This window comes from Podarcis liolepis (genome assembly GCF_965112155.1).
Source record: "Podarcis liolepis genome assembly, chromosome: 3".
NCBI lineage: Eukaryota > Metazoa > Chordata > Lepidosauria > Squamata > Lacertidae > Podarcis > Podarcis liolepis.
In genome coordinates this window covers 71,077,782-71,142,089 of record NC_139557.1, presented here as the reverse complement: position 1 = coordinate 71,142,089, position 64,308 = coordinate 71,077,782, and the positions used below count along the sequence as shown (strand labels likewise).

The following is a 64,308-nucleotide window of genomic DNA, read 5'->3' as shown; positions in this document are numbered from 1 at the left end:
TGGAAATATGTCAGAGGGAGGGGGTATTGTTTGAAGTTTCTTGATTATTTCACTCAAGCGAATGACCACATTTGCCTCTGTTTTAACTGCAGCTCCTGATATTATTTTGGTTTTTAACCAGGGCCACATTCCCTTTCAGGCAATCTTCAAACAGCCACCAAACAAACAAACAAACAAATTTGTGTACCTGTATTCATCTGTAGTTCTCAGGGTGGTTCATAGCATATAAATAAGAGATAAAAACACAAAATAAATGCCTGTACAGTAGTGGGTGGGGCCGAGGCAAAAGGGGGTGGAACTACTAACATAGATCTTAATGTGTATTGGAGGCTAATTTCTGCACATGCTTACTCACCCTTCTCTGTCCTCCATCCAGACAAGTAAGAGGCCTAAATCAGACTTCCATGACACCTTTCAGTCAGGCAAACATACTCAGGAACATATATTCCTTTAATAATGGAATCGCTCCCACAGAACTTACAAGTGCACCTCCACAACTTTGCTTTAGGTACAGTAAGGGGGTGATTTTAGTAACAATTTTAACATACTGTGGGGGAGTCATATGTAGTGGCTGCATTGAAATGAGCACTATTGTGCGCATGCCCAACTTGTGGGCTTCCCAGAGGCATCTAGGTGGCCGTTGTTGAAACAGAACACTGAACCAGATCGGTCTCTAGTCTGATGAGGCAGGGATCTTTTCTTATGTTTTGTAAATCTTCATATTATTGCTGTCAAAATGTAACCAACAATGTGCAACCCTGTTATGGAGAAGCATCATTTGAACTCTTTGGGCATCTTTTCTTCATGAGAATAGGGAAACTGTTGTTGGAACTCACTCTAAAGTGTGCATTATGTCAGTGTAAAGCAGCCTAACTGGCTTCAGTGCCAGCCCATTGCCTTACTTTGAGCCATGTCTTACCAACAATCTCTTTCCAGTAATTGTGCTTGTCCCCATAAAGTCAAAGAATTCAAGAGAAGCAGAGAAGGGGGTGCTGGATACTGACCCCCCCTTGCCGCTTCTGTTGGAAAAGGGGTGTGGTTTAAACAGCCTGGTCACCACGCCCCTTCCCATTGCCCCCTGCTCCTTTCCCTGCAAGGGTTCAGGTGAGTACAAAACGCCTTGGGGTGCAGCAAGCTTTGGGGAGGGGCTGGGGGGAGGATGCAATGCTAGGGATGTAATTCCTAGGGAAAGAAAGTGCCCACATGTTCAGTTATGGAAAACTTAATAAATATTTCATAAAAATAAATAAATAAATAAAATAAATACTCAATGACCTGCCTTTCAAGTAAGTAGAAATGAAGCAGCTGGTTGCCATGGTGAAATTATGATGACACTGTTACTCTGTAGTGGCAGTGCTGAATTCCTAAGTCAGATTCAAGGGGGGGATTTCCCCCCAAGGCCAAGCCTACCAGCTAACAGTGACCTTAAGTTTTCCAGTAAAACATGAAATGGTGCACACGCTACATCTTGTTTGCGCGCTTATCAGGCATGTCCAAGGTCCATTTTGGGGGCCTAATCCAGCCCACCAGCCAGTTTAATCTGGCCCCTGTGGCAGTTTATTTCCTGGGGTAAAACCCTAAAAAAGGGGCTGTTTTGGCGGCCCTCACGGCCCTTCACTTCATCAAATCTGGCCCTCTTTGAAAAAAGATTTTTTTAAAAAAAAAATTATTGGGTTTTCAAATTTTATACAAAACACAACACAGGCACAAAGACACAGACACAAAAATGCATAATTTCAGAATCTTACTTTCTTAACCACTTTCCCTGACTTCCCCGCACCTCCCCCTCATACATCCCAATTCCAATAGTTAACTCAGCAAGTTCTTATTAACCAGATTTAGCTTAAACCTCAATTAATTCGTAATACTAATCTTTTACGTCTTTTCCTAAAGTCGACCCAAGTTCCCTTCCACAGATTTCCCACTTTTATAGTAATTACTAAACATACCTAGAAATAAGAGAACAACATAAAATTGTACACCCTTTGGATTCAAAAACTCTCCCTCCCCCCTCCCCGGTTTCAATCCCCAAAATATGTCCATAATATCAGTTCTTAGCCTGGATTCCTCACGTCCGAGGCCTTCAAATCTCTCTCAATCCCTCTCTGCCGGTTTTGTTGATAGCCCTTTATATTGGTCATCAAGTCTCGGAGGAGCTCTATCCCAGCAAACTCCATGTTACTTCCAACCAGTCCTCCATTTTCAAAAGCGGAGCCCAAATCATGTTTCTTGCTTCTTTTGAGTCCAAATGTCCCAAAAGCTCCAACTTTTATCTTGGTCAGATTTGTAATCCATATTTCTTCCGATCTCCCCATGAAGAGATCACTCCATTCTTCATTCTTAATTTCAGTCCAAATTCTCAATGTCCAAATCTTGTTTTCCTTGTAATTCTTTTTTGTAGGCCTCTGGTTGTCCCTTTCCACCTGCAACACTTCAGCTCCTCCTTCCCACTCCTCTAAATTTGCAGATGTCCTCTTTGAAAAAAGATTGGACAGGGTTACAGTCAAAGAGTTCAAGAGAAGCAGAGAAGCGGGTGCTGGATGTCCAGAGTTTCATTCTCTCCCGTGCTGCAGAGTGTGTGTGACTACTGGATCACATACTCTGGGTGTTGACGTTCCATTCTTTGGAAGAGAGGGAACAGAAGGAACTGTGCGCCACTTCCGTCTTCTTTGTTCTGTGTTCTGTTGTTCTCTCTCGGACGGCCCACCCCCATGGTGCTTCCCTTGGAAAAGGGGTGTGGTTTAAGCAGCCCGGTTGCCCTACCCTTTCCCATTGTGCCCTGTCCCTTTCCCTGCAAGGGTTCAGGTGAGTGCAAAATGCCTACTATAAACGCATGCAGAAAGACAAACGCATTTTACCACCCTCCTCCCATGTTAATCACAACACTATACAACACGATACAATAAAAATACGTTTATTGGCATTTCAAGTTAAGACCTTCCAAAATGGCTTGAGATACAAAGTCTTTCTTCTTTCTGTTCCCTGTTTCCGAGAGATTTGAATTGGGAAATCGTTTCGATTCTTCATTAATAAGAGGCAGTGGGGTGAGGGAGGCCATGGCCACATCCACACCATTTAATGCGCTATGAAGCCGCTTTAAACACTCATGGCTTAAACACCCCCAAAGACTCTGGGAGCTATAGTTGGAAAAGGGTGCCAAGAGTTGTTAGGGGGCCCCGTTCCCTGCCAAGAAGGGAACCCTACCTCTACCCCTACCCCCACCCCTACCCCTGACGCTAACCCTAACCCTAACGCTAACCCTTAAGCCTTAACTAGAGCTACAATTCCCAGAGTTCCCTGGCAAGAAGGGAACCCTAACCCTGTCCCCTAACTACAGCTACAATTCCCAGAGTTCCCTGGCATGAAGGGAACCCTAACCCTGCCCCCTAACTACAGCTACAATTCCCAGAGTTCCCTGGCAAAAAGGGAACCCTACCCCCACCCCCACCCCACCCTACCCCTAATCCTAATCCTAATACTTAACCACCGTAACAAGTCTCCGTCCCCTTAACCACCTACAGTTCCCAGAATCCCTGAGGGGAAGCCATGCCTGTTTAAAGTGACTTCATAGCAGTTCAGTGGTGCACCTAATGTGGCCTAATGTTCCCTCCCTCATTTTCTTCTCTCTCCCCACTGCCCCATCACTTGCAATGCAGCAGATGTCTGCCTGCAGTCTCCCTTCAAGGCTCCTTCTCTCAAGTTTGGCCACAGCCTTGTCCATTCCATTTCTGTTTCCTGTTTCCGAGAGATCTGAATTGGGAAATCCTTTCGATTCTTCATTAATAAGAGGCAGTGGGGTGAGGGAGGCCATGGCCACATCCACACCATTTAACGCGCTATGAAGCCGCTTTAAACACTCATGGCTTAAACACCCCCAAAGACTCTGGGAGCTATAGTTGGAAAAGGGTGCCAAGAGTTGTTAGGGGACCCCGTTCCCTGCCAAGAAGGGAACCCTACCTCTACCCCTACCCCCACTCCCACATCTACCCCTGACGATAACCCTAACTCTAACGCTAACGCTTAAGCCTTAACTAGTGCTACAATTCCCAGAGTTCCCTGGCAAAAAGGGAACCCTAACCCTAACCCTGCCCCCTAACTAGAGCTACAATTCCCAGAGTTCCCTGGCAAGAAGGGAACCCTAACCCTGCCCCCTAACTAGAGCTACAATTCCCAGAGTTCCCTGGCAAAAAGGGAACCCCAACCCTACCCCTGACGCTAACCCTAACTCTAACCCTTAACTAGAGCTACAAGAAGGGAACCCTACCCCCACCCCCACCCCTACCCCTAATACTTAACCACTGTAACAAGTCTCCGTCCCCTTAACCACCTACAGTTCCCAGAATCCCTGAGGGGAAGCCATGCCTGTTTAAAGTGACTTCATAGCAGTTCAGTGGTGCACCTAATGTGGCCTAATGTTCCCTCCCTCATTTTCTTCTCTCTCCCCACTGCCCCATCACTTGCAATGCAGCAGATGTCCGCCTGCAGTCTCCCTTCAAAGCTCCTTCTCTCAAGTATGGCCACGGCCTTGTCCATTCCTCACTGCCAGTATTTCACGTTAACTTCTCCGATGTAAATAGGGATGTCCTGCGATTCTCTTGATGACTTTTAAGACTGGACTTGGGGAAAACCTCACCGGCTCCAGACATCCCTGTAAGGCAAAGGCAAACAGGTGAGTGGGATGGCCAACACCCGACAGCGTCCCCCCAGATTCCTCCTCTGTTTGGCTGCCTGTTAACAAACAAGGCTTCCAAACCAGTTTGCACCCATCTCAGCCAGCGTAGCCTCGCAACATCCACTAGCCTGAATGCAAATTCTTCCGACAACCATCCACCAGCTGCAACCTCATCAGGTCCATTGCCAGACATCAACCAGCTTCAGAGCTGAGTGTCAGTCACCTTCAAGTAGCGATCCCACCAGCAAGTAATCTTTGTACTTGCCTTCTCCTTGCTCCACAGCATCCCAGCACCGGGCAATTGCCTCCTTCCGCTTGCCAGCTTGCTGCCATGGGACAGGAGACCACCTGGGCTGAGTGCCACCGAGCTGCCCATTTCTCTCTGGGGAGGGCAACTGCTGAGACTTGCGCCTTGGCCCACATTTATACCCGCTCAGCAGCCAAATGTTTTTGTCACATCACAATCAACCCACGGACAATGGCAGCAGCTGGGGAGGCATCACCATCACTCCCTCAGCCCTCACAATGGTGAGCACAGCTCAGCAGCCAAAACACACACACATACACAAGTTGTGCCAATATCTGTGAAGGCCACACCCGAAACCCAAAGGGGCAGGAGGGGGACATTTTTCGGCCCAGTGGTTACATTTCCCTCCACACAACACTAGTCCAATACACAAATGAACAGAGCAATGAAAGCAAGCCTTATCTTTGCACAGGAAGCTGTTCAAGGAATGACATGCAGAGAGAAAGTTAGCATCTCAGGAAAAAAACACTTTTTCATCAGTCAATCAATCAATCATTTATTGTATTTGACTAAAACCCATTATAAATCCAGTTACAAAAGCACCAAACCCAATGACCCAAACTATGGCTCCCACATTCTTGGGGGGGGGGGGGAGCCAGGTGGATGCCATGTGAAATGAGCGATATGTCAAGTGATGGATACATACTACCTCCAGGTTCAGAGGCGGCATATGTCTGCATATCAGTTCCTGAGAATCACGAGGGCTGCTGTGGTCAGATTCTGCTTGCAGTTTTTGCACAGGCATCTGTGAGAATGGGATGCTGAACTTGGGCCACTGGCCTGATCCAGGCAGCTTTCTTAGGTTACAAAGGAAGACTTCCAAGAGAATACTTTTAATGTAGCACTCCAAGAAATGCTGCAAGTTTCAGAAAGTCAAATAATGCACTCCAAAATCAGAAATTTTGAAACCATTTCAGCACTGTGTCATTTTACTTTCCCCCTGCATCTTTTGCCCAGTAGAACCCCAGACCATGTTTTAATCTTTAATCAATAGTGTATCTTGCCTTCTGGGAGTGTGAATCAGATGTGCAAACTGCAAATGCAGCAAGAACAGCTGCTGGGAGGCTTGGCTAGTTTTGGATAAGAGCAGCGAAGAAGTCTTTGCTTCCTGGGAGAAGTTATTTCTCCATTAACTGAATGTTACTCAGAGTTTTCATATGCTCGATGGTACCTTTCTGAGTAGGTCCTTCCTTCCTTCCTTCCTTCCTTCCTTCCTTCCTTCCTTCCTTCCTTCCTTCCTTATCTCTCTCACTCTCTCTTTCTTTGTGTGTGCATATGAGAGAGAGAGAGAGAGAGCGCGCACAGATGGAAATATGTCAGAGGGAGGGGGTATTGTTTGAAGTTTCTTGATTATTTCACTCAAGCGAATGACCACATTTGCCTCTGTTTTAACTGCAGCTCCTGATATTATTTTGGTTTTTAACCAGGGCCACATTCCCTTTCAGGCAATCTTCAAACAGCCACCAAACAAACAAACAAACAAATTTGTGTACCTGTATTCATCTGTAGTTCTCAGGGTGGTTCATAGCATATAAATAAGAGATAAAAACACAAAATAAATGCCTGTACAGTAGTGGGTGGGGCCGAGGCAAAAGGGGGTGGAACTACTAACATAGATCTTAATGTGTATTGGAGGCTAATTTCTGCACATGCTTACTCACCCTTCTCTGTCCTCCATCCAGACAAGTAAGAGGCCTAAATCACGTGCGCCTGTTCCCCGGCAGCGCAGCGGGCCGAAAGCGAAGTGGCTTCAGCTGCAGCCCCGTTTAAAACAAACAAAAACGCCGAGCGGCTTCCTGATTGGCTGCACGGTCGGGTCAGATGGTGGTGCGTGTTTTCCACCTAGCAATTTCTTCTTTGACGTTTCGAATGGAAACAGAAGGGGAGGAGAGACAGTGGCTGGAGGAGGAGAAAAGGGGATGGCCGTGGGGTGTGATGATGATGATGATGATGAGGGGGGGGGAGAGTGCAGAGCGATCTCCTTCTAAAGCTCTTTTTTTCCTCTTCCTCCTCCCCTTCACTGAAACATGGTGTGGTCCAAACCGGCGGCGGCGCTCTGCTGGAGGGGCACCCGAGATTATTGGGGGGGGCAGAGCCCCCCCAAACGAATTTTTGAGGGGGCTCGGGCCCCCTCAGGCCCCATGGAGTCGGCGCCTATGCATAGGACCCAAGTTTTAAGAGTTGTAAACCAGTTGTCACCGTGGGTCATAAATTTATCATCAGCTGGCAACCCTAACCCAACAGGCATGGTAATTTCAGATTGGGTTAGGTTCAAAAGATATTTGCAGCAACTAAAGTTCAGGTGCCCTTGCATGGATAAAAAGCTGTTAATCTAAAGAATATTTGTTGTAATTATTTATTGTTACTTGTTTACAACATAACAACTATAACAATGTTATCAGCACAAAGTCAAACAGCCAGCTGCTTCTTTTTCCAGGGAGAATCCTTAAGTTCTAGACACCTTAACATTAAATCAGACATGAACTCTAGAACTCTAGAAAGTAAAGTCTCAACCAAGACCTAGAAGAGCCATGCCTACTCTTAACTTTTCCTTTCATATTGCTTAATACCTAAATCATCAGTCAATTTGCTTTAAAATGCAGACTCATTCTTAACATTATAATTATAATAATTATTAAATTTATTACCCAGCCTTCACCCTAAGGTCCTATGACAGGTTACAACAATTAAAAATACAGTTTACAACACTTGAAAAGCTTACAATTAAAAAATGCAATAGCAAAAAAACCAGTGTTGGTCCTGAAAATATATATTTCAAGGGTCCTAGACCAGGGTAAAGACCTGCATCTTCAGGATTCACCAAAAACATTATACACTGAAGATTTGTTTTTCTGCTTTGCTGAAAGTCATTGTGCAAGATAATGATCTTCCCATTAATTTCTTCCTTGTTGATCTGATTTGCCAATAGAAGTTCCCATAAGAGCATGCAAACTAGTGTGCCTTAAACTCAGCACATAAACAGTTTGGCTCTGGAACCTGTTTTCAGTGCCAGGATTCAACCCTGGAACATATGATGCAATACTAAAGAGTATCCAACCAGATAAATACCATGAATTACTACATAGTATGTAATAAAACTATATTAAATTCTGTCTTATAAAAGATCTGTTGAATCACATGCATGACAAATCGCATTGAGCTCCATTGTGAACTACTAGTCCATTTGTGGTAGTAAACCTCTAAGTTAGAGTGAAGAACCCTGCCTTTTCCCTTTTTCTTGTTACCAGATGGGTAAATACTGCATCCCAACTTTCCTCTTATCTCCCAAAAATTTCTATTTCATGACATGGAACCTTTTCTGGTTTTTCCATTTCTGCAAAGTTGGGCCTTTAAGACTCTGCCTCATAATTCCTATTTGATAACTCTCCACTTATTCACTCCAATCTCTGCAATGGTAATTAAGTATAATTAAGTATATTTTCGAGGCACTGTATATTGTCCAGGCCTTGCTTGTGTACAGCATTATTCTATAGTGGTGTTTCAAGCTTCAAAACTGTATTATTACTTGCGAATCATTTTGTATTGGCATGAAGCCAGCTCTAAACTTTTAGTCATTTTAAAATAAATATTACAATTATAACAAGAAGCAGCAAGCATACTAATATTGGTCTGTGTTAAATTCCCAAATGACGTAAGGTTATCAAAGCCAATACAAGTGCATATGTGGACATAATAATTTCCAGTAAAGAATCCATGAATACTACTTTTTTATTCTGCTAAATTAGCCCTTCAGTGAACATGTGTGCAAGAGATGTTTGTGTAAATGTGTGTGCTAATGCACTAGCAGATCTGGTGGTACTACCATTTGGCCTGTTGCTGTAAGTAGATGGGGGATCTATAAGCAAGGAAAGGCCTGCTACCCAAGGCCTCTGACAGGAGAGCATCCTTGTCCCAAATGGGCTATAGTTCATTGATGATATGTTCTAGCTAGCAGATGTAGGTGACAAATGGTGCTCTGTCACTTTCTCTTCTGTTTTTCAAAGGAGACTTCTTATTCTTGAGTATTCACGTTACAGATGCTGATAAACAGCAGTAAAGCAGTGCAGGCTTATAGCAGCCATACCACCTTCCCTTTCCTTTGTGAAATTCAGTTTGTTGAGTAAGTAGGCAAAAGGCAAACTTCTGTTTCTCCACCTGAGTCCCCTATGTGCAATATGGGAATAATAATAATTGATCCTACAGCGATAGTGTAAAATTACTGATATTCTATGTGAAGTACTCTGAATATTCTAAAGTACTGTATAAAACAAAGAGATATAATATGGGTTGTTTCCAATGAAGTTGTTCTCTTCCCCTCCCTCTCATCTCCTTGTGCACTCCCTCAAATCTGCTCTGTAGGGTTAGGGAAACCCCTAAAACAGATTGGGGCTGGATGGTAGGAGAGGGAGGTACAAGGGCACAAAAGGAAGTCCTTACATGACTGCAACAAGTTTGCTGGATACCATCCTATGTCATCACTGCAAATGATGGTCAAATGTCACATTAAGGTGAACTGCTAGTGTAATCAAATAATAGAGTTTAGAAAAGTTGGTAAATCAGCAACTATGAAAGTCAAGAGGTCCTTCTGAAGGTGAATGCCAGCAAAAATTTGAAGCCAAGAATCTACCACTCTTGGTGCACTAAGTAAACATTAACAAATAGTTGCAGGGGTGTATGTGTGGATATCAGTAGTTCATTTCGTAATGCCTTTTTGTCAAAACGATCCTGTGTTATTTCAATAAAAACTGCTGACGTCTGAGGGGATACTCAAAAGTGTATTCAGGATAGTAGTCACGATGAGTTTTTATTTTGCTCCTCCAACTTTTTAAAAACACCCCACTACCACCAATATATACATTACTAGCACCTTGAACCCAGTGTTGCTTGGGAATACTAATGCACTAAAAATCTGCAGTTTTAGAAGTTTCAGTCCATCATACTGATTTAAAATGACATGCATACATAGATACAAACCTGCTTATTGATCTCAAGAACCGTCATGTAAAATTTGGTTACGATATCTTACGAGGTTTCCAAATGCAGAACAAAGAATATAGTTACATAATGTGTGGCTGCATTTTCCACATCACATGCCTTTTTAAGAACTTGAAGATTTATTAAGAAGTCAGAAGTGTTAATGGTTCTTATGTATCACAAACAATTCTGCAACAGTTTAGAAAACTGAAATACCTCAACTTATTAGAACAGTTCTGACTACAAATTTTGCATCAACTTAAAACAATTAGTGAATAAAATATGGTTCTAGATTGGGGTATTTCCCCATTTGATTTCACTATTAAACAGTGTGTACTTACTATATTTGGTGGGACTACTACTACTGCAGCAGCTTTCCAGTGTAGTAGTTGTGGTCCCACCACCAATGATAAAGCTGAATTTCACAGACCACCTGAATGGAGCTCATAGATTACCAGTGGCTCACAGAATACTATCCGAGAACCTCTGACATAAACATTATCCAAGATGATTGGATTGAATTATAATCCCCTTCACAGCAGTTACTCCTGTAACTACGTATTTACACTGGGGCATTGTTTCTTGTGAGTTCCCAGCCACTATGTTAAGACTACTCCAGTCTCCAATGCTTTAAAAGCTATGAATTCCAGCTGTGACATCTGCTTCACCTTTCTTGTGTCCTGATCTTATGAGTTATGACCACCTATTATCTAATATAATTTGATACATATCCTCCAGGATTAATATTCCTTGTTTTGAGGCTGCCTTCATGAACAGTCGCCCACTGCCTGGACCCTGGACCTCCTATGAGTCTCTCCCTTTGCAATTGTTGACCACTTGTGACCTCTTTAGGCAACTCTGCTTGTCAGTAAATTTCTGAACAAGCTCATCTTATTGGCCCTGGTTCTGTTAAAGGTTGTTCATACCATGACTCACCTTGATACTGTTTTCAATCTTCCTTCTGATTTTTTTAAAAAAAGAGAATAGCGAAGTAATAGTTTCTGTGAGTACGCCTACAGCTTAAAGTGTAAATTTAACTATTCTCTCCTCCTTCATCCCTGTAATAAAACCTGGGAGTTGTAATGCCAGAGTAGTGCCAGGACCCCCGAGACACAATTCCCTCATATTTCTGTAGAGCTAGAATCTCCAGAGGACCTTAGCATCATCCATAACAGTTTAAGGTGGCAATGCTAAGTATTGATTTAGGGTCACTTCTGAGTAAATAAGGATGATATGTTTACACTTTGTCGTTTAACTAAATAATACACCACAGACACATGTGAAGATGCTCTTCCTGTTGCATCACCATCCTTAGCAGATACAAGTATGGAAACCCCATGATGAAATTTTAAAAACTGTAGGAATGATGCATAGGTATATTCCAGATACTTTGAAATACTATTAGTGTTAGATGGGGGCTTCCATGTCAACGTACTAATATTTACACATGGAAAACAAGACATTTCCACGGAATTACAACATGGATTGCTACTGTTAAGTAAACCCTGGTAATTCTACCAGCCCTATAGGGAACAGGCACACTTTTCCCCTTAAAAAATGTGTTTGTGGAGTTAGTTAATTCCAGAGTTCTTTTTCTGTTCATAATATAGCAGATCTGCCCTCTAGTGATGAGTGTACTTTATTTATTTTATTTTACTCCTGCCAACGTGCTGGAGGCAACACTGCTAAGAAAACACAGAAAGGGTTGTTGTTGTTTTACAAAGGTTGAAACTACAATAAAACACTTTAATAAATTCCTTCTCACATTTCTTTGCATAATGCCCATTGCCATTGTTCACAAGTTACATTTGCCCCACTTTAAATGTCACCAGAATAATACCATTTATTTCTCAAAATTTTGAGGCGAAGGTTCTTAAAAAAAGAGATAGATAAGAGAGAACTGAAAGGTTGGGAGGGAACTGAATTATATGCAATACTTACTTTTCCTTCCAACCCTAAGTCAAGGCTAGACCAAGACATTTTGCTACCTGAAACAAAAGTACACAATGACATCCCTTATAGCAGCTGCTATAATCATAGATTTATAAGGGACCCTGAGGATTATCTAGTCTAACGCCCTGCAATATAAGAATGCGCATAATCTTGGCATTATGCCTCTTCTTCAATTTCTAAATCCGAATTTGATCCCCACCAAATGTTTTTACAGAGATATCTTTGATCACAAGGCAGACAATACCCATGACCCCAGGACTGGCTCTACTTAACCTGTACAGGACATACCACGAATTAGAAACAAATAACTTAGAACCAATTTGTTAACCGCGGCAAGGACGACCATTGCCAGGACCGGTGGTATAGGGTGATCTGGCAGGTAGCATTATTGGGGAAATTGACATGAAAATTGAAGATAGCAAGAGGCATGGGGAAATATAGTAATTTTTATGCAGTCTGGGGTGACTTTGCAGATTATACAAAGAATGAGGCATATAGCAGAACGGTGCCTATGGCCTACAGCACAGTTTGGCTTGCATGAAGCACATATTTTAATTATTTTTTTCTCCTCCCCTCCTGCTTTTGTATAAACCCTGCAGACCACTGATGCTGATACAATAACTTTTTAGCTGTGGACAACCATTCAAGTGATGGTGGCTAATATGTATTAATTTGTGTTTGTTATACTCTTTGACAAAGTGCTGTAGGGTATTCATAGATGATTCCCTATATGTAGTTGGTTTATCTTTGTTTAAAATGTTTTTTTTTTGTTTTTTTTGAAAAAGTGACAACTTTCACCTGTTGTTTTTGTTTCAACACTCAAGTTTTGCCTCTGACCACAAAGACTGTTTCATAGCTGTCAACCTTTCCTTTTTTTGCGAGAAATTCCCTTATTCCAGTGCCGTTTCCCACTGCTATTCCGGATTGTTCGATATCCCGTGGACTGTCCCTGGGACAGGTGAGGCTGCTGGTCCCTTATTTTCGAGGCTGCTGATCAATTATTTTCAAATCTGAAAGTTGACAGCTATGGACTGTTTAGCTATGGTGGCTAACTTGAGAAGAATTCCTTTAAAAGATATTCTATATCCTGTGCCCGTGAATTCCATAAATTTATCGCAAATCCTCTGAATAAATTTGTCAGTCCTAAAGTTAATGCCAATCAACTTTACTGGTTCCCTTCCAGTTAACCTCATGGGTACAGCTAAAAAGATACAACTTGTCAAGATCCTGGATGCAAACATAATTCTGCAATTACACTTATTTCAGTGGGAGTTACGTGCACTTCGTAACTCTAACCCAATATTACAGGCCGATCGCGTGCACGGTTAGACGACCCTTCAATGCCACCGATTTCCAAATTCTGCATAGGAACGGACTCGACTGCTCCATTTTCACTCCTTCCGAAAATAAGACTGTGGACTCAAAAGAAATCCCTGCGTAGGAATTTCACCGCGTCCGCCGCAACTATCCTTATCCAACACCATCAAGTCTCCTTCCGCCTCGCTCGGCCTCACTCCTGCAGGTGGTTAGACGATACGATTCCGAATCCTTCCGCCGACGCTACTACCACCCTGCTTCCTCCCATCATGCTTTGCAACTGCGTAGAGACGCGGGACTGGAGCGGGGCATTCAGTCGTCGTCCCCCGCTAACTTTGGCCGAATACTTACGTCTCACCCCACCCCCCCCCTTCTCCGCGCAAACAGCGGCTTCTTTCCGCAGAGAGAACAGAAAAGCAGACCGAACCAAGGAAGGAGGCGGGGGGGGGCAGTAGCGCCGTGCGAGGGAAGTAGTCCCGGCGCCAGGCAAAGCGCTGCTGCAGGGGCAGTTGCTCGCTCGCTCTCGCTGGGCCGGTAAGTGTGAATAAGGCGGCGCGAGGGAGCGCGCGGCCGAGGGAGGGGGAGGAGCCGTGGGTGAGTGGCAGCGGTTGGCTCGGCGCTGCGGGCGGCTCTGCCTTCTCGCTAGGACGAGGCGGGAGGCAAGGAAGGGGCGAGGCGGCGGCTCCTCTCATTTCCCTGTCCGGCGCCATTTTGTAGCGCAGCGAAGCAGCAAATAAAGAGCGGGGCGGGAAGCGAGCGTGGTGTTGCTGGCGCGGCGGCGACGGCGGTGTTGGCGGCGGCCTTCTCCAAGCAGAGGTGCTGCTGGGCCCGCTTGATTGATGCGACGCGAGCTCCGGCGTGGAGGCACCCGCTGCAACCGGGAGACGACGACGGCGACGACGCCTCGGGGCCGCCACGGGCGGGAGGTGAGTGGCGGCCTCTCTCCGCTTCCTCGCGCGCGGGCCGCATCCGTCCGCCGCAGTCCCCGCTACTACGGCTCCCGGAGAGACCCGAGGCTCGCCGGCCCTAAGCGGGAAGGGACATCCATCCTACGGGCGGGGCGGGGAGCGCCTTCCCGGACTAACGTAACTCGAAGCGGGGGGGGGGGGGCTTAAACTCGGCGCCTTTTCCTGCGTTACGGGCACCCGTTACGGGCATTTCCTCATAGCTGTCGTCACCCCCCTCAAAAAAACCCTCCACCCCCCCCCCCCAAGATAGCTTGTTTGGGACGGGCATCCTCCGCTCGCCTGTCTTTCTTGTTTACTATGGACCGGCCTTCCTCAAGGCATCGTCCTTCGTAGACAGGAGCGTGGATACCCTGGGATTCTAAAATGCTCCTTAGATGATTTCTTAATTACGAGGAGGCCTTTTATCCGTAAGACCTGAAAGGACTTGGCGACACGTTTTTTATTTCTACGCCATTTGGATAGAGGGGGAATCGGAAGCCAGCCGTAGATGTAGATGCACACAGAGAGACATTCCCCACGCAGACTATGAAAGGTTATAAAGCTTTAGACTGCACTCCTCCTCTGCATTGGAGTCCGCGCCACTGTAATAAATGGGGCTTCGAAGTAAATAAGGATGGGATTGGACTGCAAGTCACATGGATGGGTTATTTAGGCTCTATTTGGCTCGCTAGAAAGTAATGGGTTCCTCAGATTGCAGGCATCACTACTTGGTGCAAGAGAGAAAGCAGGTTTAAACTGCCGCTGCTTAAAACAGCGATTTTATAAATAATTTAAAGTCAATAATTAGATTTTTAAAAAACAAAACAACCCTGTTTGTTAACTTTTCCAAGCAAATGTAGGTTACACTTGCTTTCTAATCAAAAGTCTGTTTGAAAATATGGGTTTGGCAGTATACTGTGCCAAATTGTAAGACTAAGGTGCAAACTTGCTCAGTGATATCAATTTATTGAGAGTTTTGTTGCTCTTTGGGGAACAAAACAAGTACAGTATATGCTGTAACATCTCAAATGCATTTCCAATGTAGACTTCGTAGGCTGACTACTGGAAATATTTCTGTTCAAGCCAATTTATAACCTTTGAGAACAAGAGACTTTTACACAATGTGTCAGATTCTAAGGAGTCTACTGGGTGCCCCCTTCCCAAGGTAATTTTCAGGTGCAGCTTACAATGTCTGGATTGATTGTCATAACCAAAAATTTGATACCTGTCACAACTCACCAAGAGTGAGGTTTTCATTTGAGAGCCAATAAATATGTGTTGCCCATGGGTAAAGAGTTTCCTTATGCAACTGTTTTTTGATGTTCACTCATGTAAAAACCACCATGCAAAGTGATCTATTCACATTTAGAGGCACCATACTAATGACAGGCTATAGTTGCTCAGGCTACAGTTCACTGGTATACGAAGTTAAAACGTGAATGAGTTGACTCTGGAAGTAAATGCATTCATTTATACATAATAGGATGTGCATGGAACACTTACACAGACAAGCACTTTCCTCATAAGTGCCACCATATTTGTTTCAGCCTGGATTGCTCTGTTGCTTGGAGATGGATGGTTAGCTTAGATCAGAAGTGGGTCAGGGATGAGAGAGTTTCTTCATAATACACTGAAAATAAAATCTAGTTACATGACAGCACAGTTGTCTATTTTCTTAAATACTATGAAAACTGACAAAAGATTTTACATGTGTGGCTTGACAGAATCATAAAAGTTAAGATGACATACGTGTTTCAATTAAATACTTTTATATTTAACTTACATTTTGATGTTGAAACAGTTTAATTTGGTTATTTAACCAAATATAGTTAATAAAATGTATGCAAAGCAGGGGAAATAATAATACTCACATGTCCTTGCATTCATGAGGTTGTTTGGGTATGAATATGGGGTTTGTTACTTTTGGAAGGGTATCTAGTACAGATCTGATCATGTTCCGAATGTGGAGTATGTGCACTGAACACTGCAGCTTCAATGATTTAAGAGGGATTGATGCTTACTTGCAATAGAAAAAAATGGAACTTATTGAGGCTCACAGGGCGGTGTACAACTTCACTAAAGCCATTGGCTAATATGAGTTATAGGTATGACTTCTTTCTATAGCCATCTTGAACACAGATGTGATAATACAAAGTCTGAGTTCACAAATCCTGAAAGAACAATTTGTTCTTAAATTGATCAGTTTTACACAATAATATGAAGCCATGAATAAAGACTGGTTTTGTGAGTTACCTATGTAGAAGGGATAGAGACACGTGTGTGTGTGTGTAGAGATGAATGTGGCTCTCTAGGCCTCTATTTGGCCATCAGAGCTCTCCCTAGGCCACATAATAATAATAATAATAATAATAATAATAATAATAATAATAATAATAATATAATAATAATAATAATAAATTTATTATTTATACCCCGCCCATCTGGCTGGGCTTCCCCAGCCACTCTGGGCGGCTTCCAAAAGAATATAAAAATACTATAATGCATCAAACATTAAAAGCTTCCCGAAACAGGGCTGCCTTCAGATGTCTTCTAAAAAGCCTGGTAGTTGTTGTTCTCTTTGACATCTGGTGGGAGGGTGTTCCACAGGGAAGGCGCCACTACCGAGAAGGCCCTCTGCCTGGTTCCCTGTAACTTGGCTTCTCGCAGTGAGGGAACCGCCAGAAGGCCCTCGGTGCTGGACCTCAGTGTCCGGGTAGAACGATGGGGGTGGAGACGCTCCTTCAGGTATCCTTCTTTGCACTCTCCTCAAGTGTTTTTGACTGTCATGAATGTATTCTTGAAGTCTGATAATGCCTGTTGCTTACCTGAATAAAGAACAAGAGGTATGTGAGTATGTGCAGATGCTAGCCCAGTGTACAAAGGCAAAATGTATATTTATTCCTTCTCTCACTTTTGCTTCAGGCCCTGACCACCACTGGCATGTAGCCCTCAGAAGGTTGCCCAGAGATATGGCCCCTTAAGACTTTAAAATAAATACTGTGATGAGTCTAGCTGAGGGAGACTTGGGGATTTTAAAACATATTGATTGCTTTTAGAAGTACCTGCTCTTTGCTAATAATTTAAGGAAAATATTTTATCCTACATGGATTATCAACATTTTAATCTGGGTGTTGCAAGACTCATTCATGATTGAATAATTCCCAAATAAAGTTGCAAAATATTGATTGATTATATTTCTATGCTGCTTTTCATTCAAATGAATCCCAAAGCAGCATACAAACAATACATAAAAATAACATAATAGAACATTACAAATACAGAATAAATCTTATAGAATACTTAACAAATCAATGAAACAGTTACAAATCATCAGTAAAATAATTACCATCTATGAAACACTATTAACAAAACAACTAAAAAAATTAGCTAAGCATCAAGTAAGATAAGTTCAGATTTTAAATTCAGCACAACATAGTGGTTCCCTGACTGTCTCCGAGGTACGCATAGTGCCAGTTAATTGCAGGAATAAATTCAAAAGTGATGAACCAATATTTAGCTAAAGCTTTTGTACCTACATATATTTGAATTCCCATACCTTTGCATGCCTTTTCCTGGAAAGGTCTTGCCAGAAAAACTTTGGAACAAGGACATGGTATAGCTGGAAACAGGGTGTCAGTGAAGATATAAGACAATAACTGATGACTAGATAATTGGTATCAGTATTATTTCCAAAGATTTTGGGCAATAGAGACATAGTAACATGCATTAGATATGGAAAGCTTATAAATGTCAGAAAAAGTATTTGAATACAAAATAATAGTTTTGTTAATTGGACAAAACTCAGAAACCCAGCAGGGTCATAAGGTAGAGTACACGTTTTAAAAAATTAAAAAGTCATGGATTTCAGTAGGATTTAATTCAGATCATTTTCTCAGACTTTGCAGCAGATATGTATAAGCAGATACGTACCTAGTACTGCTGTAAAAATGTTTAAACCAGTAACTTACATGTAAACCCTTTCTGTGCTGTGAAATGAGCTTTCTGCTAGCTGTAGTTACAGTTACACTCAACACGGTGGGTTGGATCCATATATTTGCTTTCATGGACAGAAAGAACTCAAGATCCAGCAGAGACTCTTGCTGGAAAAAGCAGGAGGAGACAGTTTCAGCAGAGGAATTCCTATAGCTGCCATCACCATCTCCCAAGGACCCTCTGACCCAGTTTTTCAGGAGGGACTGGAGAAGTTGGCTCCCCACCTCCTCCAATGGGAGAATCTCTTGGGTGGTGGTCTGCCCAGGGGTAGTCTGGATCTAATACTTAGAGCCCAATTCTTCATAATTCTGGAAAGTACATAATGCTGTGTTCAGTGGACTCGTTTCAGTTGGAGTGCATCATTATTTTCAGGTGGCATAAAAATGCTGGCTATGGTAGTAAGAGGACCAAATAATGATAGTGCTTGTTTCTTTTATGCAGAATTCACAATGACTAATGAAGAACCACTTCCGAAGAAGGTAAGCTTGAAAGCTGTAGCATTTGTATTTATTTTTCAATATCGCGTGAAGAAATAGTTGAACTTGATTATTTTTGTTCTGCAGGTTCGCCTCAGTGATACAGACTTCAAGGTTCTACCTAGAGAGGAGTTGATCTTAAGGTAAAGTGATAGGCTACCTTATACTTAAAAACTATGCATCTCTTAACTGTTTCATTTTGAATAACTTCCATTTTTATGGTAACAGGGAACTAGAAAGCAATTTTAAGTTTAATGAGGTAGAAAGATTAACACTAAACCTTTTCCTACTGGCTGTGGAGAAAAAGTACATTGTTTATCCAAAGGCAAGTAGCTGGAAATTCTGCACTTAGAATGCAAAAAGGAAAAAAGTCATTCGATATACTTTCAGACTGTATAGAGGATTCCAGAGGAAAGAATGTAAGAGTATGACCAAGAGCCTGCACCTTGGCAGTCTTGGGTTTGTAACAGAAATAAACTCTCCATGTCTTTCATATATGAGGCTAGAAACTTGTTTTAAAACTGCAGCAATGAAGGATGGAAAGGTGCTTAGGGTGGTGCTAGATGTGAGATTGTCTATAGCTCATTGTTTTTGGTTGGAAAGAGCTTAAAATATTTAATGAATACCCTATTGTGTGTTTAAGTGTGATCTTGTCTGTACTCCCACTTTGCACCAAGCATGCCATAATTTAATCATTTAAGATTCAAAAACCATTTTCCTTCCTCATTAGGTGGAAGCAGTATGAAGCATATGTGCAAGCTCTGGAGGGCAAATATACAGACCTTAACTGTAAGTGGAAACTCAGTTGCAAAATAGAAGTGATAATAAAGAAAATAGTTGTTTTAAGAGGCAGCAGTTGGGTTTTCTGTACAGCTCAGAAAAAGTATCTGAACAGCCCTTTAAGTAAGCTTGGTCAGGCTGATCCACAAACCATTTAGAACTGTAGTTCCCTTCAAAGGTTCACTTTTATCTGTCTACTTAGAGTTCAGACATATTAATGGCATTACCAGTTCAGTCACTCAGGCTTTAGTAACCTATCTCTGATGTACATTGTTCAAATTGGTGTGTCACAGGCCACATTTTAAGTCATTGGTAAACAGTGTTTACTAAGCTTAAATGTGGTTTATGTTTTTAAAAAACCCCCAACAAAGAAACAAAACCCAGACGTAAATAAAATACACACATAACTAGCAGCAGCTGGTGTAATCTTCCTAATCTATCCTCCTATCCTGCCATCCCTTTTGTACAAAAGTATTCCAGGTAACCCATAGGAGGAGGTGAGAAAGTGGCTGGCTCAAATTAATGTTAAAGGTTTTTGGTGGTCTTTTCAGAAGTTGTTGGTGTGTTAGAAGTGCCTCAACTAAAGTTAAATGAATTCAGCAGATCTATGAGTGGGACTGGTGTTGGGTTTCCCATTGGGTATCTTCATTAAGCCGGCACTTATTGTCTGCAGTAGTTTGGTTAACTGCAGTAAATGGAAACCCTTTCTCAAACTGTTGTAAGTGCTGTGGGTGCATCTGATAATTAAATACTTACTTTTGTTTCAGGAGGCTTAAGCAGGATTTCTGAAATGCTATCATAAAATCACAGTGCAGTGACCTTGCCTGTAGCCATCATGTATGTTTTGTGGTCTCCTTTGCAGTCACAGCTATAGACCAGTTTGAGAACTATGGTTTTAGACCAGCCTTCCCCAGCTGGTGCTGTCCATATATTTTTGGCTTCCAATCCTATCATTTCCTGGTTATTGACTGCTGGTTGCGGTGGAGTAGTTTAAAACATGGAGGGCACCAGGTTGGGGTATGCTGTTCTTGAAAAACATTAATATAGAATGAACGATACAGTGTATCATATTTTGTGTATATGCACCTTCTGATCATTTGTGGAATTCTTTAAGCCAAAACAATGGGTTCTTGCTGTAAAGTCAGGTATGGGAAACCTGTGGCACTCCAGATATGGTCGTATACTTCCCATCATAGGGTTGTTGGTTCTGCTGCCTGAGGCTGAGGAGAACTGGGGTCCAACAAAATCTTGGCGAGCCACAGTTTCTCTGTCAGTACCTGCTTAAGCCCATTATACAGATACAGATAAAATTACTCAAGAGGGTTTTTTAAATCTTTACTTTGCAATCAGATTTGTTTGATTTGTTAACACAAACCCATTCAGTCAGAAAACATCAGTGTAAAGTGGTATTTAAGTGTTGTTGAACTCCTCTGTATCCTTGGGATTTGAGTTCAGGTTATTTTAAGCTATTTGAATCTCAAAATTGTCCCTCTGGAAAGAGAAGCTTGCCTTTACATGTCCACCTTGGGATTAATACTGGGAACAACAATTAGGCACCAAAGGATAGTTGTACAGGTTACCATGTGATACCTCTAGAGTGACAAGCAAGCTTTTTTCTAAACACACCCAAGAGAGCGCTATCTCAAGTATGAGTTTAATTAACATGAACCTGTTGACTGATCTCAAACAAAATGCAGTTTGTAGAAAAGTTCAGTTCTTTTCTCCCAGTTGGGGTCTTGGGAAACTGCAAGCTGTTACTATTGGTGTGTTTGTATTGGCAGCAGAAAGTTTTTACCAGTTTTAGGACAAAGCTAAATATCAGACTATAGTTCTGTTACCCTCAATGTGCTGTCTCTGTCATCTGTGGATGTTAATAGATCCACAGCATGAATTTTCTTTGTGGGACACTGCAATCACAGTAATGGTCTAATCCCCTTTAAGTGCCTCTAAGTCCTTTAAACATGGCAACTGCTTTTCAGCTTTCTAGTTGTTATGGAGGTTATGTAATCTTCTATGAACTTAATATCCTTGGTTAATAGTTAAAACATGCTATGTTGGTGTCTCATGAATTTAACTCTACAAAAGCTTTTGCCTATATATATATAGAGAGAGAGAGAGAGAGAGCCATTTTTTAAGATGGCACAATATTTTGTTGCAGGAGTAGGCTAACTTGGGCACCTAAAAAATAAATAAATCATTGCTTCTCACAAGTAGTCCCCAGAAATAGAAATGAAGGGTGGCATTCCGTGAAGTAGTTTCATTAGTGAAGGGACTTCTGGCTGTGCTTTGGAACTTACCCTCCCCTTTCTCTCCTCATACACTCACAAAATCTGTTCAGGGAGTTCCAGCAACCCTCTGAAGCAAATTTGAGGAGGAATTAGGGGAAGAGGAGAGGGAGGGGGAGTTCCCTTATTATAGACTACTGGCCCTACCTGTTGTTGACAGCTGACAGGAAAAAGGAAGGTAGAAAAAGGGTAGGAATCTCCTAATTGATCTTTGCTGTGTTTGTGCAGCTTTGCTTGCTGTAGAGGAGCTATTCCTTTCCCCATTAAATTCTTGTATGTGGGTTTAGTTGATTCAATGGGGGAGCAGAAGCAAACAAATTTGATGGTCAAGTTGTTTTGCTTAGACAAAAATTTGGTTTAAGGTCTTTATAGGCTCCCACTAAAACTTTGCTGTTTGCTTTGCAATTCAACAATAGCTAATGATGTAACTGGATTGAGAGAGTCAGAAGAAAAGCTGAAGCAGCAACAGCAAGAATCTGCTCGAAGAGAAAATATCCTAGTGATGCGGCTGGCAACTAAGGAACAAGAGATGCAAGAGTGTACTGTAAGTAAAGCTTTTCAACTTGTTGCAGATGAAGGTGTCTGTGTTGATATATTTATTTTTAGCTTAACATCCTGTATGTGGAATACTCTTAACATCCTGTGGTGTTTGCTTCAACTATCCTGTTGCACGAGTGGTTTTTTCAGAGTCTTTTTGGTCAAAAGGCCACATTCCTGGCAGAATGAAAACTTTAATGAATCATGATGCCTTCATCTTTATAAGTGACTGAGAACTACCCTAGATCAATAGCAGACCTAAGCAAAACATAGCTACTTTTAAAATAACAACAATAAAATGCTGTGCACATTTAATTCTGCTGTGATGCATAGGGTAGCTGAAACAACTTCTGTGTAGCCAAATTGTGGTGGTGTATGGCGAAGATGACCCAGCTGTTCTGATCTATATATGTCCTCTCTACTTCCAAAATGAGTTAATGGAGTCCCAAAGATATTTTAGGAAGCAGGCCCAGTATTCACTATTGTCTTCTGTACCTACAGTAAGAGGAACAGCACTTTTCCTTGTGAATGACTTCCTTCAAGTCATTTGTCATTTTACTTAATTCACTTAATTTAGTTGTACCTGTATAAATGTAGAAGCAGAGCTTGGCTTCCCAGTTTGTGAATAGTTCTAGCAGACAAGACTAGGATATTGGTTGGCTTAGGGAAATATCACTGGTTAGGGAGGTATTTCTAGCTATATGCCTATTTATGTGCAAAATCTCAAACTTATCAGTCCATAGCTTGGGAGTTGATACATTTATGTTCATTATTTTTTGTGCAGTTTACTGCATAAATATTTTCAGATCAGAGATTGGCTAGCAGTTGCTTTGGCCATCTTTTCTGCAAGCTGTATTTCATACTTTTTGCCAAGCTATGTAGTTCTTAGCACTGATGTAGCTCCTTTAAAGCACTTTGAGATGGGGATTCTAGAAGAAGACAAAAGTTACTCTGATTTAGAACTTCCCAACTGATATCACAGTACCAGTGTTCATTGAGTAATAAATATTGGCAGAAGAAAATGTGTTTAGTAGAATTTTCTCTAATGTAGTATTCATTCAAATAACAATGAATTTTGAAGAGATATGTCCTGCAAGTTCATATTTCCTCTAAGATAGGTAAAAAAATGGTTTTAAAAATTCAACCCCCCCAAAAAAGGATTAAAGCCACATATTTATTGGCCAGTCAAATGTCTCTTTGATGTTACCTGCCTTTTTACAGAAGTGCATGCAAAGATGAAAACTACTGCCAATGTTAAAGAGAGAACTTGATGTAAGCCTACTAGTTACTACTAGTACAACTTAAAATTGAGTTGAGAACAACTTATAGCTCTGGCTTTTGAGGAGCTTAAAGTGTAAAATTACAAATAAAAGGCATATGTAGATTCATTTATTTTATAAAATGTGTATACCGCTTGATTGCGGTGGATGATCTGAAGGTGCTATGGGTTAAATTTTGGGAGTAGTTCCTGGAGGTTGATACAGTGGTGGTAAAAAATAATAATCCTAGGAACCCAGTATGCTGGTGGAACAAACACAAAATTGCCCTGTTCTTTGGATCCATTCTTAAGCATCCAAATTCTGTGCATTCCTGTCAGTTTCGGTGTTCAGTTGTATTCAAGAAAATGTTAAATTATGAGATCCTTATTGTATGGGGGTATCAGACTGAAATGGGTTAAGTTGGCTCATGAAAGCTTATAAATGCCAATGTAATCATTTTGCCTCCTTTTATGCAGACTCAGATCCAGTACCTCAAGCAAGTCCAGCAGCCAAGTGTTGCTCAACTGAGATCAACAATGGTGGACCCAGCCATCAACTTGTTTTTCCTAAAAATGAAAGCTGAACTGGAACAGACTAAAGACAAACTGGAACAAGCCCAAAATGAACTGAGTGCCTGGAAATTTACACCTGATAGGTAAACAAAACATACTCCCCAGTCAAGACTTCCCTGACAGAGAATGCTTTGGTGGGACAACCACGTACTCGTTTCCACACCAAGACTCAGACGTTTTGAGCCAAAAGCCACATTCTTATACTGTCCAGCTTGTAATGCTTAATGTAAAACTTATCAGATGAACCTTGTGTTTCAGCTTTTCCCCCCCTTTGCTTCAGAGGCCTGACAGCGTCGGACTATTCTGAAGAAGTGGCCACCTCAGAAAAAGTGCCCTTTCTAGAACATGTAGACATTTGCGAAGTGGTTCTGTTTGAAGAAAATAGAGGGAGAAGCAGAAGTCTAAAGTCTGTGGCACACTATGTCTACAGACAGTTTGGAGGAGAACCTAGAGATTTTAAATCATGAATTGATCATGTCAAATTCGAGTAAAACATTAAAATGGAATATGCTTCGCTCTTAACCCTAAACCTAGTGACTTAGAGACTGATTAAGTCAGTTTTGCCAATAAGACTGTGGACTTCCTCCTTGTTCACTGAACTGCTGGGTCAAAACTCAATGAGGTGAATTTTGTTTAAATCACATTTGGTAATCGGCTTTGAATAGCTGTGAGAACACGCACACAGTCAGTGTTGATTTTTCCTAGCATTTGGGTTCCATAGGACTTCAGTGAACCTTTTCATGGCTTTGAATAACAAATTGTTCTGTGGATGGCTGGCAATATGTGAACTCCTAAATCTAGTACTGTACGTATAGTTGCAATTTAATTACATCTTCCAAACCTTGTTGAAGCAGTTGTGTACGTCCTGGATCTCAGCTAGTATATCTAACCCCAAACTAGTTGTGATTCTTTTACTGCCCTTATCCATGCAGAAGTGCTATTCATAATTTTTGTCCTGAGACCCTATGTGCAGGCTATACAAGGTGCTGCAGTAGTAGTTACTTTCAGAGTTTGTTTGGGGCATTTGCATTCCACTGTATAACTAGTTTTTGTACTGCAGCCTTCTATAAAATGTGCCTTGAAATAGTTGTACTGCATAGTTCAGGGGACACTGCTGTTCGTACTACTGTATGGGAAGCTTTCATGTAGTATGAATATAAATATGTAGAACAGGCTGCTACTTGATTTTGTCCTGTTCTCTGGAAGAGAGATGATGTTGAAGCAAATTGCATGCATCCCACTGGTTGGCATCAGTTCAGAAGAGTTGATACTTTTTGATGCCTCGTCATGTCCCAAGTGATTTCCAGGAATGGTAGTCTGGGACAGTTTAGTGTGCGTTCTTGAGGTCACAGTGGAAAGACTGCCGAATATATTTCAACCATAATAGTCAATATATAATAACAGAAAGAAAATTAAGGATTGTTTCATAGTAGGTAAAATATAAGAACAAATATTTTAATGTTCCACTTCCAGCATTCCCAATGCAGTATTGGTTGAGTTAAATGAAAGATACTTCTAAGAAGTACTTTTTAGCTCTGCTTTAGATAATTATTGCAGCATATGAAATGTGGTAGTATATGAACCTTTGTCCATTATTGAGTCTACATCGAAAGAAAACCTTGAAGCAAAAACAAATTGCATCTTTCAAACATCTTGGGGTGATGCTATGGAAAATCTTTTAAAGGTCTAGCATCAAAACAGGTAAGACCAACAGAGAAAACAGCAAAAACTGTCTTAATATGTTGCAACTGACTTTGTAAAACTTGTTAAATGTATAATCAAAAATCATTTCTCATAGGTATGTTTTAATTGTGGGATGCCATACAGATTATTTGTGAACTTCAACTTAATTCATGTTTGGATAGAGGATGGTGACTTCAAATGTTTTTGGGTTCTTAAGGTGACATGAACCTAAGTATGAACTTACTTCGTTTTCACTTCAAATAGACATCTGGAAAAACTAATTTTTGCTTGATTTTTAGAAAAATGAGTATCTTAGTCTTGAACAGTCTTTGATATATACATATTTCCACTTACTGTGAAATCACGTCCCTTTAAACATTTAAGTTTTATTTGATATGCCTTACAATTGACTTTGCTACACATTTTAAAGGTCTAAGGGGTGGGATCTTAATTTATCCCTTTCAAGAAATATTTTCATCATTTGTCTTCCATATGTTTTGCCAAAATTTCTTTTTGACTTGATATTTGAAAGTACTAGTTCAGTCTTCTACATATTAATGTGGTTCTGAAGGGTCAAAGGAACAGTTCTTGTATTTGCACATCACTTTTTGTGGATCATTGTCTGTGCTCAAGAGCTGACTGTTTCAACAGTGTTTTAAGTATTGTATTGCATTGTCCTTGTTCATAGGATTCCAGATACAGTAGGGGAAATCACTGAATACTATATTTTAACTGTCACTGATACCACACATAGTATCCAATAGTGATGCTAATTATGGGGGTGGCATCATTGAGACTTCCTAGTTAACAGGAAAATGCTTAAAAATTATAACTTTACCAGAATATTTGATTTGTTAAATAGGTGGTAGTTTTCACTGCAGCAGCATCCTGCAATTCTGTTAGCTTGTTACTGTTGTTGCCATTCTCACCCATTTATAATCTCTTTCTTGACAGAAATAGTTTCTTGATTTTTTATATGAGACAGTAGTTTGGTGTACATGAAAACATAAGCAACAACTTAAATTCCTATGTAGGTTCTTAAAGAGATTATGTTGTGCTGGAGGTGGACATGAAGAATGCATCATGGATATTCTGAAATGGCTGAAATTCTTGAAGGCACAGGCCAAGATCCAAAGAACCATCCTTCAAAGAGTTTGAGGGTTTTGACTTTTTTTTCTTGAACTAAAGCCTAATATAATGCAAGGGATGATTTTGAAACTGAGAAGAGTTTCAGAAATTAATGAGGGCTGTTATTAAAGAAAAATTTAAAAAATCAGGACCTGTTCAGTCCCCTCTTGTATACTTAAAGCAGCTCTTTGGATCCTGGCCATCAGCTTTGTGTGATAACCAAGGGTCACTTCATGCAAATTGTTTTCTGTATTGATCATTGTTTCCATGTAGAAAAAATAGGTATATGCCATAACACGTGATGCATACTGATATGCACTTCAGCACATGCACACTTAGCGTGTGTGATTAGCAGTGGGTTCCATGTATTCAGAACACATGCACATGTCACATTATGGTGTAAGGTTAGTTTTCCTATGTGGAACAGGTTTATGTAGGAAAATGCCTTGTGTGAAGTACCCTTCTATGTCTTGAATTATAGCAGAGAACACTTCCAAACGTTGAACTTTTATTTAGCCACGATTGCGGTATGAACAGGCAAAAAAGCTGAGAATTGGGTGGTGAAACAGTTACATATCTGCTTAAAGTTTTTGGGAAGGTGCATACAGATTTGCAAGGAATACATATTAAGGAAAATGAAATGTTAACGTAAACTTGCTGGGATTATAGTAGATCCATATAGGTAAGCTTCAAGAATATGTGTCCCAGCCAGAGAAAAATAGGTAATGTAAGTGACAGGAACCTTTATAGAGAACAACATATTTTAAAAGGATAATAAATTGTGCAGACACAGTCAGGTTCTAAATTTTGTTCTAATACTGTTCTTGCATCATATGTCACATTTTCATAGCTTACCTTGTTCATGAAACTATTAACTGCAATTTTTAAGCCCCCATGATTTTGTTTCATACAAATTTTGAAGCTGTATTTGTTTCCTTTAGTTTTGGAATCTTCCTTGCATTACTAAGGTCTATAATATCTTAGGTAGAAGCTTCCCCCCAGCCCTTCTATCAGAATGGGCTCTTCTGCATGCAAAGCATCTTCATATCATTGAGCAGTGTATCCTTTTGCTATATGCTATCACATGATGTCTGAAACTGCAGTGTTTCATGTAAAATAGAGCTGCATGTTTTAGTTCGACAAAACATGGAAATGCCTTTTAGTATAGGTTGAGTGGTTTTCCTGAACTGAAACAAGATTGCATAAATCCTGGACATGTAAACAAAAGTGTATATATAGCATATTATTTGTGCATTTTTGTGTGAAGTCACGCAGAAAGAAAGCAACTAGCTGTCACAGTTCTATAATTTAGATCATGCACATTAATCAGTTATATGCTAAAATATGTAAGACAGTGGCATGATCTAGCTGCTTCTGTTTGTGGAAAGTATATTGTAACTTATTTTGCTAAACACCCTGCAGTGTGCTGCTTAACTCCTGCAGATCACTTACACATAGTGGCCACAGCTCTGTGGACTCGTGGCTATGGTGCTGCTCTGGCAGAGTAGCCTAGACACTACGATGACTTACCAGAAATGGTAAGACTGCATTGCAATGTGTTGCATTGCTCATCACAGGAGCAGCATACCTAGCACAACACTGAAAGAGGATTAAAATAAATTTCTTGATGAGCCCCTTCTGAATCATATCTCAGTCCTTTGGATTGGATCCAAGCCCATTTAAATGGGACAGGTTGGGTATTATTAAGTCCCATTGATTTTACTCGATCTCTAAGCATGACTAAAACCTCTCCCCCCCTTTATTGGTACTCTGCGGTTGTGTCATTTTTTCCTAAGGTTTTGGATTCTTTTCTGCTCATTTGCATTCTTGGTATGGCAAGTTTGCCTTTTGTAAAGCATTAGTATGCAACATAATGTTAGAGTGATGCAATTTTGCATATAGTCATGACTAGAGCCTCCAGTATATTGGTAAAATGAGATTGTTCATTGCTTGCAAGCCAGATCATTGACTATACTGGTTTCTAGCCAGTGCTAGTCCTGCTCAAAGTAGACCCATTGAAATTAATGGCCATGATTAACTTAAACCCTTTAATTTCAGTGGGTCTACTCTGATTAGGACTTAGTTGGATGCAACCCATTATGTCCAACACTGCTTTACTTCTCCCACCTCCCCTTCCTTAGAGGCACAACTAAGTTCATTTTCTTTTGAAAATTGCTTCATGCTGTAGTTGGAGTATAAGAACAACAAAAGTCATTTGATCATTTAAATTGTTCAACTGTAGAACTTGCCTTTCAGTTTCTCGGAACAGGGCCAGAAGATCAGCAGACGATGATGGATCAGCCTCTGGTATCTATAGGGAGACTTTGTACAATGACAACTGGCAGTAAGATACTGTAGTGTGACACATACAGGAATACCACTTCAGTAACTACTTTTAAAAAGGGAGATGAGAGAATATTGTCTTCATTTTGTGATAGATGGCTCTTTCCTTTACAGCCAAACAGGCAAAAAGTTAATGGCGAAGTGTCGAATGCTTATCCAGGAGAATCAAGAGCTTGGAAGGCAGCTGTCCCAAGGACGTATTGCACAACTTGAGGCAGAGTTGGCTTTACAGAAGAAATATAGTGAGGAGCTTAAAAGCAGTCAGGATGGTAAGGGTTTTTTTTATAAAGAAAATAGAAAAAATGCCTTTTATCTGTAGGCTTCACCAGTTAATGTTATGATGTGGGTATTATGTTTCCACTGTGGAGCATGTTTAAACATTATGAATAAAGGGATAGTTTCAAGCTCATTTAATCAAAGTCCATGGAAGCACAAAAAATTAAACATCAAGCTAGTTTTTCATGAAGGTAAATGTAGTGTGACATGTGAAATAACAGATTGACTAGAATATGAAGGAATTCCACTAGGAAATAGTCATGTGTGACTACTTGCATATGTGTGTGTTTGATACTTTGCCCTCCTAGGGTGCTGTGGACTTTATTCTAAAACAGAAGCCGCCTTTGCTGCACAGCAGAAGACTAATTTGAAATTGAGGAAAGTACAACAGCATTATGTGATAAAACATGGTGGTCTGCTTTTCATAGTAAAGCAACCCAAGCCCCTTTGGGTGGCAGACAGGCACATGGGTACCTAAAGTAGTTATCAGGATCACAGAGTTTGCTTTGTAAATTTTGCTTTGGCCCAGTTCTGACCAGCACATTTCCAGAAGAAGTTCATACAAAGTTAAAATTAGTATCTCATTTATTGTTACGAATTTTACCTTCAGTTGTAGATAGATGTATTGAGTTAGAGATATGGGGGTGCTTTGGTATAATGCTAGCACTTTGTATCACAACTAGCGGAAACTTTTGCTGTAGGGATTACACGGATTTAACCCTTCATTGGAAATAGTTTTGGGGGCAAGTTGTAGGATTGTAGGCACTAGAGAAATTAAATTGCACTTGACTGGGTATTGAAATTTTCTAATGTAGAAAATACCGAAAAAATCACGATTGTATGTTTGTGGAATGAAGTTGTTATTGCTAATGTTTGCCTGTGTTGGCATACTTGTTAGTATCATTCTATCAGGCTGGTGATGAACAGCAAACTTCCAAAGAGAATGTTGATATTACATTTATTCATATTGCCAAATATGTATGAACCATAGCTGTCAACTTTTCCCTTTTCTTGCGAGGAATCCTATTCGGAATAAGGGAATTGCCTTTTAAAAAAGGGAAAAGTTGACAGCTATGGTATGAACACCGTGAGTGAAGTTTTTTAAATGTACAGTTAGTGATTATATACTACATAGGTTTTTATATGAGGGATCATGGTACAGAAACATTACTGGTGCAAAAACAGAACATTATTTGCCATGGAACCCCAGTTTTCCCCACTTCCAAAGATAGCATAGAAGATAATGCAAATTAATATGTATAACTGTGGTGATGTATGCTAAGAGTAAATGTTTTAAGGCAAAATGCCCAGAAGTTATAAGGAAGATGCATGTAACCATGCAGGTTGGGACTGCCATCCCTTAACCTTGGAGCTTTTGCAGATATCTTAACAAATCAATAGCTGTAACAGTTTTTCCCCCTTGAAGAATCTTTGCCTGATAATGCATTTGGGCCCTAGTGAAAAATTCTTTGCATTTGGATTTGCAGGAACTTGCTGCTTCGTTTATAATCATTTTGGTAGGCATATTGAGATTAAAACAAACATTCTATGAAATGTCTTCTGCTCTGTATTTTTCTCTAGTTCTTTTTCTTTGTATATGCCCATGAGTGTGTGCTACCCATTGGGTTGTGCTGTCCTAGCATGGGATGTGGACGTGTTTTTTTTTGGAGCTCTGTATTGGCTATGTAAATTGGGGAAAAATATGTACACAAAGCCATTAACATATGAATATTTTATTAACTAAGTTGAGGTGGCTTGAGACAGTTTTAAGATACATAAATGAGCTATTTTAAGTGTATGCTCCAAATGTGTTTTTCTTCGTGTAGAACTGAATGATTTCATCATCCAACTTGATGAGGAAGTAGAAGGTATGCAGAGTACCATTCTAGTCCTACAGCAACAACTGAAGGAGACTCGCCAGCAGTTGGTTCAGTATCAGCAGCAGCAGCAGCAGTCACAAACCTCAGCCCCAGGTAGCAGCCGGACTCCAACTTCAGAAACTGCAGACCAGGGAGAAGCCATGAGCAAAGACTGCAGTCGTATGGCAAATGGACCAAGCAATGGCAGCTCGTCTCATCAGAGGACAGCTGGGCCTGGTTTTTATAGAGAGGGCAGTGGAACAGAGGATGACTTTCCACCCTCACCAAGCAATGGTAATAAGCTTTCCAACCACTCTGAAGATAGAACTGGCAGAGGATCTGGTAGCTATATAAATCAACTCAGTACTGGGTACGAAAGTGTAGACTCTCCCACTGGTAGTGAGAATTCTCTAACTCACCATTCAAATGACACAGACTCCAATCACGATTCTCAAGAGGAGAAAACAGTCAGTGTGAAAGGTAACAGAACTGCGGGGTCTCGTCATGTTCAGAATGGTTTGGACTCAAATGTCAATGTACAGGGTTCAGTTTTGTAACCTTTTTTCTGCAACATTTTTATATAGTGTCGTTTAAATTGGGAGAAGAAACTGTCCAGAACTGTTCAGATTAGTGCATATATGTCACAATTCTGCCTTTGTGGGTTTTTTGCTTCGATACCTCTGCCACTTCTGAAATTTTAACAATTACATTGAATGTTGCTAAAAGGATGTTTGTGTAGGCTCAAGATATTTTTGAGTTAATGTGAAGTTGAAACGAATTTTATTTCCAGGTATAACACAATGATGTCTGTACAAATCTGTGTATATCTAGAACTTGTGCTGCGTAAGGGCATTCTTTACTCATACTGTTATAACACTCAAATTGTCATAATAGTTGTGAGGTAATGACTGCCAAGTTTGCCCAGTACAGTAGTTTTATAACTAAAATGAACTTGGTGAAGGAGTCCTGTAGTAGTCTGTGTTCCAGTTTTGCCACCATGCATCTGTGCGTTCTCTTTAGGTGACCGAATGTTTAAGAATTTTGTGTGCATAGTTACTCGGTTTAAGAACTGTTGTATCCTGTTAATGCATATTGCTCTGTGACTCCAATATTATCTTAACTGTACTGACCAAACCTAAATAAAGATTTTTAATAATGTAATTTATTTAGTCCTTCTGTGTTTGTCTTGTGCAGACTTGTTGGGCTTTTCTTTACTTCAGTTTATATAGAACCCTTCATTATAATATGTAGTCTTCATTGTAATAGGTAAAAGCATGTACTTGAAATTCATTTAAGCTTTATGGCTCTTATCAGTATACAGTATGTGGCCCCTTTCTCATAGTGAATGTACAGCTCTTGCCACTGAAACTTTTTTTAAAAAAATGCAAGTGGTACATTTTGCTGTGGTCATGAAGTATTGACAAAAATATAGTTGCCTCAGGAATGTGCTTAAATGAAGTGACTGAAAATTTTCCATAATGGAAATCCATAGGTATGCTTATCATGGGATACGGAGGACATCTAAGCACACATTTTCTGTGGGAGAATTGGAATTCTGAATTGCTGGTTTAAACATCAACCATCCTCTTTAAGTGCATTTAACTAGAATGGATATGTCAAACACTGTCATAGTACAATTTTTGCTATGCTTTGTGAAAATGATTGGGAGAGGTAGGATTTTGTTTCCAAGGTGCCTCACATCTACATGTCAAACTCCTTTATGCTTCAATGTGACACAGTACCAAAGCAAAAACTCTGAAACCCTAGTGCAATCTTCCATACATTGGCATGCAATTACATATGGCTTTTCCAGACCTCGTTCATGATTTGTGTGTTGCAGAAGCATTTAACTTAAACCCTTTCAAAATCCACCTTCAGTGGATGACACTGGATTCTGATATTATGAAAAAGAAAACACCCTATCTACTTAGTGCACACCATTTATTATCTCTATACATGTTAATTCCACCCACCCCATGGCCTTTTTGCTAAGCTAAAAAGCTCCAAATGAAACTTTCCTTCCTATGTTGCTTCAATCCTCTTATTTCATTTGTCAATTAATGCATATTTTACAACCCCACTGTAAGCTTTTTGAAATGGAGTGATGAAAAGTACACAGTATTCAAAGTGCGGTTGCACAATAGGTTTGTATACAGTCACTGATACTTGGCAATGGTTATTTCAGTCAATTTGGTAACTACCAACAGTAACCCCTAGAGTGCCTGGCATTCAGAACCTTTGAGGAAGCAGTATCTTGAATTTCGTCTCAAGTTTAAATCTTTTGTATTATTTTAGTAGTAGGCTAACTCCTCTAAACTAAAAAAAATTGTCCAGTAGCACCTTGTTGTTTAGTTGTTTAGTCGTGTCCGACTCTTCGTGACCCCATGGACCAGAGCACGCCAGGCACTTCTGTCTTCCAGTAGCACCTTAGAGACCAACTAAGTTTGTTCTTGGTACAGTCATATCTTGGGTTGAAGTTGCTTCAGGTTGAGTGTTTTCGGGTTGCGCTCGAGGCGACCTGGAAGTAACGGAACGCATTACTTCCAGGTCTTGCCGCTCGCGCATGCGCAGACAGTCAAAATGACATGCACAGAACCGGCAAATCGTGACACGCACAGACGTGGGTTGCGTTCGGCTCTGGAATGGATCCCGTTCGTATCCAGAGGTACCACTATAAGCTTTCGTCTGCATGCACACTTCTTCAGATCTGCAGACGAAAGCTTATACCAAGAACAAACTTAGTTGGTCTTAAGGTGCTACTGGACATTTTTTATATATATTTCCTCTAAACTAGCTAGTTCTTTTGTAATAGAAGTCCAGAATCATTAAGGTGGAACCAGCCTCTTCAGTATGAATCTGACTGACTACTTCTGATCACTTGCGTGATCAGAAATGGATATTCTTTCTCCAGTTGCTCACATATATTCTAAGGAAGGGGGTTGGTTTTTCCTGGCTATAAATTTGTCTCCGCGGAGCCATCCAACCAGATACAATGTAAAGCTTTGCCCTTTCTCAAAGTCTCTTCCCTGCAAGGCACTCTGCACGTGCTCTTGAAATCAAAGCCTCCTCAAGCAGTACAACCTAACTAGCTAATAAAAAGGTATCTAGACAGCTAGTTTTTCTCCCCCCCCCCCAAGGTAGGATTGGCCTGTTGGCCTATCCAGATTCCTTTCTGAGAAACTATTAAAGGGGGTCTGCCAGTAGGGGACCCCCCCCCCCCAGTCCTGATAAGTCACAGTCCCATTGCCTGCCTAGCTTCTGGTATATTTTAAAATGTGCTTATTGTTGGACTTAAGTCTTTAAAGGGAGGTGTTGCTCATATCTCTCTTCTGCATCCCCCATTGTCTGCTTCCATTTCTTTATCAAAGCTCTGTGTTCTCAGTTGGGCAACGCTTTTATTTTCTGAAGGAAGCCGCCTTCTAAAAGCTTCTTGACTTGGTTAACCATGCTGGGATCCTCTTGGCCTTGGTGGTGCCTTTCCTGATGTGTGCTATACCAGCTAGGCTTAGTGTGCTTTTGAACAGCTCCGAAGCTGCCTGGAGAGATTTGACCTTCTTGTGACTTTCAACTTCCTTTTTACCAATCTTTGTGGCAAGTTTCCTCTTGAAATCAAATGGGATTGCATTGGACTTGCTTGGCAGTTGTCCATTTTTATACGTAGAAATTGAGAGCACTGGTCAGTTTCCAAATGATTTAAGAACATACCTTGTACCAGGTCTTGGGTGACACTTTAAGTCCAGAGTCACTTCACCTGTTTGGTTCCATGACCAACTGTTCTAGGTCACAGTCCTTAGGGTATCTAGAATCTACCTCGTTGTGACCAGAACAACATACTAGATTTATGTGAGAGTTGTTGCCCATTAGCACACTGCCAACGTTGGGTGCCTGCTTGATTTTACACTCTCTCCACCATAATCACCCAAGACAATTTGGTCAGGATGGCAATAATACTTGATATTCTCACCTAAAGTGATTTTGTGAGGGGAGTCTGCCTTGTCTGAGATTTATAATTTGTTGTGACCCTATGGCCACCTTGACATACAGTGACACCATTCAGTACGCTCTTCCTTGCTAAATTTGTATTCAGATAATCGTATCCCACTGGTTCGTCTCCTATCCTTCCTGTTTCTGTTACGCACATTGCACACTATGTTCTAATTTACCATTCTATACTCTCAACTCCGCCATCTTGGCTTCTCATATTGGCATACCTGTAGAAGGCATCTGTCTGGCACATGCATTTTCCCCTATGGCTCTTCAGCTATTATGTTCTACAATCTGCCTTGTTTTGCCCTGTCAGTGCATGGGCTATCAAGTATATTTTAAAACTCCAAAGTGGATGGTCTCTTGCTGTCTTTCTCCCCAGAGGTCAGTGTAAAAGCTCTACAGTATCAGGGTGAAATTGGGTTCCTCCAAGTTATTTTTCTGGAGGTTATTCTCTTTTCCTTGGATAGTATTTCCCAAAGAACTCTAGAATGACTCACTAGAATTTCTCCCCTAAAATCTTGAGGTTGTAAATTCTATATGGATGCATGGGTGTAGCCAGGATTTTTGTTAGTGGGGCAGAGCCTCAGCTATATATTTTATGATTTTTATTGATGGGGCAGCTGCCCATCCCTGCCGCCCCTTGGCTAGGTCCATGTATGGATGTTCCCACCAGTCCTTTTTCTGGAGGATAAGGGACCCTCTCTCAGTCCATATCTTGTAGTTGGGACACCTGCCTACTATTTAAAATAGATCAGTAATCCTGTTTGTCACTCTGCGTTAGTACATTTAGTTCAAATTCTGCATTTAAAAAACCAGCCATTAATAAGTTACAAAAGATAAACCATTGCATTTTCTGTCAGCCAGCGATGAAGAATTGACTGCAACAAGTAGTAGAGGTGTTTTTCATGGCGTGTCCTTATGTAGTTTGTATTTATAAGCGATATTATTAGCAGCTGGGTGCTGTGCAAGGAGTAGGAGCCCCTAAAGGGGGGGGGGGGAGGTGTCCTTAGGGAGAAGCAGCCCTGGAGGCCACTATGGGACAGGCAAGAGTTCCAGTACCGAGGCGAATTGGGGATAGAAATACTACCACCACCTTGGTTTCTGACATTAACCGAGTCAGCTCTTGTCAGCTATTTGACAAGAGACTGTGGAGACATGTCAATCGTGAGCAGACCACCTCTCTACGGCCCAAGTACTGGTTTTAAATGTGCAGTAAGAGAATTCAAATTTTGCATGGAGATGCATTCTGCTTTGGTTTCGCAACATCCAAAGGCGCTTTTATGGAAATTCCCGCGCTGCTCCTAATGGAAGAGGCCCGCCGCTGCGCCGTCGCTCGCAAGCCTGTCCGAAGAAGGCAGGCTCTCCCGGTGGCCCCCTTAGGAGCCAAGGCCAGAGCTGCGCAGCAGACGCAGCCTTGTCGCGAAGGCCGCTTTATTTCATAGCGCGCCGAGGCCAAGTTGCCCTTGCCTCGCCCGCGTCAACGCCTCGGCCCGCCGCTTCTTCATTACTGGCGGGCGGAGAGGCGTCTCCCCGCCCCAGGCAGCGGCAGCCGGGAGAGGAGGAGCCGCGCAGGCGTTTCGCGGAACGAGGCCGCCAGACGGCGAGGCGAGCGGGGCTGCTGGGGCGTAGAGCGCGGCCGTGTCCTTTGGCGCTTCTCCTGCTGCTCCTGCTCCAAGCGGCGTCTCCATGATGCTGCTCTGCCGGCTGGTTTCCCCGGGCGGGTGCAGGTGAGAGTCCGGCGGCGGGGTCGCTCGGAAGCCCTTGAGCTGCCTCTGGCCAAGGACACGGCGTGGTGGGCCCTCTCGGGGCAAAGGAGAGGCGGAGCAGCGGGCGGGACAGAAGAGGGAGGTGAACAAGGGAAGGGCGAGACTTGGCGCCCTGGAGTCAGGGGAACGAGGGGGAAGCGGACCCCATTTCGAGCCAGGAATCTGCGGCTCATGCAGGAGTTCGCCAGCCAAATGCATAAAAGTGGGAGCCCCATAATATGCGCTTAATGTGGTGCTTGGTTGGCCTATTATTGCACGAGGACTCGGGCAAAGCTCCCTTTCCAGCCGTGGAGCTCACTGGGCTGCTTGCTTTGGGCAAGTTGCACACTCTCGGCCTACCTCACGGGGTTGTTGTGAAGCTAACATTGAGTGGGGAACTGCAGAATGCTCATAAACTTCTTGGGGAAGTGAAGTTATTTATAGCTGAGATTAGGAAAAAGAGTTTCCCGGTAAATTTGAACTCGTACACCTTTCGCATTAAGGGCTAAGCGTTTAAGCCCGTTCTGTTTGTCAACGGCAGCTTGTAATTTAGCTTTGTTAAAGAATATTAAAACGTTTCCCCCATCTGTTGGGGATGTGAAATGAGAACCCGTAGCTGCTCTAGGAGTGACTGTGTGACCAAGAAGCTGATTCCCTGTTATTCAGGGTTTTGTATAACTTGCAGGGTGAGTTTACATACTCTTAAAAATATATATGTTTTATTAATTTTTATTATATCAAACATCTTAAAATGGCAATCATTAAGAAAAAATAATAATTAAAATCAACTATCATTTTACATACTGTTTATAGAATCAATACAATAGTGAAATGTAGGATTTCTACAATCCCTTGACTTCCCTCTCCATCGTTCCATTATTTTATTGTTAATTCATGCATGTCCTAGTCATATTTCCCTCCGTTCATATCTGTTTTTATCTATTATTATAATATTGCAATTTTTTTTGGAATCCTGCTGATGTATCAACATATGCTTTGACATATATGCAATAAAAATTTCCCATTCATTTTAAAATTTGGTACTGTCTGATTTCTGAGTCTGCCTGTTAATTTGGCAATCTCTGCATATTGCATTAACTTAATTTGCCAATTTTTTGTGTGGGGAGTTTACATACTCTTGTTCTTCTGTAACTAATTTATGTATAAATGCAGCCTTATCTGGTGAAAGGGCAATGCAGTTATCTCCAGTTTGAGATACTGTACTGAAGAGGTTAAAAAGAGTTGCTCCACAAGACAAACAAGTGAAGTGAGTTTTAAATATGATCCCAGTGATGCTTTATGTTGAAGGGGTAAGCTGTTAAGTAGAAATTCTTGTGTTCTCTCTAGAAGAACTATGTGACCTAGTTAGCCAGATTCTCTTGTCAACACAGCGGTGTTACTGATGAAATGTTTCTGCAAGTGTTGCTCCTACTTGGCTATCCACTGCCCACCTGGGGTGTGTGTGTGTGTCACCCCCCCCCCTTTAAAGATTTGAGTTCAGGCATGAACAGTAAGCGTGAATTTACATGCATTTAACTTGTGCACATTCAGCCTTTATGCACTTGGCAAAAACAGTAAAAATAAAAAGGGGGTGGGGTTGGCAATCCATTGCATCATTGCTTGCTCATTTTCTCTCTGTTTCAGTCTCCACCCCAAATGTATTTCAGCAATTTGCCATTGATGCTTCTATTTGGTGTTCCTCAATGTTAGCAAGGATATTGGGATTGTGATGTCTGCGTGTGGGTTACTTAAGTTCAAGGCCCTTTCAGCCTTGGTTTAGTTAAGTGGGGCTAGCGGTAATGAAGATAGCTGTGAGGATAAGTTAACATTCTAAAAGAAGAAATTATAAAGAATTTGGCTGGTCACATAATATAGCAAGATAAGAATCCTACATTTTTTATTTTTTATTTTGTTTCCTTCTCTTCCAGAAATAGCAGTAAACTGATTGCACCTCTTGGGTGTCTGGCATCTAGACAAAAGCATACTCTTCCTGACCTGCCTTATGATTATGGGGCCCTGCAGCCCCACATAAGTGCAGAAATTATGCAACTTCACCACAGTAAACATCATGCTGCGTATGTAAATAATCTGAATGTTGCTGAAGAAAAATACAAAGAGGCCTTGGCAAAAGGTATGGGTAACTGTATATCTGTGTTACATGTCTGTCAGTGTGCGCCCACATGTTGGCTCTTGGGCTAAAGTTAGTACAGTACTTATTTGAGACAGAGGCCATGTTTTCCTAAAGTGGCCAGCTGCAGTGCAGGGGGGCTATAGTTTATACCTTAAGCTCCAGAAAGCATTTCAGACGCCTGGCGTAGGATCTCAGAATTAATAGTTATGAGATTTGAAGCCTTGTAACTAGAAATATGTCTGTACTAAAACTTATTACTGTAGTCATCTTTATTGGTACATTAGGAGTACCATTATATTACAGCTGTCACCTTGTCCAACTAGTAGTTGCCACAAGAAAGGCAGATGAGGCTCAGAATTTGTACCTCCCAACTATTTTCTGTTGAATTTTGGAGTTAAGGCTGAATTGCATTGTTCTTTGTGGCTGAAACTATGCTGTATCTAAAGCAACGCTTATACCTTGTAGTTACATTTAAAATGTAATTTCTTATCAAATGTTGAGATTTTAATGAAATCTCCAGAGTTTTGCATTAATACTAATGTGATTAAATGGGAAGTCCATGTAACTTTGTGATACTAATTTTAAACTCAAGAGCTATAGGCTGTTTTAAAATGTGGTGCATTTCTGCTGAGTCCAGTTAGTATTTCAGAGCCTTATAAGGAGGCATAAGGCTGAGAAATGATAAAGAAATATATAAGGTTAGAAATAATGGTTTTTCTTCCAAACTGCTGTAGTGTCACATTCTCACACTAAAACACCTGTGATACAAGGGGAAGCTGCTGAGAGGCAAACACTGAAGAATTGCAACACATGTTGACTTGCTGTATATGTGGCTGTCTGAATGAGTTCAGCAATGTAACAGGTTGCTTTGAAAGGCAGTAGAATGGAGCTGTAGGATTGCCCATCTTGGGCTGGACATTTGAGATTATTTGTTGTGTTCAGATTTGAGTACAGTGGTACCTCCGATTGCTCACGGGATCCGTTCCGGAGCTCCGGTCGGATTCCGAGTAATTCGCAATTGGAGGTGCCTGTTTTGCGCATGGCGCGGTAGAGTGTTTCTGCGCATGCGCACGTGGCGAAACCCGGAAAAATACTTCCGGGTTTGCTGCATGCGTAACCTGAAGGATATGCAACCAGAGGTGTACGTATCCAGAGTTACCACTGTATCTTATTGTCCCTCTGCAATGCCCATGTTGTTTCAATAGAGCTGTAAACTGTTGGATGTCAAGTTACATTGGTTGCAATTCTGTACCTATTTACTTGGGAGTAAAGCTGGTTGAAATCACTGGGATTTACTTCTGTGGAATTATATATAGGATTGCACTGTTCAATGCATTTTCAAAACAACATTGTCAAGTATTCAAAAAGGCAATTCAAGTTTTTATTTTTTCTACAGTGTATGTATACAACTTCAGGGCTCTACACAGTTTTTCTCTGTAATTTTCCTCGCAAGCTTTACGGAGAAAGAAAGGAGGAAAATAACTGTTGCTATGAGAGTTAATGATTGAGCAGAGACAGGAATGCCTTTTGGCTGGTGGCTTCAAGATAAGCAAATTGGCCGTTTACTCCCTTTCTTTTTAGGCTGTATCCAAGAGCACTTTCTGAGTGCTGTCAATAGATACCTAGTCCAATGTACAAGAGTATTCTACTCAAACTACATGAAGCAGAAAATCTGCACTTGGTGCAAAGCAGATTTGTTGCTTAAAGTGACACTGAATCTCAGTTTGTGTTGAGTTGCACAACAGCTCTCCCATCAGAGGAGCATTCTGTTGCAATGTAATGCAGGAAGGCTCTTTTGAAAAATCAAATGAAACAGTTGTCAGTTTCCAGAATCTTAAACTCTGAATTTAAAAAAGAGGAAACCTAAACTTGATAAAGTACATACACATTTTTGTTGTGTAAATATTAGTTCAAAAATATGTCCAATATACTTCAGTGCAAAAAGCAGTGTAAAAACCATCTCTGAAGTGCCCCCATCTTCCAATATAAGACAGGTGGCAACAAGGAATAGGACCTTACTCAGGGTGCCTTGCCTTTGGGGTGTGTATTTTTTAAAGAAGCTGAAAACTTTTTTTTCTGGCTGCTGTTAACATGATTTGATTGGGATTTCTTGCTAATTTAAAAGTGTTTTAAAGTTTATTACTTTAGATTTTAAATTAGCTGCTAGGATGGAGTATAAGTATTTTAAACAAGTATTTGTAACTTTAGCAGTTCAGATTTACTTATGGATTATATATTAATCAGACACATGCCTGTATGTTAGCTGCCCTAGCTCTAGTGAGCCTAATTGTGGCCTGGCTAATTGTAGTGAGCCTGTCTGTAGGCTTTTTATCTATTCTTCTCAGTGCAGTAAAGCGAACACAACTTCTGCCCCTGAAGATCTAGTTGTCTTCAGTGAGCTTTTTGCCCTCCGTCACTATTCTCTGCATGCACACTTTACATAATCTAACATTCAAGAAAAAGAATGGGAATGTCAAGCACTAGTTTAGCTGCATCCTTGCTTGTTTCCCTGGCATGGGAAATTTCTGAGGCTTATTCCCCCCCCCCCCCCATTCAACACTCCTGCATGCTGCTGCTGACTTCTCCTCAATCCTGGCTTCATGGCACAGAAGGGACTCTACCAGCAGCAGTTGCCAGGAATTATGGAATTGTAGAGTTCTTTGTTAGGACTGTGCTTGAGGGGTAGGCAGATGAAAGAGGGCGTCCCTTGTGTTTGCTTTCATACTGCCTAGAAGTACTCTCATTCTCATTTTAAACTCTTCTGCCCCTTTCTCACAGCTGGGACAGGGAAGCGATAGCTGTAGCCCCTTGGAGCTAGTCTGATGTCCCTGGCTCAGCAGCACTGGAGGGTTCCAAGCAAGACTTGGGAACAGGAGTTGTAGCTTTTGCAGAAGCTCCAGAGCACAGAAAGTACAAATTTCTCAACTCGTTTGGAAGGGAGCATAATGATGCCGCATAGTTGGACTTGAGGATCGCCTACAGCATATTCATTCTGTTGGGAAGCACATGTCACAGTTTGCCTGAATTAAGGAGTATTTTTAAGTGTTGTTCCCCAGCCTATGGGAGTAGGTGTAGAAATTTGGACTCAGCAGTTTTATGTAAGGAATTCAAGGGTCAGTGCTGCCATTCCTCACATCTTTATTGTAACATGAACTCATTTAAGGGGACATGCTAAAGAAGGAAATAAATTGGGCTGGAGGAAGAAGCATTTTTAGTATTGCCATATCCTCCTTTAAAAAGGGAGAAACTGCCTGAGAGTCCCCAGGCAAATGAATGGAGATGGACCTGCTCTCTTGATTTGTCTGTCAGGGATCAGCAAACTTTTTCAGCAGGGGGCTGGTCCACTGTCCCTCAGCCCTTGGGGGGGGACTATATTTTTTTGGGGGGGGATGAAATAATTCCTATGCCCCACAAATAACCCAGAGATGCATTTTAAATAAAAGGACACATTCTACTCATGGAAAAACATGCTGATTCCCGGACCATCTGCGGGCCAGATTTAGAAGGCGATCTGGGCCTTAGTTTGCCTACCCATGGTCTATGTGTTCCAAGAGACTTTGAGGAATGGCTGGTGGCAACTGAATAGTGGCAGACTATGCAGCCAAGCCAAAATTTTGGGACCCTGTGTGTGTGTACGTACGTACGTACACACACATTCACACTCACAAAATATGTATAAAGGTTGTGGATTTATATAGACTAGTGTATATGTTAAGGCACAACTCTTAAAATATCCAGAGTTATGGTAGGCAGAATTCTGTTCATGTCAGAGGAAGTAGAGGAGGAAGTTTGGTCAATTCCTCTTTCTCCCTGTGACCCCCTGAACAACTGCTCAGGAGAAGTGGAAATTTTCTGAAACAGCATGAAAGATAATTGAGAGGGGGGAAGACAGTAGAAGAATCAGTGAAAATTTCCTTCATACACTTCTTTCCTCCATCTGGGAGCTTTTGCTGGAACAGCCAGTCTTGATCCTAATCCATTATTTGTATTTTTACTTTCTTTTCTAAGCTGCAATTCATTGATTCAAATTAACACTCTTAACTAAGTGGACTCCTCCTGGGGTAAGGAATAATATGTTCTCTGCTAAGGCTTACTGGAGATGTTGCACTTAATTCTCTGTTCTTTGCAGGTGATGTGACTGCTCAGGTGTCTCTTCAGCCAGCTCTGAAGTTCAATGGTGGAGGTCACATTAATCACACTATCTTCTGGACAAACCTTTCTCCTAATGGTGGAGGAGAACCAAAAGGTTTGTAATCAAAGCATTTTAATGTTACACAGGACAGGACATTTGAAAAGCCCCACTCAATCAGACCAAATGCTAATGTTTCATTTATTATAGCATCTTTAGTCTGTGTTCCAGTGTAGGTGATAGACAGCGTAAGACAGCAAATAAAGTGTGTAATGCTTATCATGAAGCCAACAATGAAAACATCTTAAATAGCATTCAAGGTCAACAACAGCAGTAGGGAACATCAGATTGCATTCTCTTCCACTAAAGACCTGGGCAGAAAGCTTGCATCTTGATAACCCTCCCCCCTTTGAAAAAGGATACAGAGATGGGGTCAGGCACACCTCAGATGAAAAGGTATTTCAGAAATTGGGAGTCACCACAGAAAAGGCCTTCTCCCATACTGCTGCCTCACAATTTTTTATTTTTTATTATTGTCCAGCATTCTGTCTTAGCAGCGGCTAGCCTAATAACTATGGGAAGCCTCCAAGCAGCATATAATGCCAACGAGGCACTTTATCGAAAGCTTTTTTAAAAGTTTGAAGCACACAGTGCTCAGTTTGCATGTAACGTTAAGGCAAACCATGGCTTAGTGAGAACATGCAGCTTCCCAGAGAACAGTTTGTGGCTGCTGCTGTGAGCTACGTTATGGTTTGTTTTAGTGTGTCATCCAAACTAGGCTTGCAGTTTGTCTCCTCCAGATGAACCACAGTCTGTAAAACAATGAACGTAATGCATGAATGGCTGTGTGTTACTTATGGCACTAAATGTGACATTTGGAAGCAGAACACTTCGAAAAGTGTAATGGTAGGCATGTCCTCTCTTAAGCCTCTTCCAAATGGCATGGGTGTTTGCACTTTAGCTTGTGGACAGGCTGTTGCCCACATGAGCTTCACACTGTTATCTGCTGTTCCCTTGGTTCTCTAGACAGCTATCTAGATGTAATACTGGGTTGTGATGTTAGGTAGAGGTTATCAGCAGGCTGTAGGATCACACACTCCCACCAGTCAGCCCTTGCTTTCCTCCCACCCTTCCTGTAGCCACAGGAAGTATTCTAGCATCATCCATGTTAACTGGTTATCACTAACTGGAGTTCCCTGTTAAACAGCTTCAGAATGTTTATCAGAGATTGGTTAAGAGGGAAGCAAGTTAGGGTTAACTGTTAATGCTGGTGCTGAGGTACTGCTTACCTATGGTTGAGACTGGCAAATGAAGGACTGGTGATCCTGCAACTGACTTCCATTCTATTGACGATTGGAAGATTTACATCTGTACCTATCCTTACTTGTGAATTAATATGAATGATTTTTTGGAACATCAAATGGAAGTGTGCTCTGTGTGTGAATTGTTATTATTATTTTCATTTATTAAGGGGAGCTAATGGAAGCTATTAAGCGTGATTTTGGCTCCTTTGCAAACTTCAAGGAGAAGTTGACAACTCTTTCAGTTGGAGTCCAAGGCTCAGGATGGGGATGGCTCGGTTTTAATAAAGAACAGGATCGACTGCAGGTGACTGCCTGTTCCAATCAGGATCCTCTTCAAGGGACTACAGGTGAGTTTCTCTAGCTGGAGCTTGTCTACAATTGAAAGTACAATTTTTGCTATGTGGTAGATGAAAGCAGACACCAGCAGTTCTGCTCACCAGAGCAAAGGAAGAAGGACTCCCTGCTTTCCCTTGCATAGCTGATTGGATAAGAAATCTACTTGTTTCCTCTTATCAAAACCTACTTGTGTGCAGGAAATAAAAATAAATATTTCTCTTCTTTTCTAGGTCTTGTTCCCCTTCTAGGAATTGATGTATGGGAGCATGCATATTATCTCCAGTATAAAAATGTTAGACCTGACTATCTCAAAGCTATTTGGAACGTGATAAACTGGGAAAACGTATCTTCGAGATATGCAGCTTGCAAAAAGTAGAGCAAAATCTTGTACAAGATCATTAAAGAAAGAACACTGTTATTCCTTGATCATTTTTGTAGTAACTTCTAGCAGTTTGTTTGCTAATTGCTCCACCACTTAAAATATTCAAGCTCATCAAAAGAAAGTTCTTAGCTCAATGTTTGCTTAATTTGGTGAAACTGCTCACTTGTTCTTCAAAAACAGGAAGCCTTTATCCAGTGTTCTGAAAGAATACAATCCCTTATAAAACATCAGTATGGGATTACAACTGGTTCCTTTTGATAACATGTGATTTGCTGCTTACTCTTTCGAGTGAGTTTCAAGGTGTACGTAATTCAGAGGGAAAGTCCAAAATAACAGCATTCTCAGAGCATTTTATAGACTATGAGCAGAATTCCTCTTCCTCTTCTCCCACTTGCAGCCCTTGCAAATCTCATCTGGGGTGTTGCCCCTCTACAGAATATCAGGTTGGTGTGCAAAAGGGGGAGTCCTGTTGTGGAGTGCAAATCTGTTTGTCTTGAGGATGGGCACCATTGAATATTGCCCTGTGTTTGATTAAATGCTGTTGCATATATTGTAGCCTACCAAAACCTTGAGTAAAAGGCAATTCGTTTTAGTCTTCCTAACAGCCGATTTTGCAAATGTTTGTTTGTTACAACGTGAGGACTCCTAATGCATGTCAGCTGCTAAGAACAGTGGGTTAGCTTTCATGATTTTTGTCCTGCTGAAAGTGGAAAAAGGGAAAACAAAAAATACCCTGGAAAGATGCATTGCACCAAATGTATAGGATAAAGTGTGTTTAATATATGTGTTTGTCTTCAAATGGGAAGTATCCAATTGTTTGCTACTTCTGTAGGATGTATTAATAATGGATAATGAAATTATTTTCTAATATTGCTGTAACTGGCTTTCCTTTTTTGTACTGCAGCATTTGATTGGAAATCTGAACTTTGCTCTCGAAATAAAATCTATGAAGTTACTCTGCTACATGATTTAGTATGTTTAAAGGCCCCACAAGGGCCTTAAATATGTGTCTGAGGTGTTCATTATACCACAATACCCACAAAAACATCTTTATTCCTTCCCAGCAGCACCCCCACACTACACCCCTGCTTTATGCCCCCCCTGATAATATGTGGGGTTAGAGAAGGAAGAATTAGATGGTTGAAGATAGATCAGAAGCTAAATGTTTATAATTTAATGGACTTAGTAGTGTTAAAATTTTACCAGATTTGTTTTCACCAGTTCTACTCTTCAATGTTGATCTTGTAAAATAGCACACCTATTAATCTAAGCTTCTACATCTAAGCCTCAATTTTTTCCTCACTTGTTCCTGTAAAGGAGACTGCTGCATGGGCCTTTATGCATTCTTCCACACACATTGAGCTCTATGAATGGGTTACCTAGAAGCTGCATTATTCTACCCTCGCATAAAGAAAACACTAGAGTTTAATTTAAGCAAATTATAGCAAGTGCATATATGAGCTGTCAAAAAGAATTCGAGCCAACGGCTAAATCTTCATCTTACAATGGAAGTGATGATACAGATGAACAAATCTCCAAATGAAAACGCATGAGACCCTTGTGCCTCTTGCATCTTATTGCAACTAAAGACAGTCTAGCTGTGATATACTTTGGGAGCAGTACCTACAAAGTCATATTGGGCCACAAGAACACTAACAATTCCCACTTCTGTGGACTCAGACCTTTCCTTACCTCCCCAGCAGTAGCAAGGAAGCCAATTCTTCAGTATACCTGCAGCCTATGCTGGTCCTGCAATGATCCCTGAAAGTCACAGCCACTGGTTCCCCTCTGCGTGCATCTTCATACTAGTCTCTGCCTTTTCTTTCCCCATAATAAATGTGATATAACTGGAAGAACTCCATTTGCAACATCTAACTTGGATTGACTGATTTTTTGAATCCCAATGGATTCTCCATAAAACCATTTGTCTTGCAAAAGCTTGAGCATGAAAAGAAAATCACCTTATTTCTAATGTTATTGTGCAGTCTGGTCCTCTGCATATTTACTCACAGGTAACTTAATGGGATTGCAGCTTTACGAGGGCTTTGCAGTGAAGGGAATTGACTGGTGCTGTGATTATACCTGGCATATAAATCCAGGCCTCATTTTATGTCATTGCATGTGATCCCAAGAGAAGTATGGCTTTAATAGGGAGGGGGGTTCTGTTGACTGGAGATCAAATGTGAGGTTTCCATGTTGTGCTGTTATGCCTATAAAGCTGCAATTCTGGGTGAATACAAAAAAGTAGCCCTTTACCCAAGTAGTTAATCAGGGTGTTCATGTAACTGAGTGGCAATCTTGTTGTCTTCTTGTTGTTTAGTCGTTTAGTCGTGTCCGACTCTTCGTGACCCCATGGACCAGAGCACGCCAGGCACTCCTGTCTTCCACTGCCTCCCGCAGTTTGGTCAGACTCATGTTAGGAGCTTCGAGAACACCATCCAACCATCTCATCCTCTGTCGTCCCCTTCTCCTTGTGCCCTCAATCTTTCCCAACATCAGGGTCCTTTCCAGGGAGTCTTCTCTTCTCATGAGGTGGCCAAAATATTGGAGCCTCAGCTTCAGGATCTGTCCTTCCAGGGAGCACTCAGGGCTGATTTCCTTCAGAATGGAGAGGTTTGATCTTGCAGTCCATGGGACTCTCAAGAGTCTCCTCCAGTACCATAATTCAAAAGCATCAATTCTTCAGCGATCAGCCTTCTTTATGGTCCAGCTTTCACGTCCATACATCACTACTGCGAAAGCCATAACTTTTAACTATACGGACCTTTGTTGGCAAGGTGATGTCTCTGCTGCCACCATCTGCTAGGAGGCAGAGGTGGCAAATGGAACATCCCACCCTATGCTGAATATTCCCTGGAAGAGAGTCCCCACCTCCAGAACATAGCTTTCTGTTATTAAATGTCAAACTGTAACTCTCTAACTTTACCAGCAGGTGCTGCTGCAGTACCATACTTAGAAAATGGGTTTGGCTTACAGAATCTCTTTAATAAGATTGTAGCCCGACACTGTTTTCTTTTAGCTTTCTTTTTGGACCATTTGACACACCATCACCCGCTTTATTAGGGGAAATTTAGTAAATAGGTTCTACAAGCTGTTTGCCGTATGCATGAGGGCACATGATGCAGCTGCCTTGCTGATGCCAAGGAAGTCTGGGTCTGAACACTGCCTGGACGGGACACTGTCTTGCAAAGCCCATGCCTTGAGTTCCACGACAGAAGAAAGGTGTGAAATAAATGCACGGAATAAAGGAATTTGACAATATAACAAGGAAGAGTGGAAACTTGCATCTTTCTGAATATTCTGAAGTTATGGAGAGAGAGAAATGTTATATGGCCTTTATTCAGATTTAAATTCGGTAGGCAGTATTTACATTGGTTCATTCTCAGTTCATTTTGAGAAATATTTCTTACTTAATTTCAAAGCTATAAGGACTACTTCCTTGAGTTTGTTTTGGTTTATACCTTGGCTCAGGGTAAGGAACCTTCTCACACAATATGAAATCACATAGCGCAAGTTGTAGGGGAAATTGAGCAATTTGAAACTACCATGCTACTTCAATTGCTGCTGCTGCTACACAAGGAGAAGTGTGTGCTGTATGTGTGACAATATGCTGTGCTTGGCAATTGGGCAGTGCTATCTGAAAGAGATGTTCCTTTCTTGCAATACTGATGTGCTAGAGGGGCGGCCCCATGCTCCATGCTCCAGTTCCATGAGGTGGGCTCTCAAAAGTCCCAAGTTGGCTACCTCAGCTCCAAGAAAACCTTTGCAGAGCACATGATGCTGATGGCTCCTGCTGGCATTGGTGGTGATACTGGAAACTGGAACCATTATGCTGGAACTGTTGTGATATAGACTCAGTGCAGCAGAGCAAAGGGCTGTGCAAGAACAGAGGCATGAAGCAGAAATCCACATCGCCTGTGTCTGCTCGTTCCTTTGGTTTGAACCAACAACAGAATCCCCTTTCCTTACTTCCTGCAACCAATTTAATTGCTTCTTTTCTCCGAATAAAATTATTGTTTCAAATAGGGGTTTATTATAGCCACCCCTTTTACCAATAAGGTTTTATTCAGTCAAACAGCAAAAGATACTTCAGATTTGTCCAGATTGTAAACAAATTATTTTGAGGGACTCCAGTATGTAAAAGGAAGCCGACAAATACATAATCTTTGAATCAAGTTTTTCTTTTTTAATCTCCTCCCCACCCCGCGCTTGTGCTTAACAACTTAACATTTGAGACAATGTGTTTTTTATTATCTTGGCAGTCACAGATCCTGATTTGAAAACTGCTTTGCCTCAGGAAATAATGTGCCTAGCAAAATTTGTGTGCACAGACAACATGACCAAATGCATGGACTCTTGCCAGTAGAGGGAGATCGTTATCCACTTCATCTTCTAGTGCAGTTTAAATTATTAGGAATTTTGCTGCACTACGAAGCCCACGTAACTCACTGAATAAATAAGACCATTTTGCTTCATGCTCACACTTTGTGGAATGCTGTAAAGGACATCATGGTAGACTTTCTCCAAATGCTTTTACAATCTGTGGTGGATAGATAGGGGAAATGGATAGTAAATAAAAAAAAAACTTTATAATGGTGCAGTGAGTATTGGGAAGGGGCTATAGCTCAATAGCAGAGCATATATTTTGTATCCAAAAAGTCCAGGCAAAGTGTGATGCTGGAAGCTGGAAGCAATTTATCAGATTGTACATATAGAATCATAGAATTGTAGAGTTGGAAAGGACCACAACGGTCATCTAGTCCAAATCCTCTTCCATGCAGGAATCTTTTGCCCAACATGGAGCTCAAACTCGCAACCCTGAGATTAAGAGTCTCATGCTCTAACGACTATAAACAAGGAAAACAAGACACCTTTTTTCAGGGAAACTTCTATACCACAGTGTTCATTGTCATTTTTAAAATAAATCAAAATTTGAGTGCATTCCACCTTGTGAGAACAGTATGAACGACCTTTTCAATACTATAAGAATAAAAGCAAAACATCCAGCACAAATTATCATGTTAGATATAAGGGCTCTAGTGTTGCCTTTTCCCTGATCTGCTAGTTTTCTTTGTGCATCAGAAAGCGCACCATTCCCTTCACACACAATTGTGAGCGAGCTATATGGTCCACATGTTGTTGTTTTGTAATGAACATGTAAATGGATTCAAATATTTTTGAACATGTACTTAGGTTCAGAATATATACTAACTTCCTCCAACTGGTGCTTCTGTCTTACTTGTTTATTTTAATTGATCCTAAATGCTCACACTGTCGTGCGCTGCTTCTATACCCTGCCAAATTTGCAAAGTTATGCAAAATCTGAACAAAAAAGGAGAAACAAGGAACTGCAAAAGCATCTCTGGGTTAAAGAGTTTGAAAAATGGACAGGCCCATGCAAAACCCAAAGAAAACAAATATTGTGCACATCTGCACAAGCAGCAATCAGATTTTTTTTTTTTAAAAAAAGGGGGGGCACAAAGATAGCTGTATTTTAGCAGGCTAGACTATTTGTTCACTGAGCCCAGCATTGTCTATTTCTCTGAATGACAGTGGCACTCTGGGGTCTGCGGCAGAGACCTTTCATATCTGCTATCAAATCATGTTAACCAGACATACCAGGGGGCTAAACCTGGAGTCTTCCTGTCTCTTTATGTGCTCTACCACTCAGCTGCCGCCTGTGCTTAAATATTAAAAGTAGTGAAAGAAAGAAGCACGACATGGTAGGATTGATGGGGCTTAGTGCAAAAAGCATTTGTTTCAGTGACTATTGAAATATACATTTGGCCATTAGGGGACACACAGACAAAAGCAGCAAAGAAGAGGCTGCAAAGGGCAGGACCGGTGAAACGATAAAATGTAAGAACCTAGTAAGAGCCCCACTGGATCAGGCCAAAGGTCCGTCTGGTCTAGCATCCTGTAATCACAACGGCAGGTGAGAACATCTCAAAACATTTCTGGTGAGAATTATTGGGGGGGGGGGGACATAATAAAAACCATAGCTCATTTGGCAGAGCATGCAACTCTCAATCTCAAGGTCTTGAGTTCAAGCCCCACATGGTCCCTTCCAACTATTCTATGATTCACTAATATATTTTATTCCTTTGATTTTTTTTAATATCCAGACTATCAAGAAAATGCATAAATACAGATTTTTAAATGACTAATTGACGACTGGGAACCAGGAGTGCGGGGAGGACCAATGATATGAGGCTACAATCTGTCTGTCTTGCTGAGAATAGCTTACATCCTTAATTAATGAATGAAATAGGAATTGGGGTTGCTTTGGGCTATGGTTTAACTTCAACAAAAGTGCAGTGAAGCCGCAGCAAGGTACAAGTGTCCATCTGCCTCTAAACTCACTGAGGATTTAATTGCATCCTCTTCAGCTGCCTTCCACAGCAAGAGGTTATGTTTGTAGATACATACAGGGTAGAAAGGCTTGTGTTATACAGGACAGAATGGAGTGTGTATCTTGGAAGGAGAAAAACCCTTCATTTCTTGCAAAACAAAACACATCTGCTCTGCACAATCCAGCTTTACATCTGGCAAAATAACTTTAATGAGTGCTGCACTCTTCACCTGGAGCTGTCATGTTGCCCATTTTCAAGCAACTGGACCTCTTTAGCCTGTCTAGGAGGCCTGCTCAAAATTCACCCTTATTTCCTGTTCCAAACTCAAGAAAGAGGAGGAGTTGCCCACACCAACTTGTTATGTCCTACTTTCAGGCTTCCCAACCAAAGAGTTGGGTTGGCCACTGTGAAAACAGGATTGGTCACTAGTCTGATCAAGCAGGGAACTTCTCACATCCTCCTTAGCATCAGCAATGCTTTAGAGCAGTTGTACCTCTTACCATCAGGGGAGACGACTTGGACCCCAGATCATGGGTGCCCAGCGGCACTGATGTCATGACATCATGGAAGGAACCAGATGTGGCATTGGAGGCTCTGTGAGTCCTAGGACACCACTTCCAAGCGTTTCCAAGGCCTCAGATGGGACCCGGAAGTCATGTCCAAGGCTCCGTGGTGTGGGTGCTGAGCACCCACAACAATTTTTGTGTGGGTGCCTGGAGCCCCCAGGGCCCCCTGGAGTTGGTGCCAAGTTGTTCCTTGCTTCTTTTTTGGACTATCAGAGTTTAAAGGGTTTTCTTTTTTCCTACGTTCTCCTAAGCTTTTATGAGGATTAGTTGAACGGAGCTGCTAAATTTTGGTCTGCAAATGGAAGGTTTTTTTAAAAAAATAAAAATAAAATCCCTGGCTGTGTTCAGTTTTATCTCATGCAGTATGTTTGGAGAGATGACTTTGTGAGAAACCAGAGATAATCTCACTTCCAGGAATGGCAACGACCCCAGGCAATTTGTGTAATCCACAAAGCAACTCATGTCAAACTAACTTCATTTCTTCTTTCTCTGGGATAAAAACACACACAGAGACACAAACATAAAAGGATGAAATGCAGTGGTGATCAGGTTTAGGTTATAAATCTATTAAAGCCACTAAGGTAAGACAAATTAAGGAAAGGTGACACTGAACACAGAAGTCTTCTAGGATGGACCAACAGTTTATTGTTATTATTTTTAGAAGAGAAATAATGTAAATAAGGGCCTGCTAAGCAGTATTTGATACAAAATGTGCATTTCCCCCTATATATTTCTTGTAAATATTTTTCTGCCTGCCCCCAGTGGGACACTGTTGTGAGTGCCACATCTCTAAAGAGGGCCCTCCATTTATAGATTGAGGTGGCTTTCCAACAACAATATCATGGTGTATTTGAAATATTTATTCAAGACCAAAGCATATGTTACTGTTTTGAAGTTTCAGTGCAAATCTGAGGGATTTAGGGATATATATGGAAGTTTCTGCAAATTAGTTCTGGCCTAGATTAGGTTGACTGGGCAACTTTTAAGGAATTTATGGAAGTGGGCACTTTTCAAAAAAAACCTTGGGGTCTCTAGAGAAGAAAAAAAATGTGTTTACTGCACAGGGCTACCCCCCTGCCCCTGCCTCTTGTCCCGACCGGTGGCTTATTTTGTCTTTGTAAGGTAAAGGCATAGTAACAGTCTGAAAATACTCCAACTTTCTAGCAACCTCCACGAGCCAACTTGGAGTGGAGGTCTTACTAGCGTGGCAGACTGGAAAGACAGCAAGCAATGCCAAATACATTCAACACACACACACACACACACACACACACACACACACACACCGCTTCTAGCTGCAGTCTACCTATAAATGTTCAAGCCTGTTTTAATTCTTGGAGTTGGCCAAAATGTGTCATTTTGGACCAGGCAACTGATCACATCCTTGACAAAGTAGGCAATGGAATAACTGCAAATTTTTCTTTGCTTGTTAAACCCAGAGAAGCTAGCCTTATAAAAAACGAAGCAGCATATAAAGGGTTATGTCTCCATTTTGAACCGCTGATGCCTTTAGGAACATTCTAGGGTGCCCTTCTCCAGCTTGGTACCTTTCAAGAGAAGTGCATCTGGCTTCACTTTGAAAGGTGTAGGCAGGACCCCTGTGCCTGAACCTGCTTTTCTTGAGAAGGCAGTCTGAGGAAGTGAGGCAAATAGTGGTGAGAATAAATGAAGTTCTAGGCCTTATTGACTGGGTCTGGGTGGCCATCCACCTGAGCATTTTAAAATAACATATACAGTGGTTCCTCGAGTTACAAACGCCTCAGGTTACAAACACTTCAGGTTACAAACTCCACTAGCCTGGAAGAGTTACCTCGAGAACTTTGCCCCAGGATGAGAATGGAAATCATGCGCTGGTGGCGCAGTGGCAGCAAGAGGCCCTATTAGCGAAAGCACACCTCTAGTTTAGAGCAGTTTCAGGTTAAGAACAGACCTCCGGAACGAATTAAGTTCATAACTAGAGGTACCACTGTATATGCAATTGCTTATCTTCTAATAAATGTATGTAACTTGACCATAAGATCAGTGTACCTACCCAACGGCTGGGAAGTGGCCAATAATAACCATTTCAAAAATGGGATCCAGAGGGTATTTGGAGAATCATAGGCCACTTAGCTTAACATCTTGGAAAACTGATGGAAAACATTATTAACAATAAAGTTATCATATCGAAGATCAAGTCTTGCTGATGCAGAACTTTTGACAGAGTACCGCATCCAAGAGCCTAAGCTGAGTCGTCAAGTATTAAGAATTATGAATCAGCAACAGGTTAAGGAACGGGAAGGAGAGAGAAGGAATAAGTAAGTGGGGACCTGACAGAGGAGAATAAGATTGTGTATGGTGTGTAGAATGTGGATAGGAATCATTTCCCGTCACAATACTGGAACTTTGAGACACCCAATGATGCTGAATGTTGGAAGACTTGGGACAGACAAAATGAAGTGCTTCTTCACATAGGACAAAGTTAAATGATAGAATTAGCTCCCACAAGATGTAAGGATGGCCACCAGCTTGGGATGGCTTTCAAAGAGGATTAGACAAAAATTCATGGAGAAGTTATTGATAACTGCTGACCATGATGACTATGTCCTACCTCCACTGCCAGAGGCACTGTGCCTCTGAATACCACTCGCCGGGGAGAACTGTTGAACTCAGGTGCTGCTTGCCACCTTCCCACAGGCATCTGGTTGGCTGCTGTGAGATCAGGATGCTGGGCTAGATAGACCATTGGCAGGCTCTTCTTAAGTTCTCCTTGGCCTGTTTTTTGCCTCTTTAGATTTTTCTTCTTCTTCTGTAAACATACTGATGCCTCACTCCAGTTTGCGGGTGACCCTGTTTAGCTTCTAAACTCACAACTTAAGTTCAGTATTAGAAAGAATTACAGTTAATCCTGTTCACTCAGTCACCACAGAATTCTGCTATTCTATCTGTTTGGCATAGTGGCTAAATTCTGTGCATCTTAGTCCACGTTAATTTCTTAGCAGCTACCTCTTTTGATTCTAACACTGTGACTTGGCATAATTTTGCTTTAGAAAATTATCTCTAAAGACCTTTAACCTCCCCATTCTTCTGTTTAATGAGTAAGTATTTAAGCTTACCCTTTAAAGTGAGTCAAGAGGGCTAGGAACATTAGCAAACTTTTTAAAAGAAAAACTATAGAAGGTGTGGTACAAAGCATGGGGAGGACATCTAGATTCATGCAGTGAACACTACAGGGATTGTCCTCCATTCGGAGATTAATGTGGGCCAAGATGAGCTCTTCCTGGCTTTTCTAATCCATTCTCTTTTAAGGGGAAACATCTGCTATAAGTATTTCTTTTTCCTTGAGAGGTTCTAGTTCTCTGTAATAAATATGCTTTCCATACGATTTTGATTTAAACACAGAGAATGGGAGCCTCGTGGCCAAAAGACTTTCTCATATGTGTGTTTATGTATGTTTTTAAAAACTGTCATGCGAGGTCAAACAAAAAACAATGCAGCCCTTGAATTGTGTGAGAGGCTGAATTGTAATCATGGAAAACAAGACGGACCGATGGAAACAACCGAAAACACATTTTGTCACTGCTGGTCTAGGTGCATATCCATGTGCTTTGCAAGTTTTGTTTATGCTTTATGAAAAAAAAACAATCCCTAAGGCATTAAAGAAAAGCTCGAGTCTTTTACAGTCAGAATTTGTGGCACAACAGAGCCCTTACTTTGTCAAGACCTAGCGTAGGGCAATTGCCTCTGCAGAAATTAAGGTAGCTTTAGCAAACCACTATCTCTCAGCTTTCCCCTCACCCTGTTAGCACCATGGAGGTAAATATACATATCTATTTGGGACCTGAACCAAGGATTTGAAGAACTGATCCAACCAGAATCTGGGCCCTGAACTGATTCAGGGGGCTTCCACAGTGTTCAGGGTTTAGTATCCTAATTAAGCATGTGGCCATGTGCAGAGTGACATTTCAGTTGAACTCACATCCATCTTCTCTGACATTTCCCTTTGTTCTGCTTGTTCCCTCCCCCCCCCTCTCACTTCAGCCCAACCACAAGCCTAACAACAAACTACTGTATATATCCTGCCAAGGAAGGTATAGCTAGTACTATGTGTTGAGAGAGAATCTCCCACTGCTCTGACCACAAGCCACACATGGAAATATGCTACATATCTGCCTGTTTAATTAGGGTAATAAACCCTAAATACTGAGAAGAAGCCAGGGTGGAAGGAGCCTGTGAGGCGCTGACCGGCTCAAGGTGAGTTTCATGTCCGGATGGGGATTTGAACCCTGTTCTCCCAGGGTTGTTGTGGGGATTAAATGAGGAGCAGGTGGGAAACCATGTATTCTCAAGCTCCTTAGAGAACAAAGTGGGCTAGAAATGCGATAAACCAACCAATCAACAAATAAATTTGCTTTCACCTACACTGCAACTCCCACCAGCCCCTGCCAGCAGAACAACACTGGCTGAGGCTGATGGGAACTGCAGTTCAACAACATCTGGGTAGCATTACATTGGTTACTCCTGTGGTGTTGTGTAGCTAGAGAAAAGTCTGCAGTGAGGAGGTGCATACTGAGGGGAGAAAGGGGCCATAGAACCAGACTCCATTTTCTGGCCACAGGTGGCACCACCTGCCCCTGAGGAACAAAAGCCCTACATCCAACAAGGGAATTCAGGAAAGGAAATAAGCTGAGAACACAGAGGAAGGCGAAGCGTCCCTGTCCAACAGACCAAGTGGGGTCAGCTCTTCTGCTGTATAAACCACGTTGCTGTAACCATAAATTTGAAATAAAATACAGCCTGAAACTGTGCCTGGCCTCTGCTTCTAAATCAAGTGCCAATGAGTACAGATAAAAGCAACTGCCCTGCCGCAGTGCCTTGTGATCAACACTTGTACATTGGAGCGGGGTGGGGGTGGGGGGTGGAATTAGCAGTTTTCAGAACATTTTCCACAAGTAGATATATAGCTAGAAACAGATGCTTTGTGTTGTGGAACGGTCAGAGTCAATTAAGAAAAAGAAAGAAAGAAAAGATTGGGAGAAGCCCTTCAGAGCATTCTTTTTCATTTTCTTTGTCTACATCCATTTGTCCAGTAGCTTTTTTTTGCCTCACATCAGCCCCTCTGTTCAAAAAAAGAGAGTGATTCACTGGCCAATGAGGACATGGAAACATCCACTGAAGGATAAATCTCTTTGTTTATTTGACAATGAAGGTTAAACCTCTTTCCCACATTGTTTAGTCTCAGGCTGCCACTTAATGGCATCATGAAACAATAGAAGGTATTTTGAAATATCCTTGTCACTTTCCCCTGTAGCATCTCCGAATGACTTGCCTGGAGCAGTGAAATGCTTGACTCATTCTCCAGTCTGAAGGGTATTCCGCTTCTCTCTCTTCTCAAACTTTCCAGAGGAAATGCAAGACAAATGCTGTTTTCATATTCCTTTACCCTGGAGGTGCCTGTCCTGTCCTCTAGCTTCCATCATCTCCAGCCAGCATGGCCAGTGGTCAGGGAAAATGGGAACGGTAGTCAGGGGAGACTGGACCATGAGGGTGAACACCCACCAACCTCAGTCAGCTCCCACCTGCCTACCTTCTTACTTACACATGCTGGTCCTGCCACTTGCATATTGACTTATACAATCATAGAGCAGTAGAGTTTGAAGGAACTGCAAGGGTCATCTGGTCCAGCCCCTGCAATGCAGGAATCTCAGCTAAAGCATCCAAGACCATCCAACGTCTGCTTAAAAACCTCCAAGGAAGGTCCAGGAAGTGGCACTGGCTGTCAGCTTAGTCTCAGTGTTGCTCTCGTAGAACCAGTCCTAATGCTCACCAGCCTTTGCTGCCGGCAGTCCTCCAACCCCAGGAGGGTCACAGGTTCCCTACCCCTAATTTATGCCATACTTTCAGTCCACAGAGTACTCTCTTACACCCTCACAGCCACTTAGGAGTGTCAGTGATCTCTGGCATTGCTGTGGTGTTCCAGTGAGCCCCCTCATGCTTTCAGTGAGCATGCCATGGGGTTGTGGGCACATGCCTGCTGGTCATGTCACTTGCGTGTTGACTTTGTGGCCACCATGCGCACGGCCAGAAGGCTAAATGGCAAGGGAGGGGTGCTGGCAGCAAATACGTTCTTTCTACCCTTTCCAGTGCTTGCTGAGCAAATGGCTCTCCACACATTTCCTGCATGGAAAGTGGTGTAAACATGATGTTAGCCACAGTTCATATCTACTCCGTCGTTTCCAATGAAAAACTGTGTTTTAATGTGTTTCCCCCCAACAAACTTTGGTCCAAATTGAGAAAAAGAATGACCTAACTGAATTTTAAGCTAATAATAATAATAATAATAATAATAATAATAATAATAATAATAATTGTACCCCACCCATCTGACTGGTTGCCCCAGCCAGTCAGATAGGTATAGCTTCCCTATACAGGGCTGCCTTCAGATGTCTCCTAAAAGATATATAATTACTAATCTCCTTGACATCTAATGGGAGGGCATTCCACAGGGCGGGCGCCACTACCGAGAAGGCCCTCTGCCTGGTTCCCTGTAGCTTCACTTCTCGCAGTGAGGGAACTGCCAGAAGGCCTTCAGTGCTGCATCTCGCTGTCCGGGCAGAACGATGAGGGTGGAGGTGCTCCTTCAGGTATACAGGGCTGAAGCCATGTTGTGTACATACCTATGTAGGGACTAGATTGAACACTCCTAAAGACATTATTGATGTAGCACTAAGGAGAGGGAGGAGGCAAGATCAAGAACAAAACCTTAGTGCTAGGATTGTTCAGTTGGCTAGAGCGTGGTGCTGATAACGCCAAGGTTGCAGGTTCAAGTCCAGCATGGGACAGCTGCATATTCCTGCACTGCAGGGAGTTGGACTAGATGACCCTCAGGGTCCCATTTCTTTCTGTTTCTTTTTCAGGTAAATACATAGATCAACCAGCATCTGACAAACAGGAAGCTACAAAAACGATACAATACATAAAATTGATAAGTATTAATCTTATATAACCTTTTTGTAATCATGAATCGTGAAGTTCAAATTTATTTCTTAGGTGCAGGTAAGGAACCTTGACTATTAGTAACTGAGACATAAGATATAAAGTCCCATCATATGACATAGAAGTGTTTCAAAGATTCTTTACCTCTCCTCACACAAAGCTTGTAAGTTGTTGCTGGGTTTTGTTTTCCCCCTAGTCACTGGTATGCAATTCTATAACAGTGTTCAGTGTGCTGAGCTGGGTTTCAGCTCGTCACCCTGTCCGTAACTTTCCCTCTTTCCCCTGAAATTTTAATTCCAGCACTTTTCTGTAGTTATGGCCGGTGATAAACTTTTTGCATGGTCTCCAGCTTTAGCCAAGAGGAAAGATTTCAAGCTGTGGAAATAAACTGAACACACTAACCAGACAGTGAACACAGTGGGTGTCACTTTCCATTCATTCTCATGAGGAAATCTGTCTTCATTCTAATATAATATTCTTACTGAATTTTGTGGGCTTTGCCTGGGAGTTTGACGATATAACGAAATAACTGACAGTATGCCATATACGCTGCACTGTGCTATGCAGCATAATCCAATGTATGTTTATTCAAAAGTATGTCTGAGTGTAGCAGTACTTAATCCCTTGTGGATTTGTTTAGAGTTGTAGCCTCAGGCAAGAAGAAGAAAAAAGCACATTGATACAAGGATTCAATTTGTTCCACTTTTTAAAGGAAACTGGTGTCCTACCATGTGGGTTGGAGCTCAGTATTCACTTTTTATATTTCTCTGAACTTTAAAATTCACCTCTTGGCTCACAAAGATACCAAAATACACTAACAAATGCACATTTTAGATTAAAATATTGTACATGCAGAAATGCACATTTCAGGATAAAATGCATATAAACAGTTTTCATCCCCCAGACCTGTGGTGCAGTGGGTCAATGTGTCTGGCTGTTAACCAGAAGGTTGGTGGTTTGAGCCTACTGGGGATGGCTATGTGCAGGATTCCTGCATTGTAGAGGGATGGACTAGATGACCGTCAGGTTCCCTCCCTAATTTCACAATTCTATGATTCTATGTCCTAGGGTAAAATATATACAAAAATTGCAATTTTTGAAAAATATATAAAATCCTGGAGTTTTTTATTTTTTTAAAAATCAGACTGATTCAGAAATGGAACAGAATAGACTTATGACTGAGCACATTTGAAACTGATGTGGTCTGGCAAGAGAGTGATCCATCCATCCTTACTGATGCACCTTTGAAGTACAGTGGTACCTTGGGTTAAGTACTTAATTTGTTCCAGAGGTCCATTTTTAACCTGAAACTGTTCTTAATCTGAAGCACCACTTTAGCTAATGGGGCCTCCCGCTGCCACCGCACCGCCAGAGCACGATTTCTGTTCTCATCCTGAAGCAAAGTTCTTAACCCGAGGTACTATTTCTGGGTTAGCAGAGGCTGTAACCTGAAGCGTATGTAACCCGAGGTACCACATTATTCTTTAACAGCCTCTAACTAAATAACTGCATAATAACTTTCCTTTTTTCACAGAGTAATGCAGTTGATTGAAGGCCAAACTGGACACAGCCTAATTCATGCAGCTAGCAATTGTATGGAATGGTTTAGTAAACAGGTAAAATGTGTGTTGTGTCAGTCTAGATTGGGACCACGGCAGGAGCAAAAGATTAAATTCAATTTCCCACCCTCATGAGCCTTACCCAGATCTGCAGTGGGCTGGAGCCCTCCTGCTATTTATTTATTTTTAAATATTCACACAATTGTTAATGGCATGGACTATATCACATCTTGCTTAATCCTTAGGACGACAACTTTCTAGCCCTAAAATCCATGGTTTCCATTTTGTCTGCTCACAATTCTTCCCAATGCTGTTACATTTCAAGAAGCTTCCTTATCCAGACTAAGTCTGTTCCAAATTGTCTCACATTAAGTGAGCATGCGGGGCACTACCTTTAAATAAGTGCCTTTAAATCATCTCTATCTGTTCATAAGAAAAGAACTAGACAAGCCATATCTTGAAACAGTATGCATTGTCACTTTGATCTTTGTGTTTGAAAGCCGCTAGGTTGGATCTTCCAGTGCTAACTAAATCTGACTTGATGCCCTGCCAGATTTGGAGAAGTAGGAGCTCAGAAAGAGTGTTTTCACGTGTGAAGCTTAAGAGTGGCTCTTGCTTCAATCAGTTCAATAATGCAAATATAATGCCCCTTCTGCATTGCAAATACATCTCTTCTGTGTTCTCTGCCACATGGTTAATATAAATAGCGTGAGAGAAGCTTGGAAATTTAAACTTCAGATGTGAAGGCACCGACATGTGTTGCTCATGCATTAAAGGGGAGTGAGTAGCAAAGGTGTGGCTATTGCTTAAAGTGCAATGTTCCTTACAGTGGTACCTCAGGTTAAGTACTTAATTCGTTCTGGAGGTCCGTACTTAACCTGAAACTGTTCTTAACTTGAAGCACCACTTTAGCTAACGGGGCCTCCCGCTGCCGCCGCGCTGACAGAGCACAATTTTTGTTCTCATCCTGAAGCAAAGTACTTAACCCGAGGTAATATTTCTGGGTTAGCGGAGTCTGTAACCTGAAACGTATGTAACCTGAAGCATATGTAACCTGAGGTACCACTGTATTTGTTTAATTAAAATATTCCTAGGCAAACTTTTTGAGTATTGCGTTTCCAGAAAACATCAGCAATACAAAATATAAATTCAAAGTCATTTCTACAATTACTCCAGAACTAAAAGCCAGTTATAAAAACAACCTTCCAGCGTAGAATATAAAACTTAGTTTCCCAATTCATCCATTTCATAGTGCAGTACACACACACCATCATAATTTGCCTGAAACAAGACTTCAAAGCCTTTCCAAAGGACTGGAGTGTGGCGATCTTCTTGAGGTTGACAGACAACAAATTCCAGAGTCATGATGCCACCGCTAAAAATGTCTTCTTCTTTGTGCCTACCAAGTTCACTAGCCTACAGGCAAAATGAGCATAGTCTCCATTAAAGATCTTATGTGTGGGCAGGTTGATATGGGTACAAAACTACTTGGGCCCAAGCCCTTTAGGTTAAAGGTTTAAGGTTAGGTGGAAAGGCTGAAACCAGCACTTTAAATTTTGCTCAGAAATGTGAAAGTAAACAGTGTAACTGGTAAAATGAAGGTGTTATGCGGTCACCCTGGTGGTCAGATTTTAAACCAGCTGAAGTTCCTGAGGTGTCTTTCAAAAGAGCCCCACATAGAGCACATTACAGCAAAGTGTAGACATGGCCAGTGCATAGATAAGTGTGGCTAGGTCTCACTATTACTAACCTCATAGTGCAGATTGGATGGGTGGGGACTGAGTTAATAGTCATTTGCCTAAGACCATCTATTGGGTTTGTGGCCAAAGTAAAATTCAAACCAGGGTCTCTCCAGCTTACACACTGAGTGACTATGTAGCACTTAGCTCTATATACATTACAAAAGTACCTGTTAGTCAACAACTCTTTACAATCTCCCTATCTCACATACCAGTATACTCTTGTATCTGTCCCCAGCCTGTTGTAATTTCTATAGGACTTAGCATATTAATTTCAGTCATTTTCATTGTACGCAGGTTGTACATTGACAATAAAGATATTATTATTATTATTATTATTATTATTATTATTATTAGACAGTACTGGGATTCATATTTTCTTTTAAATATCATTTATGCCTCTTTTTTAAAAAGTGCATGCAAACTCACGAACTGAGCCATGTACAAAACCACTTCCCTATGTTAATCCAGCATTTTCCTTTTAATGTGAACTCATCTCTCCCTTACCACAAACAAGCCTTCTGGGCATATGAAGTATATTTCTTTGGCAGAAGCCTGGCTCTTTCCAGCCCTGCCTAACTCCAGTTGCCCTTTGGGTATGTTGCTCTGAGCTTCTCCCTCACATTTTAAGCCCGTGGTGTTAAGCTTGTAAAAGGGATGTAGAGCTGGTCTGCTATTAAGTCGTCCAGGTTCCACCGCAGGTAATTGGTGGGGGTTTCTGAAAGCCGGAGTCAATAAAATGACTCCCCACCGTAAAAGTGAATGTCTCGTGAAATGTTTGATTTGCCTAGCACTGTCTCTTTTCTGTCTATGAGGTTTTTTTGCCAAAATCGCAAAAAATGCTGTTTTTGAGTTATTTTTATGGAAAATTGGCCAAAGCAGCACTGCCAACATGGGTTGCCATATGTCCGGTTTCCCCCGGACATTTCACAAATTTCTGCCCGGACACTGCTGCCAACTGCAGTATTCCAGCTATGGCAACCCTACCAAACATGTTCGTTCATGTCCTCTATGAGATGATGGTGATTAAATATCCAAAATCACAGCCTTAAAACACTAATCTGGAAGATGATTTGAAAGTGTCACTGCAGCCATATATTCTGGGCAGAAACAGTATTGGGGAACCTTCTGCTGACTCCACCAACTTCCAGGTCATGCCTGAAAAAAAGCTATCTATATATATATATAGATATATATACACACACACACACACACACACACACACACACATACTACTCTAAGATCAGGCCAATGCCTTGAATTTTAGAACAGGCTCAGGCTATTTATGGTTCTTTATCTTGAAACCAGACTTGGATTAGAAAGCCCTCAAAGATAGGATTTGCCTTTAACAGTCTATCAAATGAAAAATCTCTCTGCTCCATTATTACAGATAGGGTGTGGGGAATTTGAATCAGTTTGCATTTAAAAATGAACCTGACTAATTTTTACTTTCCAAAACAACACAATGCTAGCCTTCAAAATTTGCAGTTTTCCAGATTTTGCAATGAAATTCTGCAGCCAATGAATGCATACAAAATTGCATATACTGCAGTAATATATCAATGAAAACGCATGTATTAAAAATGCATTGAATTCAGGAAAATTGCTTTGTGAAAATGTGTCTATTAGGAGAAATTGCATACAAACATGTGCATATTAGGAGGAATTTGCTGATGTATTTTCACGAGGCATTAAAAATAAACAAATCACAAACTGTTGTAGAAATGTGGAAAATTGAATT

General features: G+C 41.4%; 2 protein-coding genes and 1 long non-coding RNA gene across 4 annotated transcripts; 2 read left to right on the top strand and 1 right to left on the bottom strand.

The window, feature by feature from the left end:
* Positions 1-9,764: 9,764 nt before the first annotated feature.
* On the bottom strand, positions 9,765-13,416 carry LOC310703908. The gene is made up of 2 exons (XR_014524459.1): positions 13,283-13,416; positions 9,765-11,941 (listed from the first exon to the last, which is right to left on the bottom strand). It is a non-coding gene; the product is annotated as an uncharacterized lncRNA (long non-coding RNA).
* A 65-nt stretch (positions 13,417-13,481) lies between these two features.
* WTAP (WT1 associated protein) lies at positions 13,482-32,522 on the top strand. Its single transcript, XM_083496564.1, has 9 exons — positions 13,482-13,757; positions 13,941-14,149; positions 18,605-18,642; positions 18,727-18,782; positions 19,370-19,428; positions 22,121-22,248; positions 23,977-24,155; positions 29,341-29,495; positions 31,329-32,522. The coding sequence occupies exons 3-9, from the start codon at positions 18,613-18,615 to the stop codon at positions 31,916-31,918; spliced, it is 1,197 nt and encodes a 398-aa protein (XP_083352690.1). The 5' UTR covers positions 13,482-13,757; positions 13,941-14,149; positions 18,605-18,612; the 3' UTR covers positions 31,919-32,522.
* A 3,961-nt stretch (positions 32,523-36,483) lies between these two features.
* Positions 36,484-46,330, top strand: SOD2 (superoxide dismutase 2). Of its 2 annotated transcripts, none has more exons than XM_083496660.1 (5): positions 36,484-37,075; positions 39,022-39,224; positions 43,354-43,470; positions 44,825-45,004; positions 45,224-46,330. In XM_083496660.1, the coding sequence occupies exons 1-5, from the start codon at positions 37,035-37,037 to the stop codon at positions 45,367-45,369; spliced, it is 687 nt and encodes a 228-aa protein (XP_083352786.1). In that variant the 5' UTR covers positions 36,484-37,034; the 3' UTR covers positions 45,370-46,330. The 2 variants fall into 2 exon arrangements, with proteins under 2 accessions (XP_083352786.1, XP_083352787.1); XM_083496661.1 differs by having other exon boundaries at positions 37,008-37,563.
* Positions 46,331-64,308: the final 17,978 nt, after the last annotated feature.

Coding starts and splice junctions, on each gene's coding strand:
- SOD2 (XM_083496660.1), top strand. CDS start 37,035: ATGATGCTGCTCTGCCGGCTGGTTTCCCCGGGCGGGTGCAG. Junction 43,471..44,824: donor TGGTGGAGGAGAACCAAAAG/GTTTGTAATCAA, acceptor TCATTTATTAAG/GGGAGCTAATGGAAGCTATT. Junction 45,005..45,223: donor TCCTCTTCAAGGGACTACAG/GTGAGTTTCTCT, acceptor CTTCTTTTCTAG/GTCTTGTTCCCCTTCTAGGA.
- WTAP (XM_083496564.1), top strand. CDS start 18,613: ATGACTAATGAAGAACCACTTCCGAAGAAG. Junction 18,783..19,369: donor AGAGAGGAGTTGATCTTAAG/GTAAAGTGATAG, acceptor CTTCCTCATTAG/GTGGAAGCAGTATGAAGCAT. Junction 29,496..31,328: donor GCTTAAAAGCAGTCAGGATG/GTAAGGGTTTTT, acceptor TTCTTCGTGTAG/AACTGAATGATTTCATCATC.